Source organism: Schistocerca serialis, chromosome 2 (assembly GCF_023864345.2).
Source record: "Schistocerca serialis cubense isolate TAMUIC-IGC-003099 chromosome 2, iqSchSeri2.2, whole genome shotgun sequence".
Lineage (NCBI taxonomy): Eukaryota > Metazoa > Arthropoda > Insecta > Orthoptera > Acrididae > Schistocerca > Schistocerca serialis.
The window spans coordinates 768,558,111-768,630,199 of record NC_064639.1 but is presented as its reverse complement, the minus strand read 5'-3'; the positions used below and the strand labels follow the sequence as shown (position 1 = coordinate 768,630,199).

General features: G+C 41.4%; 1 protein-coding gene across 1 annotated transcript; it reads right to left on the bottom strand.

The window, feature by feature from the left end:
* Window positions 1–45,544: 45,544 nt before the first annotated feature.
* LOC126455695 (uncharacterized) lies at window positions 45,545–65,813 on the bottom strand. The gene is made up of 3 exons (XM_050091462.1): window positions 65,013–65,813; window positions 48,296–48,656; window positions 45,545–46,104 (listed from the first exon to the last, which is right to left on the bottom strand). Exons 1-3 carry the CDS (start codon window positions 65,777–65,779, stop codon window positions 45,952–45,954), a joined length of 1,281 nt encoding a protein of 426 aa, XP_049947419.1. The 5' UTR covers window positions 65,780–65,813; the 3' UTR covers window positions 45,545–45,951.
* Window positions 65,814–72,089: the final 6,276 nt, after the last annotated feature.

Here is a 72,089-nt window from a genome sequence, read left to right as displayed (position 1 = left end):
TATTGTTCGTAATGGCGGCTAATGAACCGACACCTGGACATTCCAATGTGAAAAGGACCAGGAAAAGTGTTAAATTGACAGAGGAACAGTTACTTAGAGTACTAGACGACAGTGATTTTCTGTGCAGTGAGGACGAGGCATACCACGGAGATTGTCATTTAGAGGCTGCAAAAGAATTTCGGAGTGATGACAGCGTGGAAGCACAGCTTTCGAATCTGTTTCGCTACACTTCCGAATCTGACGATAACGATCACGACGATTGTGTGTAAATCGACGACGAAAAAGAGCCCGACCTGTCACACGGAGATAATCCAGGTGAGTCCTGGCATAAAAAACCACATAATATGCAGTATCACCCGTTTACGAAGGAAAAAGGTTTGCAAATTCATCCTGCTGGCAATTCTCCTATAGATTTCTTCAGGTTATTGGTAACTGACGAATTGATGCAACTTGTGGTTGACAAAACGAACGATAACGCAGTCAACATATTGCTGAGCGAAAATACAAAAGATATCTAGGATTTATAAATGGAAACCTCTAAGTATAGGCGAATTACTAGTTTTCCTGGGTGTTTCGTTTCATATGGGTAACGTTAAATATACGCGATTACAAGCGGTTCATAAATAAGTGCGCTGTGTACACGGAAAGTAGTGGAGATATAGAGGGAAAAGGTCACGCTGAAAAGGTAGTTTTGCATTTGATGGCAGAAAAGGTGCATGTTGGTCATCACATTTACTTGAACAATTATTATAACAGTTTTCATTTAGCTACAACTCTGTTGAACCTAAAAACACTTTGCACAGGTACTCTGAAATCAAATAGGAAATATACCTCCGAAAACGTTGTATCGGCAAAACTTGGGAGAGGAGAGAATTGCACGGTATTCTGATGGAGTTGTTATTGGAAAATGGAAGGATCGACGAGAGGTTTCCCACATTTCCACAGAACATCTAAATGTTATGGATCAACTGACGAATGCGTGCCAGCAAATAGTCACGAAACCTTTGCCTATTATTAGGTACAATGCGTGGATGTTTGGGACTGATAAACAAGATCAGATGTTATCGTATTATATATGTAAACGAAAGACTATCCGCTGGCCAAAAAACTATTCTTTCATGTCACTGACATGCTAGTTTTCAATTCTCTATATCTGTACAACAAATACTCAGGAAATAAAATGACGTACGATTGCAGAATGAACATTATAAAGGGCTTCCTTCCACCAATGGACATCCCACGAAATGTGAGCAACAAACATCACAAACACGTTGTCCAAAAGCGGGAAGCTACTGCAGGGAAGAAGCAAGTTACGAGGACGCGGTGTAAGAAGTGCGCGGAACAAGGCAAGCGCACTGAAACCATAAGAGTGTACAACCTGCCCAGACAAATGTGGATATTGCTTGAACTGCTGTATCATTTCCCGTAAGTACCAAATACGCGATAATATCTGGGAAACTCCGATTGTCAAAGACAACTTTTTTTTCTTTTGACATTGCATGGTTTCTTTTTATGACGTGAAATGTTAGAACTTTTTTCACGAGTACTCAGAAAATGAGGTTTTCTTTTGTGTTAAGTCTACTTTTCGTGTTGTAATGTGTTCACTTCAGTTCTTGCGAAAGAATTTGTTGTGCTAAATTTGTTTTAATAGCACCGCAATTGAAGTGATGGGGGACACGAGAGAAGCCTCCACGTAGGGTGTGTTTCGCTTATAAATTCCTACACATCCAGACCTCCCCTGAGCGTCTATGATAAATGTAGACTGCTGATTCTCTCATACCAGGAGCAAACATGCTACTAAATTGACGACCTCTAACAGAGACAATCATAAAAATGAACATTTGAAGTAAATATAATTTCAAATTAATCCAGTTTCCTTTTTCCTTTTCTCCTTAAGAATTTGCGTTTTAGAATCCAAATTTTTCCCGAATGCAGTGGATTTGTTGCTTGTTTGAATTGTGTTTTTTTGTTACATTATCAACAAAAATCGAACATTTGAATCACTCCTGTGACCCCTATAGGTGTCATACAGCAAGCAGACCAACATGACCACAATACAGTCTAAGCTTATTTGAAGTAATGCATCTAAGGTGGTGTCATTAAGTCAGTATAGAACATGATCCTACAGATCTTAGAAGGTCTTGACGTCAGCCTGTAGCTGAGGTGCGCTTAGGAGCGTCGGTTCCGAGCGGTGCCTGCGTTTCAGAGTGTTACTGGCCCGCACTTGGGCATTGCCGGGCCGCATTGGAGAGTTGCGCGCCTCCACCGATGCCGCAGCGAAAGTGTCAAGCTTGTTAAATAGTCGCAAGCGGAGAAAAGTCAAACATTTGCGACATTTTGTTCTTTGGGATTAATAGGCGTAGGTGGAAAGGCAGCTCTAATCCTCTTTACTGTGTGTGGAGCGAATGCTTTCGGGGGACAACGTCAGAAAAGGATTTTCTTCTTTCAAGAAAGATAAGTGTGGCGTGAATGGTTTTTCAGCATTCAGAACGTTTCAATAAACGTGTGTGAATAATTGCGGCCATGTAACCGTTGGGCAAAATTTCGTAGACAAGCTACCGGAGTCTGGTTTAGGAGTACTGCATGCTCTGAAGCAAAGCAACAAAAAGTAAAGGGGTGAATATTACTGCTCATCAGCTTGAACATCAATTTTATCATTGTCTATTCTATACAATATTGTTACTGGTATCAGGTTATGGTGTGTCAAAATTAAATTATTAAGAAGAATAATGGCTAAGCTGTAGCAAGAGATATGCTCAAGGAGAGGGCAGTGCAACTTTGACAGGTGTTGCTACTACATGACAATGCCATGCACTGAGTTCAGATGCAGCACTATCCACGAGTTTGTGAAGTCTTCCCTCATGCTATTACTCTTTGATCCTGTGCCCCCCCCCCTAATGTTTACCTTTCCCAGTTCTTATCGCACAACTGCCAAGAAATACCTTTCGAGATAAAAATGCATTTCAAAACTGGTTTGATGACAGCTTTAACTCAGAACCTGTTTTATTTTACAGGTGTGGGATCTGAACTACCTGATCAGACTTTCAGATAATGCAAAGGAATACAGCATTAACTAATTTATTTCTGATATTTACTATTGCGTTCAATAAATTAATGGAAAATGCTTATGCATTGCGATAATACAAATGAAACATTATAACCTTACAGCTGAAGTCTATTTCATTAACAACATCAAGTAACCAACGCGCAGTCCTGCGTGTATCATCACGAATTAGATACATTTTACTCACTTCGGTAAGCCAGCCGATGTAGCCGAGCGGTTCTAGGCGCTTTAGTCTGGAACCGTGCGACCGCTACGGTTGCAGGTTGTAATCCTGCCTCGGGTGTGGATATATGTGTGGTACTTAGGTTAGTTAGGTTTAAGTAGTTCTAAATTCTAGGGGACTGATGACCTCAGATGTTAAGTCCCATAGTGCTCAGAGCCATTTGAATCATTTTGAACTTCGAAATGGTCTGTTTACTTGCTGACATATGAAAGTGTAATGGAAATGCGACATTTCGTAAATGAAATAGTGTATTAAGTTAGCAACCATTTCCTTCACAGAAGCGGAAAGAATTATTAGTTGTGCAGTATGGAAGTATTCTGTTCTTGCGCTATGAGGTACTGGAAGTAGCAAAACTACTTGTGATGGAGAAGTGTTCTTATTGGACTTCGAACTGTCTGTAGTTTGTCAGACTGAGAATTTGGCCTCCAGTGGGACTGTAACCATGAGCCACAGCAGCCTTCACTTTACAGGCACCACATTACCTCAGAGCTAGTGGATAACTGTGGCATTTGTCTCCCCCTTATTACTCCAGTGGTGGTTAGGAAATGAATCAATGTACAAGACGAGATTAGGAGGTTTCTGCATGGAATGACTTTTGTCGACTCAAAACCATGAACTGATAACATTATGTCACATTAGGCGAGAATCACTGATTATTCATTGGAAATGTCAAAAAATCTTTGCTAACCTGGAAGTAAGTCGTCGGTCACTGGGTTGCCAAACATCCAAGATTCATTTATGCTAATAGCAGGAATAACACCAGCTGGTTAGTATCTTGAGTAGGCTACAAAATTTGATTATACTTTACATCTCAAAGAATTGGCTGTCAAGAGACAGAATGCCTGAGGAATATATCAGTGAGTCTCTTCTGTAACTATGTTTAGGGACTAGAGCGTAGTTACTTGGGCGCACTAACTGAAAATTAAATACAATAAATCAGTAATTGTAACAATTTCTGTTTTTATGCCTTAATCGTACTGAATAATGAAAAGCTCGCTCACTCACAGTATTCGCGGTTTTTGATTGTTCAAGTGGTTATACTGTAAACATTATGGGTAGACAGCGTTTTGATCATTACACAGTTTGCAATATTTTTCTTAAGAATACTGTCGTTCGCACTATCTGCAAAACATAGGAACATAAAAGGTAACAGTATTGCTCGCAAAATGTGAACATCCACAGAATGACATCGTAAGTTACAAATAAAGTTCGATATCAAGAAATATTAGTGTCCGAGAAAACTATTCGCCATGTTAAAAAAAGTTGGCGTGGAAAGAAGTTCAGGAAGTCAAACCAGGTAATATGAAATTAGAAGTTGTCACCAGAACTCTGACAGTATTGTCTGGAGTAAGTCATCCGTAAGCGAAACTGTCATTGAGCGTAAATACCGGAAGTGCTACAAAAATTGTCTACTGGTAATGTTTACAATATTACCACTTCTAATGACAATAAAAGCAAAACGCGTTTATGTTTAAGAGCTTTTCAAATGTAAGTACGCTTATGACGGAACCAAGGTGAGCATTGTGCTGATTTCCTATGAAGCACTTCAGTCTACACAGAGTGTTAGTCCACATGAGAATGATCAATTTGTGTTGCTGCAACTGTGGCAGTAGATGGTCCGCTCTCATGATCTGGTGGGAGGAGGATCATCTCAAATGGTTCAAATGGCTCTGAGCACTATGGGACTTAACTTCTGAGGTCATCAGTCCCCTAGAACTTAGAACTACTTAAACCTAACTATCCTAAGGACAGCACACTCATCTATGCCCGAGGCAGGATTCGAACCTGCGACCGTCGCGGTCGCGCGGTTCCAGACTGTAGCGCCTAGAACCGCTCGGCCACTAAGGCCGGCGAGGATCGTCTCAGGGAGCGGCGATCGTGCCGTCTTTCTTACTTGTATATCCTGAGCGGGAAAAACTGAATTCGTTTTCCATCCTTATCTGTTAACTCCTGTACAACCCCACTGAACCAGAGAGAAGATACATTCCAAACCTTCCCTGAACGAAGAGCTTCTGCGGGAGGAAAAGGGGTGGGAAATAATGGAGCAGTCAAACTAAACGAAATACACACAAAGGAACATTATTTCGGCTATTTGTAGCTCGAATTACATGACATATGGGACATGGTCGGAACCACTGAGGAGGATTAAAGACGAAGCGATTCCTATCATGTTTCGAAATAACTGACGTAAATTCGCATATTGGTGGCACAGCTCTGCTGATTCATAACGTGAGAGAACATCACCAAGGCGATGATCGTTTCAGACTGATCACCGAGATGAATGGTAAGATGAGCACTGAAATCACTTCTGCAAAGACAATGTAAAGGTAACCGATGAACTGAGGAATTTTATGATTATCTGAAAACAGTAAAAAAATTAAGGAACTACCATGTTTTCTTCAATACTTAACGATTTTGATATAAAGACACAGAAGACAACCGCTTCTTTGTAAATTTTGGACTGTCAACCCGAAACCAGAGAGAACAAATTAGTTTTCTTAACGAACAGAGAAATGAAGGGTATTGAAAATGAACGAACTTTAGATGGAAATTATCAGAAGCTAACAGCACTAAAAAGGCAGGAAGCAAAATCAGGGACTGATGCAGAATATAAATTAAGCAGTGCAAAACTACGTACTCAGACGATGCGATTTGAATTGTTTCAGGTGAAGTACCTAGGATAAAAGATGTAGTGACCGACAAGGAGAGGAGTGCAACCAATTTTTTTTACTTTGGGTGAAGGCAAAACTTAAGTTTATGAATGCCGATAATGGATTGTAAAGCATGGAAGGTTGTAGTGCTTGGAAGAAGCAAACATTTGAAGTCAAAATGTCTCTGAAAGGAAAAACGAGATTGTACTCACGGATTAGGATAAAATAATTGCACATACTGTAACTTGTGCGTTACGTAAGTAGCCAGTGTCAGTGTTTAAGACATTACACAGACCCGGCACAAAAATGTTTAATGGAAGGAAGATTATGGTTTAGCGTTCTGTTGACATCAAAGTCAGCAGAAATGGAGCCCAAGTTTGGAATGGTAACAGTGGGGAAGGAAATCGGCCGTGCCATTTCAAAGGCACTGTTCCATCATTAGCCTCGAGTGATTCAAGGAAATCACGGAAAACCTAAATCTGGATGGCCGAACGCAGATATGAACCATCAACCTCTCTAATGCGAGTCCAGTGTGCCCACCACTGCGCCATCTCGTTGGTTTGAACGCACTAACGTCTCTTAACAGAAACCTGTACTCAAGTACACTAAATGAGCAGCACTGCTACGCTGTATTACATGAAGATACTTTAACACGTAATTATAATTCAGCCAAACTGCCATCCTACCTGAATTTTATACCGAAAATATGCACAGAACGTGTGTTTGGTACAGAAATTTTTGGGGGTTTTGTGTAGAAGAAACGGCGCTGTGGCATTCGAGTGCACGAGTTTTCATTCACGCGCACGGACGCACTCTTCCACGCACCACCCCGCTATCTGTTAACATAAAAAAGCCGTGCCGTGCTGCAAACTTCGATCAACACAGCCTGGACGCTCTCAGACAAGGTCACTCGTCAAAGTGGTAAGATTTGTTTCACGAAGGAGGAGGTAGCAAAATCGAGAAATTAAGCTGACGTTCTTCCTAAGTTGAAAATGATTGAGAAAGCAATAATGCCGAGAAAAAGCAAGTAAGACTTATTTGTCCCGCTGAAAAATGTCCACGAATATTTCAATGTTAAATTGAAGAGACGCTTTGTGACGCTAACAATCGACGCTTCCGGATTATATATACCGCGTTCCGTGGCAATGTTGAGTGTCTCCAGTGGGAATAGGTGTTAGAATAGCATTGGAACAGATATCGCGAATAACTACGACACTAAAACAGATGAAATGGTCAGTTTCCGAAGTTCTGCGTGAAATATGTCTAAGTAAGACGAGCCTCGTGATGCACCTAGCAAGGTGCCGAGACAATAAAAGTTTCGTGAATCTAAAAAATAAAACTGATCAAACAGGTAATTCATTGTAGGCAACGCTCAGTATCTGCCACCCTTAAAATCTGATAATCCCATCAGCCATAAAAATTTTAACCAATACTACTAGTACTCCAGCATGAACGCCAGAAAACTGTTGTAAGAGGACGCGACACTCGTCTGACAGTGTTGTAGCAGTAGTGGGCACCGGAAGATCCTGAGGAAAATACCAGCAGAGGGGTCGAAACGTCTATCATTTTAGAGGAAATATGACACGACCTAATAACCCAGAAGATTTTAACTTCAGAAAGTAATTCGCATTTGAAAGGCTAACCAGGCTCCGAGAATAACCAATTAAACTGAAATATTGCTATGACACTGAGTCCTAGATCCATTTTTGAAGTGGACTGGGACTGCGGCGGTCAAGCTTTTAGAAATAAGGAATACAAACAGCCATCCTTCTTATAAAATATATTAATCATATGGCAAATTTCGACACTACATTAATGTTATATCCAATATCAGGCGCGTAATGGGGCCCCTTAGGGATATGGCTGCAAGGGAGGGGAAGAAAACCAATGTGTACTCCGTGTGCATACCGGGGAGAGTCATTCCAGATGTGGAAATGGTCCTTCAGGATGCCATGAAGGGTACAGGGTGCACCCATCTGCAGGTGGTCGCTCATGTCGGCACCAATGATGTGTGTCGCTATGGATCGGAGGAAATCCTCTCTGGCTTCCGGCGGCTAGCTGAGTTGGTTAAGACTGCCAGTCTTGCTAGCGGGATGAAAGCAGAGCTCAGCATCTGCAGCATCGCCGACAGGACTGACTGGACCTTTGCTACAGAACCGAGTGGAGGGTCTGAATCAGAGGCTGAGACGGTTCTGCGACCGTGTGGGCTGCAGATTACTTGACTTGCGCCATAGGGTGGTGGGGTTTCGGGTTCTGCTGGATAGGTCAGGAGTCCACTACACGCAGCAGGCGGCTACACGGGTAGCAGTGGTTGTGTGGCGTGGACTGGGCGGTTTTTTAGGTTACATGGGCTTGGGCAAGCACAGAAAGGGCAACAGCCTCAAAGGGTGCGGGGCAAAGTCAGGACATGCGGGGACCAAGCAGTAATCGGTATTGCAATTGCAAACTGTCGAAGCAGCATTGGTAAAGTACCGGAACTTCAAGCGCTGACAGAAAGCACCGACGCTGAAATAGTTGTAAGTACGGAAAGCTGGCTGAAGCCAGAGATACATTGTTGAAATTTTTATAAAGGCACAGGCGGTGTTTAGAAAGGGTTGATTGCATGCAACCAGTAGTGGCGTGTTTGTCACTGTTAGTAGTTTATCCTCTAGTGAAATAGAAGTGGATAGTTCCTGTGAATTATTATGGGTGGAGGTTATGCTCAACAACCGAGCTAGGTTAATAATTGGCTCGTTTTACCGACCTCCCAACTCCTTAGCATTAGCGGCAGAACAACTGAGAGAAAATCTGGAATACATTTCACATAAATTTCCTCAGCATGTTATAGTCGTAGGTGGAGATTTCAGTTTGCCAGATATAGACTGGGACTCATGTTTAGGACGGGTGGTAAGGACAGAGCATAGAGTGACATACTGAGTGCACTATCCGAAAATTAAACAGAGAAGCTACTCGTGGAGATAACATCTTGGACCTACTGATAAACAGACCCGAACTTTTCGACTCTGTAAGCGCAGAATAGGGAATCAGTGATCGTAAGGCCGTTGCAGCATCTCTGAATATGGAAGTAAATAGAAATATAAAAAAGGAAGGAAGGTTTATCTGTTTAGCAAGAGTAATAGAAGGCAGATTTCAGACTACCTAACAGATCAAAATGAAAATTTCTGTTCCAACACTGACAATGTTGAGTGTTTATGGAAAAAGTTCAAGGCAATCGTAAAATACATTTTAGACAGGTACGTGCCGAGTAAAACCGTGAGGGACGGGGAAAACCCACCGTGGGTTCAACAACAAAGTTAGGAAACTACTGCGAAAGCAAAGAGCTTCACTGCAAGTTTAAACGCAGCCAAAACCTCTCAGACAAACAGAAGCTAAACGATGTCAAAGTTTGCGTAAGGAGGGCTATGCGTGAAGCGTTCAGTGAATTTGAAAGTAAAATTCTATGAACCGACTTGACAGAAAATCCTAGGAAGTTCTGGTCTTACGTTAAATCAGTAAGTGGATCGAAACATCATATCCAGACACACTGGGATGATGATGGCATTGAAACAGAGGATGACACGCGTAAAGCTATAATACTAAACACCTTTTTCCAAAGCTGTTTCACAGAGGAACACCGCGCTGCAGTTCCTTCTCTAAATCCTCGCACGAGTGAAAAAATGGCTGACATCGAAATAAGTGTCCAAGGAATAGAAAAGCAACTGAAATAACAGAGGAAAGTCCACTGGACCTGACGGGATACCAATTCGATTCTACACAGAGTACGCGAAAGAACTTGCCCGCCCCCCCCCCCCCCTTTCTAACAGCCGTGTACCGCAAGTCTCTAGAGGAACGGAAGGTTCCAAATGATTGGAAAAGAGCACAGGTAGTCCCAGTCTTCAAGAAAGGTCGTCGAGCAGATGCGCAAAACTATAGAGGTATATCTCTGACGTTGATCTGTTGTAGAATTTTAGAACATGTTTTTTGCTCGCGTATCATGTCGTTTTTGGAAACCCAGAATCTACTCTGTAGGAATCAACATGGATTCCGGAAACAGCGATCGTGTGAGACCCAACTCACTATTTGTTCATGAGACCCAGAAAATATTAGATACAGGCTCCCAGGTAGATGCCATTTTCCTTGACTTCCGGAAGGCGTTCGATACAGTTCCGCACTGTCGCCTGATAAAGTAAGAGCCTACGGAATACCAGACCAGCTGTGTGGCTGGATTGAGTTTTTAGCAAACAGAACACAGCATGTTGTTCTCAATGGAGAGACGTCTACAGACGTTAAAGTAACCTCTGGCGTGCCGCAGGTGAGTGTTATGCTTTTCACAATACTCGTATATATAAATGACTTAGTAAATAGTGTCGGAAATTCCATGCGGCTTTTCGCGGATGACGCTGTAGTATACAGAGAAGTTGCAGCATTAGAAAATCGTTGCGAAATGCAGAAAGATCTGCAGCGGATAAGCACTTGGTGCAGGGAGTGGCAACTGACACTTAACATAGACAAATGTAATGTATTGCGAATACATAGAATGAAGGATCCTTTATTGTATGATTATATGATAGCGGAACAAACACTGGTAACAGTTACTTTGTAAAATATCGGAGTATGCGCACGGAACGATTTGAAGTGGAATGATCATATAAAATTAATTGTTGGTAAGGCGGGTGCCAGGTTGAGATTCATTGGGAGAGTCCTTAGAAAATGTAGTCCATCAACAAAGGAGGTGACTTACAAAACACTCGTTCGACCTATACTTGAGTATCGCTCATCAGTGTGGGATCCGTACCACGTCGCGTTGACAGAGGAGATAGAGGAGATCCAAAGAAGAGCGGCGCGTTTCGTCACAGGGTTATTTTATAAGCGTGATAGCGTTACGGATATGTTTAGCAAACTCAAGTGGCAGACTCTGCAAGAGAGGCGCTCCGCACCGCGGTGTAGCTTGTGTCCAGGTTTCGAGAGGGTGCGTTTCTGGATGAGGTATCGAATATATTGCTTCCCCCTACTTATACCTCCCGAGGAGATGAAGAATTTAAAATTAGAGAGATTCTAGCGCGTACGGAGGCTTTCCGGCAGTCTTTCTTCCCGCGAACCATACGCGACTGGAACAGGAAAGGGAGGTAATGACAGTGGCACGTAAAGTGCCCTCCGCCACATACCATTGGGTGGATTGCGGAGTATAAATGTAGATGTTATCATCAGGCTCTATGCAAACTGTATAGTGGTAATCAACACTGGATTAGGGAAGCTACCATGTATATTCACTGTTATTGGTCTATTTACACTGTGGGCACTCTAGAAATAAAAAAGTAATAAATTTTGTAAAAAGTACGCCTGTTGGTATACCTTATTTCTACCAAAATAAGAGTCCAGTTGCGATACAGGGAGCCAAAACAACCAGCTGATCAATAGCCGAAATATTGTATCACCGTCAGCCTGGTTTGAAACTTCTCACACAATCTACCAAGTTACCAATTTAATCACTTCGTACAGGCATTCTAGTAACTCGTCTGTTTGTGGAAATTTTATCTGACACCAGATGTCCACGTCACGCTTCCATGAGACGTGCAAAAATGTGCTTTCGATATACTATCCACCAGGAATATGATAGCACCGAATGTTTTACCTAATCTGAATGCGAAGGCTTTCCATTGCACTTTTACGTTACAATGATTAGTGGTGTGTGGTAGATACTGCTGCTTGCACCAGAGCTGTTAACAGGTTTCAACGCGTTCCATTGAGCATGTAATATAACCCTATTGAAGGCTATAGGGTTTAGATTTCCTCGGCAGAGGCTAGATCAGATTATTGCGCCCTCTAAATGGAAACATGTTCCAGAATGTACGGAAGTAGCCCTCACGAAGCACTAAGCAGTATTCGTGGAACACATTAGAATTTATGCTCGCAGCTCTAAGTACATGACTTTACGCTTTAGTTGGAGTAACAGTGTCAGGGATCCAATCTGTTTTTTTTTTTTTTTTTTACAGGAATAGAGAGCGGACCAGTTGAAAGGGCCATAGGCAATGTGTGCCGCGTCACCCTTTAAGTATGATCTATTATACAACGCCGGAAGCTCGGGGCTGAGCTATGTAGAAGCCGCAACGCTAGAAAATTGTAGCGAAATGCAGCAAAATATTTAGCGGATCGATGTTTGACGCAGAAATTTGCACGCCACTCAAAAAATGTAACGTGTTGAGCATCACTGCGCGGGGAGAGCGTTGCATGATTACTTGATTGTTTCACTATCACTGGATGCAGTTACATACATGAAACATAGGAGTATGTAAATTGTAGCGAACGGTAAGGTCAAATGATCAAAAAATTTTCGGCAGTAATCACAAAATTGATTATCGGGAAAGCAGGTGTGAGACATTCATTGTACGAATCCATTGGAAGGTGAAGCCAAACACGAAGGAGTTACCTTTCAGAACCATCGTTCGCCCGGTATTTTGTTATTGGTCGTCAGACCCTTTGCCGGTTAGGATATAGGAAATAAACAGGATCGAGACAAGACCAGAGTTTAGTAAACGGAGTAGCGACAAAGAGATCGTCAGCCAACTCCGGTGACAAGTTACAATAGAGGCGCTATATATTACGGCGTGGTATACTATTTAATACCAAACAAGTACGTTCTTGAAGAGTCAGCCGATATATCTATTCCACATGCGTGTACCTCACGAATACCATTAAAATTGAATTCGAGCTCACACAGATCGTACACTCTTTCTTACCGTTCCCCGCTAGCACAGGAAAGATGGGACTATTAAGGAGAGCTCTACGTAGCCTCCAACATGTAGCATGAAGTAGCTAGCAGTATATGGCTGTACATTTATAGAATACTACCACACTTAAGTAAATGTTAATTCTACTGTCAAGACAGGAATGTAAATTTCAGACAATTTACGGTACCTTACTACCTACCATAGTATCAGTCATAGGTGTCTGGCGCGAAACATCAGATGAAAGTAGCCTCTTTTTTTCCTACTACTACCACCTGGTAATTGGAAACAGAATTAAGCCCTCTGACGAAGGATGCCACACTGTTACTAAAACTGAGGATAGGCTTCATGTTTACAGCTGCATCAGCAGCTGGAATGTTCATTAAGCTTTCACTTAATTTATCTCAGTACTGCCGCATTTCACCAGAAAGAAAAGGGAAGGGGTATCGCCAGGTGACAAGCGCAAACCTTAGCGAGGTAAAATCCCAGCATTTATCTTATTCGATTTGAGGAAATGACGGAAAATTTATACCTGCATGACTGGGCGGGGATTTGAACCACTATACTTCCGAACGAGGGTCCAAATAGTTACCAGTGTCGTTAACCAAACAGCAAACGTGTATCGTGTGCAGCACAGCATAATATATGGTGTAATCGTTATGAAGAATACCATTTTTTCATTCACGGACTTTCTACTCATGTCAAACTATCAAAACACTCCTAAACATTAGCCGAACTCTGATGCACTATTTGAATAGCCATGGGTGACAGGCCATTACTTTATGGAGCAACGGAAGGTAGTACAAAACGAAGAATCACGCTGTGTGTGTCGCACGAGGTATTCCTTTCATTGGCCTTCACTCGAGTACGTTGTGAAGAATTAAAATCAGGAGATGCCAAAGTGAGGTTCTAGTTTTGGTTGATCACTAGTTTTAACCTCTGACGAACTGACCGTAGCCACTTTGCAACAATCTTAGAAAAGTGCATATTTTTATACTAACTGCTTGGAATCTTACCATTGATCACTTTAATTCAATTGTGTTCACAGCTAACGCGACTGCATCATGTACGAAGAAAATTGTATTCGCTACGTTAAGGGATTCAAAAGCCTTGAACTGAATCCCACGGGACATCACTGGCGTGACGATAGCTACCCGTCGAACTAAAAAGATCCAGTACTATCGTCCATACTGTATGGAGATTAGAAACGTTCTGCTTGCAGCACTCTGGAAGCAATGAAGAATGCTTCACAACCAGTCCGCTTTGACCAACGCCGCTATCACAAAAGGAACTATTCCTCAGGATTAGTACAACCACAATGGCCACTATGACTTTACTATCATGCGCATTTGAGCTGTTAAACGAATATGGGGTTTTTAAGTACGAAGTTCTAGTTCTTTAGTTCTCATAAGACAAAAGTTTAAAATACAAGTACCACGATAAAACGTTTCAACGATGTTGTAAAAATATGTGCACCATATGCAATCTGAAATAAAAGTCGTGGAATTAGTAGACATTGCCAAATCAAATTGTGATTTTCCAACCAAACTTCGACCACAGGGTACTTTAGAGTTCAGTTTGTCACCAATACTCATGGAGTGTGCAGAGAGTGACGTCACTGACCAAAGAAGGGTGGCAAAAAAACTGATTACTCGCTAGTACCAGAAGTTAATGGAGAGCTTTCACCAAATGTTAATTGCCTTAATCTCAAGAAAGAAACACTATTATATACGAGACTATCAACTTTGAACAGGATAGCATTTAGTATTTTATTGGATTTTGCAAGCAGCAACTAACATTACGATATCTCGTTACAGGAAACGATGGGACTACTTTGAAACTGTAGGTGAGAGCGAGAAACCGTCGGCAGTTCTCCTCTTCTAGCACTCCATTTCACAGAGAAAAAGAACGTAAATACAAAGAGGCTGAACAAGTGCTCCGACAGTCATCTAAGGCTAAGCATACGCTGCGCCCGGTGAAACACTTCCATTTCACGGAATCATAAGCTTGGAAATGTCTAACTACGTGCTAGGCGATTTAAAATGAAACATTGCAGTGCGGAATATGTATGCCATTTCAAACAGGGAACACTGTATACATCTGCAGCATCACAGAACGTCTCGCAAAACTGAACCAAATCTAAATGAAAGAAGCCGAAATCTTTGCCTATAACGTCGCTACTGGGATCCCAAAATTAAGTAACGGATGGATCTACAATTTTTGCGACAACACCAACCGAGACTCGGTATACTTGCCATGCGTCACGTTGAAGGGAGCCTATGACACGAAACTGCACGGAAACACCTGCGCTGACTGAGGAATCGCTGGTGGGGCTCTTAAGCGATCAGTCGATGCATGTGGCGCCACCTGTTCTCTGCTGTGTGTTTCCCATTGTACAGAAACTAAGCTTTCCAGCAGTACTTGTTAAGGTGTCTCTCTCTCTCTCTCTCTCTCTCTCTCTCTCTCTCTCTCTCTCTAGACATAGGCTCGCATGTGCCGACCGACCGACCAACCAACCAACCAACCAACAAATTTCGTGGTAGCACACACACGTCCCGACCAACTGTACTCTCGGCTATTATAGCGCCTCCCTGTTGTGATCTGTTTATCTAAAATTCGTTGAGTTTTTCTACGAGATCCCACTTTATACAGAAACAAAAACGGAGGTGTGCCCTGTCTCTTTTAGAGATAACAAGGCGAAGAAAATCCGCGAAGACGTGACTAATGTAAGGAAAGGAAGGAGCCGATGGTTTACGTATGTATCTCTGAATACAGCCGCCGAACCTCATCAAACCGTCCTTAACAAGAAAGAACATAGTCATGCGGGACGCTGTAAGCTGCGAAGGAAGAAAGGAACGAACAGTGGGTTTAACGTCCCGTCGCCATAGAGGTTATTATAGAGGGAGCACCAGCACAGATTATCTCCAGGAGAGGGAAGGAAATCGGCTGTGCTTATTTTGAAGGAAACGTCCGGGCATTTTCCTCGAGCGATTTAGAGAAATCACGGGAAAGCTAAATCTGGATGGCAGGACGCGGGTTCGAACCATTGTTCTTCCCCGTCGTCCAGTGTGCTAACCACTGCGCCACCTAGTTCTGTTGTAAGCCACGGGGAGAGGCTGTTACATTACGATATCTAGCCACTGGCAGAAGTTAAGAGGACCTCAAACTGAGTACTGTTGCAGCTCCACAATTATTAACTAAAATGCCTCATGAAACCAGCAATGAGACTGATAGTTGACTGAGGAAATACATCATGGTGTCTGAAAATTAATAACACAGAAGACGTTTCTGTAAATGTTTTTAATTTATTTATGTAGGTAGCACAAAAATTTGACCTGTACGTCTAGGAAACTCATTTCAGATTCGAGGAAGAGAAACTACACAAGGTGGTGGTGCACATCATGTAAAAAATACAACAACAAACGCATAAGTAATGAAGCATTTAGCAACTGTCATAACTGTAAAAAAATCTCACACTTTGCTCTTCATAGGAGCGAGCATAGATATAGACTGAACTTTCTTAACAGTTATAACAATGATGCAAGTATATTTTGTGGATAAACGTCCATTGAGTGTCAATATTTTGGTTTACAGATTTCATTTCCGATATAAATCGGAAATAAGAACTAAAAACAGAAATACAGACCGTTGACGGACTTTAAATCTATGTGCCACACGAAACCATTGTGTATCCGTTAAAAAAGGGCTTTATTTCTTGCATCTATATTGCTACAATCATCGCACGGCGTATCCCACAAATATCCGCCATCTTTAAGTTTCTTCAGAAACACTCTCCTTAAAGTTTCGACCACCTCGGCCAGTTGTTGCAAACAGCGCACACGGCACAATTTGTTATGTGGAGTAGGAGGGGGGGTGGTCATGGGTGGGGGGGGGGGGGGGGGAGGGGAGGTCGGCTATCGTGTGGACTTACCCGTCCGACATCCGGACAGGGAAAGTTCGTTGGTCGGTCAGTCAAAAAGCCAACACAGTCCAATTTGTCGGTCGATCGGTTGGTTGCTGGGCTCTTTAACAATTATTTTATAAAATACTGACTTCTTTATTAACACTATTTAAATACAGATTCAAAAATTCGAAAATTTCCATTGACCAGTCTAATAATTGTTGTTGTTGTTGTTGTTGTGGTCTTCAGTCCTGAGACTGGTTTGATGCAGCTCTCCATGCTACTCTATCCTGTGCAAGCTTCTTCATCTCCCAGTACCTATTGCAACCTACATCCTTCTGAATCTGCTTACTGTGCTGATCTCTTGGTCTCCCTCTACGATTTTTACCCTCCACGCTGCCCTCCAATGCTAAATTTGTGATCCCTTGATGCCTCAAAACATGTCCTACCAACCGATCCCTTCTTCTAGTCAAGTTGTGCCACAAACTTCTCTTCTCCCCAATCCTATTCAATACCTCCTCATTAGTTACGTGATCTACCCACCTTATCTTCAGCATTCTTCTGTAGCACCACATTTCGAAACCTTCTATTCTCTTCTTGTCCAAAACTGGTTATCGTCCATGTTTCACTTCCATACATGGCTACACTCCATACAAATACTTTCAGAAACGACTTCCTGACACTTAAATCTATACTCGATGTTAACAAATTTCTCTTCTTCAGAAACGATTTCCTTGCCATTGCCAGTCTACATTTTATATCCTCTCTACTTCGACCATCATCAGTTATTTTACTCCCTAAATAGCAAAACTCCTTTACTACTTTAAGTGTCTCATTTCCTAATCTAATTCCCTCAGCATCACCCGATTTAATTTGACTACATTCCATTATCCTCGTTTTGCTTTTGTTGATGTTCATCTTATATCCTCCTTCCAAGACACTGTCCATTCCGTTCAACTGCTCTTCCAAGTCCTTTGCTGTCTCTGACAGAATTACAATGTCATCGGCGAACCTCAAAGTTTTTACTTCTTCTCCATGAATTTTAATACCTATTCCGAATTTTTCTTTTGTTTCCTTTACTGCCTGCTCAATATACAGATTGAATAACATCGGGGAGAGGCTACAACCCTGTCTCACTCCTTTCCCAACCACTGCTTCCCTTGCATGCCCCTCGACTCTTATAACTGCCATCTGGTTTCTGTACAAATTGTAAATAGCCTTTCGCTCCCTGTATTTTACCCCTGCCACCTTCAGAATTTGAAAGAGAGTATTCCAGTTAACGTCGTCAAAAGCTTTCTCTAAGTCTACAAATGCTAGAAACGTAGGTTTGCCTTTTCTTAATCTTTCTTCTAAGATAAGTCGTAAGGTTAGTATTGCCTCACGTGTTCCAACATTTCTACGGAATCCAAACTGATCTTCCCCGAGGTCCGCTTCTACCAGTTTTTCCATTCGTCTGTAAAGAATTCGCGTTAGTATTTTGCAGCTGTGACTTATTAAACTGATAGTTCGGTAATTTTCACATCTGTCAACACCTGCTTTCTTTGGGATTGGAATTATTATATTCTTCTTGAAGTCTGTGGGTATTTCGCCTGTCTCATACATCTTGCTCACCAGATGGTAGAGTTTTGTCATGACTGGCTCTCCCAAGGCCATCAGTAGTTCTAATGGAATGTTGTCTACTCCCGGGGCCTTGTTTCGACTCAGGTCTTTCAGTGCTCTGTCAAACGCTTCACGCAGTATCTTATCTCCCATTTCATCTTCATCTACATCCTCTTCCATTTCCATAATATTGTCCTCAAGTACATCGCCCTAGTATAAACCCTCTATATACTCCTTCCACCTTTCTGCCTTCCCTTCTTTGCTTAGAACTGGGTTGCCATCTGAGCTCTTGATATTCATACAAGTGGTTCTCTTCTCTCCAAAGGCCTCTTTAATTTTCCTGTAGGCAGTATCTATCTTACCCCTAAGGAGACAAGCCTCTACATCCTTACATTTGTCCTCTAGCCATCCCTGCTTAGCCATTTTGCACTTCCTGTCGATCTCATTTTTGAGACGTTTGTATTCCTTTTTGCCTGCTTCATTTACTGCATTTTTATATTTTCTCCTTTCATCAATTAAATTCAATATTTCTTCTGTTACCCAAGGATTTCTATTAGCCCTCGTCTTTTTACCTACTTGATCCTCTGCTGCCTTCACTACTTCATCCCTCAGAGCTACCCATTCTTCTTCTACTGTATTTCTTTCCCCCATTCCTGTCAATTGTTCCCTTATGCTCTCCCTGAAACTCTATACAACCTCCGGTTCTTTCAGTTTATCCAGGTCCCATCTCCTTAAATTCCCGCCTTTTTGCAGTTTCTTCAGTTTCAATCTGCAGTTCATAACCAATAGATTGTGGTCAGAATCCACATCTGCCGCTGGAAATGTCTTAAAATTTAAAACCTGGTTCCTAAATCTCTGTCTTACCATTATGTAATCTATCTGATACCTTTTAGTATCTCCAGGATTCTTCCAGGTATACAACCTTCTTTCATGATTCTTGAACCAAGTGTTAGCTATGATTAAGTTATGCTCTGTGCAAAATTCTACAAGGCGGCTTCCTCTTTCATTTCTTTCCCCTAATCCATATTCACCTACTATGTTTCCTTCTCTCCCTTTTCCTACTGACGAATTCCAGTCACCCATGACTATTAAATTTTCGTCTCCCTTCACTACCTGAATAATTTCTTTTATCTCGTCACACATTTCATCAATTTCTTCATCATCTGCAGAGCTAGTTGGCATATAAACTTGTACTACTGTAGTAGGCATGGGCTTTGTGTCTATCTTGGCCACAATAATGCGTTCACTATGCTGTTTGTAGTAGCTAACCCGCACTCCTATTTTTTTATTCATTATTAAACCTACTCCTGCATTACCCCCATTTGATTTTGTATTTATAACCCTGTAATCACCTGACCAAAAGTCTTGTTCCTTCTGCCACCGAACTTCACTAATTCCCACTATATCTAACTTTAACCTATCCATTTCCCTTTTTAAATTTTCTAACCTACCTGCGCGATTAAGGGATCTTTCATTCCACACTCCGATCCGTAGAATGCCAGTTTTCTTTCTCCTGATAACGACGTCCTCTTGAGTAGTCCCCGCCCGGAGATCCGAATGGGGGGCTATTTTACCTCCGGAATATTTTACCCAAGAGGACGCCATCATCATTTAATCATACAGTAAAGCTGCATGTCCTCGGGAGAAATTATGGCTGTAGTGTCCCCTTGCTTTCAGCCGTTCGCAGTACCAGCACAGCAAGGCCGTTTTGGTTAATGTTACAAGGCCAGATGAGTCAATCATCCAGACTGTTGCCCCTGCAACTACTGAAAAGGCTGCTGCCCCTCTTCAGGAACCACATGTTTGTCTGGCCTCTCAACCTACGGTACGGCCATCTATATCGCTGAGGCACGCAAGCCTCCCCACCAACGGCAAGGTCCATGGTTCATGGGGGGGGAGTCTAATAATTGTACTCGAAAATAACCTAATTTCTATGAACAGTTGGTAAAAGCAGCTAAACAACACAATTATTATTTTCTCGTAAATATTGACTCGTATGTCACGAAACCTCGTAAACTATCGTAAAGTAAATAAATATACAAGTACAAATCTCCGACACAGCCGGGAATCGAACCCAGGCCTCTTGGCGTGACAGACTGCCATGCTGATATTTCTGGTATAAATAATTGTTAAAAGACAGTACTCAAACGGAACTTGGTGTAGGAAAGAAATAATCAGAAAACTATTTTTCAGGTCTCAGGCGAAATGAATTAATTTTTTCCATCGCCGGTCAACCCCTATTCTGTTAAGAATCTTCTCTGGTAACAATCCCTAGACCACGTACTACACGCCACACTTTTCACCGAAGAACGTTACAATAAACACAACCAAGAAAATAAATAATGATAATCTCTTTTGAAACGACAGGCAACGACGCTATCAGCATATGATCAATTGTCTTACAGAAACATTGGTACATGTCCCAACGGGCATACAGGATGAAGAAACAATGCCGCACTTGGAGTTCAGCATGCGATTCCTCATCCATATTCGTGACAAATTCCATGTAAAAAAAATCAGGTGCATTGCGAAAACACTGAAAGGTGGCTACACTGAGTCACAGCGCCAGAGATTGCGCCAGAGAGTATAATTCAGCCGCCTCCACTGGCAGTGGTAGTTCAGAAGTTGCCGTGAGCAGTGCTTGTTGAGAGGATGTCGATAGAGTACTAGTTGTGAGCATGACGTGTGCAGTTGTTCTGTTGGGCGAGACGGCAGATGTTGTTTGATTGGGGATGTTGCAATGATCACAGTGTATTTTTCGTCAATATATATGAAGGTAACAAAAAAATTTTTATTTCAAATTTCCTAGATAACAATGCCTCTTGGTCACAGGTTCAGTCAACAAAGCATCTGGCTGGTGTTTATGTATTAGACTGTAATTCTCGTTTCTATATGCAATTATAGTATTTCTGGTTTTTTAATTACTTCATTGTAAATGGTGTTTTAACTATTTTGTCGTATTGAGGAAGAACCGTGCCAGATGTGTACGTTGAATCACACTTCCACATACAGAACAGTTACACTTGTGCTTTGTTGTTTCGTAGCTTTTATAGTTGCTGGGGACTTAATTAATCAATTGTGTTAACGGAAATTTCCTTTCATTCTTTATTGTTGTTCTATGCAGTCAGATTGCGTACTAATACTACTCAGGGCCAACCGGTTACGAGACTTCGTAATCGGACAAACAGCGACTAAAATTAAAATTATTTGCATTTTATTTAATTAAGCCCCCATGCACGTGGCGACCGCTGCTTCGGATCGTCCATTGGAATTCTTTTGATAGTAAAAATAGCAGACAGTAGTATTGTTGTAGTAATTTGTAGTTTAGTAACTGTAATCTATATTGCATGTGTAGATTTGGTAATGAACATTTGTAGTTGTCTTGTTTTTCTTTTAATGGTTTTTTTGCAGAATTTAATTTTTCATGTCTTGTATACGGGTTTGACAATTTTGTGCAATTATGAAGGTCTCAATTGTTCGTTAATCGTGTTTGTCGGGAAGCGTTTCGTGTGAATGGATTGTTGGTGATAAAGTGTCATTTTGTGTGTAATTTTCGTATAGTGACGAGTTTCGTATGTTTTGTAAATGTTTACGCGATCGATGAAAAAGGCAAAAATGGATAGTCAGAATGACGAAATTGTTAACATGGCGAACTCGCCAACACAGGAGAACAGTATGATGAATAATGAAGTTGAAAACAATTTAATAACAGACACAACCAACAGATAGGAGGGACCTAATTGGCATCTTCCACGTGACAGAAATTCAGAGAGACAAGTGCAAATTGTAGAAATTGATCCGCGAAATGACGCAAATAATCAAAGACGTGACGCAAACAATCGACTTGTAGCTTCGGCTTCTGGCAGCAATATAGACGGTTCAGAAAGTAATGACACTAAGACTTTACACTACGTACGCCAGGAAGACATGAGACATTTTGATAGACGAAAAGGAAAATAATGTAGACGCATTTTTACATCCTGTTATTGAAGTATGTGTGGGTAAGAATGAGTTCACTGCGGTTTTAGATTCTGGGAGCCCATTGAATGTTATTAGTGGATTAGTTTTTCGTATATGTGTAAGAACTATTGCTTGTCCTGTGTTACCTGTTTCTAAAACTACAATTCGAGGAGCTATTTCTGGAAAAAGTGTGGAAGTCAAACAACAGACCAACTTAAATTTCATTTGTCAAGGATATGAATTTTCTGCTAATTTTATTATTGTTCCGTTACTCAGTACACAAATTATATTAGGTATGGAGTTTCTTAACACATATAAGGCAATTTTAAACTTTAAGGAAGGAAGTGTGAACTTGACTGTTGTCGGAATGCCGAGATGTATGAAATTTTTCGAGTGTTTAACAAAATCTGAATCAGACACTAAATGTTTAAGGTTTCTTACTTCTGATGTTTTCGCTGAGCATTATGACGACAATGTGTTCATTCACGACAACGAGAATAGATACAGAGACTTGATGGATGATGTAATTAATAGCGAAGAATTAATTAATGAAAAGGTTAATAAAGCTGAAGTGCCAGATGAGGTTGCAAGAGAAGAACTGCACCAAATTTTGACTTCACATGCTACAGTATTTAGTCATCACACAGGAATTATACAAGGCTTACAATATTTATTTAAAGTAAAAGAACACGCACCATTTCGAGGAAAAACGTACGCTATTCCTTTGGCTTACAGAGAGAACTTCAATACATGTTAGATCAAGGCATTATTGAGCCAGCAGTCAGTCCTTATACCAGCCCATTACACGTCGTTCTTAAAAAGGATGGGTCAATTCGTTTGGTTCTGGATTCCAGAAAGATAAATAATATCATCATTCCTGAAACTGACCGTCCACAAAATCTAGATGAACTTCTGCAACATTTCCATGGAATTAGTTTTATCCACGATTGATAGGCGCGCAAGTTTTTGGCAAATAGAACTCCACCCTGATTGTAGAAAATACACTGCCTTTTTAGCCTTTGGTAACTGTTATCAATTTCGGAAATTACCGTTTGGACTTACTATATCTTCTGCAGCATTCATTCGTAGTTTAAACGAAATTTTACCTGTTTATCTTCGTGACAATACTACTTCATATGTTGACGATATTCTTATTGCTAAACGTTCTTGGAGTGAGCACAACAAAATTTTGAATTCATTATTACGTATTTTTGCAAGAGTTGGCATTACAGTGAACTTGAAAAATCTGAATTTTGTCGTTCTCAGGTGAAATTTCTTGGTCATATTATTTCTACAGAAGGTATTCTTCCTGATCCAGAGAAACTAGACGCTATTCGTAATTATGCTGTTCCTACTACAAAACGTGATGTTCGTAGTTTCCTTGGTGTCTGTAATTTTCTTAGACGCTTTGTTAGATTGGACGATTTGGCCACACCTCGTTTATGTGAACTATCTGGAAAGAATTCTAATTGGTGTTGGGATGAGGAAGCTATCAGAATTTGAACAACTTCGTGATGCTTTAGTTGCTGCTCCACTTCTTTCACATCCGGATTTATCTAAAGATTTTTGTTTGGCGACGGACTCATCATACAAAAGCCTAGGTGCACACTTATTTCAAGAGATAGAGGAAAACGGCGTTGTAGTACAGAAAACTATTGCATTTGGAAGTCGTGTTCTCTCTAAATCAGAAAAGAATTATTCGATTACGGAACTTGAAGCCTTGGCTGTTTGGGCTTTCACAAAATTTCGCATATTTTTATATGGCAGACATACTAAGGTTTACACCGATCATCGACCTCTGGAATTTCTTATGTCAACAAAATTAACACATGGAAGATTGTCACGATGGGCGCTGTATCTACAGGAATTTGATTTTAGTATTGTTTACATACAGGGTTCTCCAAATATTATTGCTGATGCTTTATCACGTGCACCTATGAGTTTGAAACAAAGTGCTGAGGAGGACTGCAAAGAAAACAATTATTGTTTGATGTATATTCAAGGTGTTGCGTTTGAAAATTTTATTTCGTCTTCACTCCAGGACATTGCTAAGGATCAAAAGAAGGATCCAATCTGGAAGGACATTAAGGAGAAGTGAGGAGAAAGGAAAGCATAGCGATTAGACAGTATTATTTAGTTCGCAATGATATTCTTTTTAAACGAAAATCGGTCGACAACTCTGTTTGGTTAGTTTGCATTCCTGATGAGTGGGTTAATAAATTGATTTGGTATACACATTTCAGTTATGCACACTTTGGTCCCAGAAAATGCTTTCATAAATTACGAGAAAATTGCTACTTCAGTAACATGGAAAAACGTATTCGATCTGTTCTTGCCAAATGCAAATTATGTCAAAAGACTAAGCCACCAACTATTTCCCACAGAGCACCGTTGTTTCCTATCATTCTAGCGAAATTAAAGGAGATGGCTGCAGTCGATTTGTTCGGTCCAGTGGTTCGTTCTACTAATGGTTTTGCGTACATTTTGGTAGCAGTGGAATTGACATCAAAATATGTGTGTTTTACACCTTTACGCAAAGCAACAGATCGTTTAGTATCTAATGCTTTCATCAAACATTTTCTTAAAGAAGTGAGACATGTTGATAAGGTTATATCAGATAATGGCTCACAGTTTCACTCTAAAATTTGGCTTCGTACTCTACGGCGTCGTAAGATTAAACCAATTTTCATTTCACTTTTTCATCCTCAATCTAACGCTTCAGAGAGATGGATGAAGGAAATCAATAAATTGTGTCGACTTTGTCATCAGAATCACAGAACGTGGGATCAGTATCTTCAAATTTTTCAAAACATTCTGAATGAACTCCCTAATGATTCAACATCTTTACCGCCTATATTGATATTAAAAAATAACGTACCGACAAATCGCATTTCTGAAATCGTTCCTTTTCCGCCTTCACGGAAACTGCGGCATTCTGAAGTTGTCAACCTGGCTCTACAAAATATTGCATCGGCGGCTGCTGGAAGAGAGAAATCAGCTAAACGTCCTGGTCGTTTAAAAACCTTGTCAGTTGGTCAAAAGGTGTTAATTCTCACCGTTTGTCTCACAAAGGAAAAGGCTTGTGTCGCAAATTTTTTGTGCTTTATAACGGTCCATATAGAGTTCGCAAAATTATTCATGATAACACTGTCGAAGTAGAAATTCTTAAATCTCGGCGCTCTAAGGCAATACATCATATATCGAACGTTAAAATTTTTGTGGAATGACGTACTTTTAAGAAACTAACAGTTATACGTAAACACGAAGAATACAAGGATACAGCGCCGTGTTCTGTCGGCGGCACATATTCAAAGCAACAGTAAAGTCTGCGCGCCGCACAAGGCAGTCGTTGACCGCAAACAATTACTTCCTACGTCACGCGTACCTACATGTGATCGAGCGCTCAGTGTGAATGCACTGACAGCCGTAAACAAATACACAGTCTAATTTCTCTAATTAAATTCAGTATAAAGCAATAGTGACTTGATAAATTATGTTATTAACGTTCAGTATTTTTCAGGATACGGTTGTATAAAATATTTAAGAACTTCAGGTAAATTCTGTGTGCGTCCGATGTTGAGAGGACTTGCTATCGAGAAAATTTCAGGGAGAATGTCATTTCGAAGAAGAAAGTAATAAACTAAAAAGGTAACTATTAATAGAGTTTATTTTTCAGGTAACAAATTTCCACTTAGGTACGTACTTTAGACGTAATATGCTGCTCGCGATTACGTGATTTATACTTCGTGTTAACTGATTTTGACAATGATTGATTAACGAACAGGGTTGTTGCTTATGTATATTCAGCATCGCTTGGCTGCACTGCTTTCTCACTGATGTCACATTTTCTATTTATTATGTGCCTGCTGTGCTTATTTATTTAAATTATAATTGTCACCTGATTAATTGTGCCGATATGGTTACGTATGTCATTTATCTGCTTGCGCCTTCATGTTTACTTATTAAGATTACGTATGAACATTTATTTGCTTATGCTGATATGATGCTAATGACCTGTTTATTATGTAAGATATATATTTGCTACTTTGCGTATGGATTGCATATTTACGCATTTCTGTTTTGTTGTCTTAACTACTCTTTAGTTTGGTATATAGAAATGCTGATATACGGTGTACGAACATGGAGTTTAGGTCACACTATGGTATTACTTATATTTTGTTCGCTTGGCAGAGCCTCGTTATAGGGATTGTGCTACATCTACTTGTTAACATTCTGTTCTCTACTGGTATATTTACTCGCTATTGCATATTTTGCTTACGCTCAGTGCCTTATATTTTAAGATAAGAAAATGAACTGCTATAATTCTGCGAGCGACATTGGTACAAAAAACTTCATTGAAGTCACATGAGCTGGAGGTTTTATGGAAGCTGTATAAAATTATGCTAATAGAAAGGAAGCTAACGACATGAAATACCAACACTAGGTTTAGACCATTGACAGTTCTTACACTGCATTCTTCGTGAGCAATTGAAATAGCAAGTGACACTTGACACAAGAAATACTCCACATGTTTGCTTCTGATTTGCCATGATTCTTGAAGTGATGTACACACTGTGAAATATTACGATCATTCACGCCCCGTACTCAAACTTACTTACTGAAAGTAATTCAAACTAAAGGCTGTTAGAGATCATGTATGCATTTCTTTTATTTAATGATGGACAAGGTAACCAAAATGTATTTTATAATTCATAATGAGTAGAAGAATAGGGTCAGATGCATTACACAGAGCTTGTGTGTGGAAATTGCGTCTTCGGATTGTATGGGATGATAAATTGAAGTTTGCACTAGGATTTTATCTGTACTTGTTCGAGGAGACTGACTAGAGGAAAGAGTTGTTATGGAAGTGAAATGATATTGGTGATAGGGTTTTTATGTATCGACGTATTGAAGAGGTGTTATTGAGGTATTGAGATTGTGTGAAGTTGATGATCATTGGAGTTTTGGTGGACGAGAGGTAAGGTAAATGGTATTGATGATAAGGTTTATATGTATCGACGTAAGCGATATTATTGAAGTATTAAGATTATGTGATGCTGATGATTATTGGAGTTTTGGTGGATAAGAGGTAAAGTAAGTGAGGAGCATATTTTTTTTGTTGGTGTATATGGAACAGGGAGGATGAAGATGGCAGACTAGAACACTCAAGTTGAAGGAAGAATGTCTACACACACACACACTTTGTTAAATCAATAAGCAGTATATATTTTTTTTTTGGAGAGAGGAAGTATTTGCATATCTTGGTACACTGGCAGTTGTTGAGCAACCGTACATTTGATTTGGCTTGGCAAACATTGGTCTTGACATGATGACTATGACGTTAACTATTAATGACTGTAATACATTGTTGCCACTGCTACTTGATACACATGTCGAACATCAGATCTTTGACAGAATTGCATTTACACAGTTAACACTATTCAATTACACAGTAGTACTTAATGTGGATGAAAGATGAGTGCGTGTGTTTTGTGTGTTTTCCTTTCCTAATCCCAAAGAATTGGTACCGACCTATTTCCTAAATATTATTTTACTTGTTTGTGGTGGCTTGCTCTGACACCCATAAATATTATAGTTTTACTGTTATTTGTGTATTGTAATAGTTAATATGACAATTATCTGATATCATTTGTGTGTTTGTTATAATTTGTATGTTTAGTGTAAGAGCAATGCTAATAATTTTGTAAAAGCAATTGTGTGTGCATTCAAACTGTTGTTCGTGCTTACACGTATTAACATTGGTGGGTGCCACTTGGAAATGTTTAATTACTGCTGATAAGCTCTGATGAACTGTCTGATTAGTGATAGTGAATATTATGGACAGTTACCTGCACCTGCTCAACATTGCTGGGTGCTACTAATGGAACTGCTTCTACTGAGATAATGTCACTTGTTGGTGTCTGCGCCTGCTCGCCATTTTTGGCTGCCACTGTTGGAGCCGTTTAAATACTGCTGATGAAATGTTATGAAACTGCAATTTACACCTGTTGACCATTGTTGGGTGCTACTGTTGGAACTGTCAACTACTCTGAGGAGTGCTACTTGTTTATTGAACTATTGAAAAGATTTTATGTGAATATTTGTATAAACTGATTTTTTGTACATTTACTGTTTATGAAATGTTATGAGACTCTTACCTACACCTATTTGTCATTGCTGGTGCCATTGATTGAATGATACTTGTGTAAACTATTATGTAAAATCACATGTATGCAAGCATTTGTATTTTACTGCGTTACTGTATTTTATATATTAGGTTATTGAAGGGTCAGTGCAAAGCCAAAATTTATTTCGTTACGTGGTATTTACTTATTAATATTATCTTTTATTTTTGTCTGTATTTTTTTGGACGAATTTGGTGGTATTTTCACCACCAATGCTGGCAAAAATACCATCAAATTCTAGCTCATGGAGGAGGGGCATATGAAAGGTGGCTACACTGAGTCACAGCGCCAGAGATTGTGCCAAAGAGTATTATTCAGCCGCCTCCACTGGCAGTGGTAGTTCAGAAGCTGCCGTAGGCAGTAGTAGTTCTGAGGTTGCCGTGAGCAGTGCTTGTTGAGAGGATGTCGGTAGAGTACTAGTGGTGAGCATGTCGTGTGCAGTTGTTCTGTTGGGCGAGACGGCAGATGTTGTGTGATTTGGGATGTTGCAATGATCACAGTGTATTTTTCGTCAATATATATGAAGGTAACAAAAATTTTTTATTTCAAATTTCCTAAATAACAATGCCTCTTGGTCACAGGTTCAGTCAACAAAGCATCTGGCTGGTGTTCATGTATTAGGCTGTAATTCTCGTTTCTATATGCAATTATAGTATTTCTGGTTTTTTAATTACTTCATTGTAAATGGTGTTTAAACTATTTTATCGTATTGAGGAAGAACCGTGCCAGATGTGTACGTTGAATCACACTTCCACATACAGAACAGTTACACTTGTGCTTTGTTGTTTCGTAGCTTTTATAGTTGCTGAGGACTTAATTAATCAATTGTGTTAACGGAAATTTTCTTTCATTCTTTGTTATTCTCTGCAGTCAGATTGCGCACTAATACTACTCAGGGCCAACCTGTTACGAGACTTCGTAATCGGACAAACAGCGACTAAAATTAAAATTATTTGCATTTTATTTAATTAAGCCCCCATGCAACACGTGTATGAAAACGAGGAACGTGCAACATTGTCACATTGGAATGTACGACAGAAACAAGTTTTGCCCTTCACTACCGTCCCAGCCGTCGTAGACTGCTTGGACATGGAATCCGACGCGTACCACGGCAATGAGATGAGAATCGTGATCAGGTTCCTTTTCTTTATTATTTAGACGTCCGTTCCATAGTTCTCGTCGTTTATAAGTAGGGCATCATTTTGTCTCATGACAATAGCCTATCACATGACATTGAGGTACATCAGCATGCTTGTGTCTACCAACCATGTAGTGCAGAACTGCTACGGAATTTTACGGACTATAAGACGCTACAGATTACAAAAATGGTTCAAATGGCTCTGAGCACTATGGGACTTAACATCTGAGGTCATCAATCGCCTAGAACTTAGAACTACTCAAATCTAACTAACCTAAGAACATCACACACATCCATGCCCGAGGTAGGATTCGAACCTGCTACCGTAGCGGTCGCGCGGTTCCAGACTGAAGCGCCTAGAACCGCTCGGCCACACCGGCCGGCTTACAGATTACAAGACGCACCTTAATTTTTAAGATAATTTTTTTTTAAATTGACATTTTTTCATTTTTATTAGATTGCAAGTACAGACTAAAAAAAAGTTCTTAATTTGTAGAACCGAACTGACTTAAAATCCCTGAAAAGTCATCTGAACTTTCTTCTTCGTCGTCGTTGTCCTCTTTATAAGATGGTCTTCACTGTCATCCACAGCGTTATTAACGCCACTGTTCTTGACAGATTTAGCAATAATGTCTTCTCTCACTCTAGACCACGGCTGTTTTACCTGTTGACACACTTTTTTTATTGTAAGTCCTTTTTAAAGCCCCCTTCGGTGTGAATTCGTTTTCTGTTTCATCCATCATCCATTTGTTCCATTCCTCTCTCACATACACATTAAATTGTTTATTGAGGCATGAAGAGGTTGCAATTGTGAAGTGCGTCCTCCCAGAAAAACAACTAGCTTTGTATTTCCCGGTCTCAGTTTCTCTCTCACAGAATTTTTCAAATGACTGCTGAACTGATCTAGAACCAGAAGAGAAATCCTCTTCAATAAAGCACCTTCCCTTTATCACTATCTGTTAATCTATAATTTCATACTAGTCTCATACACCGAATCTTTATCATGTATGTGAACAACACAACATGGTGGTATTTCAGGTTTTCGCATTGTTTTGCTCTTGAAAATGGTCATTGGATCATGTTTATTACCGCCAGTGCAACATGAAAGGACAACGTTATAGTGCATTTTATCATGTGCATTTGGTTTTATAGTCACAGTTTTAGCAGCTTTCATGGCAACTGTTCTGTTACTCAGCAAATCAAATGTCAGAGGCGTTTCGTCCATATTCGCTATTTGATTTAGTTCCACATTGGTTTTCTTTCGATGTTGAATAATACAGCGATGGAAAGATAATATTTTCTCTTCATACTCTTGTGGCTTTTTCTGAGGTATTTTGGTTTCGGTTAGCATGCTAAGTCCATGACACTTCATAAATCTGTGGCATCAATAAACTCCACCCTTAAAATCTGTTAAGGTCCATTGTAGCGCTAGCTTAAGAGTGTGTGTTTGAATCATTTTTGTATTAATTGCTTTGCAATTTTGACGGTGTCCTCGGATTCATTTCAATATGTCATCGTCTACTTTTTGCCATTTTGCATTCAGTCCTCTATTTGCACATTTAGTCTTTTCGACGAGTACAGTTTTGGCAATGGCTTTTTACGAAGTGGAAGATAACGAACATTTTATAAATATGGTGATATGAACTGATATATCTAGCTTCACTCGTGAGGGTATTTTCAAGCTCGCAACAACCATAAATTGTCGGAACACAACTCACATGTCATCCATGAATGTCACTTCAGGCACGCTTTGGCATAAACTTGTGGGCTAGAATCTTGGTAATCTTGGGCTCTTATCTATTGCCAGACAAACTGAATGTACAACTGTATCACACGTTTCTTTGCAAAACGTTGCCTGGTGTATTAGAAACAGTTCTGCTTTATGTTCAGCGACAGCTATGGTTTCAGCAAGCTGGTGCACCTCCCCACTTCGGACTGAATGTGCGTAACTACTTAAGTGATGTGTTTCCAGGAAAAAGAATTGGTTGTGTAGGTCCAATGTTCTGGCCTCCACGTTCCCACGACCTTAATCCACAAGATTTTTATTTGTGGGAACACTTAAAGGAAAATGTTTACAGTACCCCACCCATGACCTTACACGATTCACTAGCTCGTGTGCATGGCGCTTCGGCAATGGTAGATGCCACTGTATTGCGTAGCGTCTAGTAAAGTATGATCCAGCGACTGGCGAAGTGTTTGCAGATGCAGGGTGGCCATTTTGAACATCTTCTCTTAGAACGTTACTCGTACGTGTACGTACCGTTTCGGTGAAGATAAGCATTGAAGTCAAATGTACAGAATAGAATTATTGGGCATAGCTAATGTGCCGCTTAGTGTAGTCTACCTATTGTAATTTTGTACCTCATTGGATATAGACGATATTACTGTATCCACTATCATTTTTAATTGACTTAATTTATGTTATGGACGAAACAATGTAGTCAATTACGTATGTAAGAAGTTCATGTTATCTCTTAATGTTCGAAAAAAAAGGCAACAGTAGCAGAAAGAAATACGTAGCATACCGCATCGTGGAGGTGTAAATTGGAAACAATACTTTAACTGAAAGAAAAAAAAATGGTGCGAGCGTGACTCAGCCTAAATGTTCATTCCCCACGGCTTTGCCTCGTCTCAATGCGCTTGTTCGTTATTGTTTGTTGCCTTTGGTCGTGGCGGATACCACATGACACCCGTTCAATATGGTTACTGATCCCTTCACTGAGTTCTTGTGTTAGGAAGGGCAGCCAACCCTCTGACCGAACACGTTCCGCTGACTCAGAGGACAACCCGGCAGAGTGCAGACTTCGTGCTACCTTTCCTTTGACCACATTGTATGCGGTTACAGCGTTCCCCAGAGCCTTGTTTCTTAAATTACATTCCTTTTTAAGTTATTGGTGGGATCAGTTTTTGCTGGATAAACATTTGCGATGAATTCGGGTGACGAATCACATGCCGACCACCAAGTGCGGCATTTTTTCTTCACAATGTATATAACTTTCCTCTCGTCCATACCACATATTCCAATCAAAAGAAGTATAATCCGACCTATACCCTAGAACGCCAATCCGCAGTCACCTACCTTGTGATTATATTGACCAGTCAGCATCGTGCACGCTGGATTCGAAACCCTGTTGTATATTATTCACAACTAAATTACTGAATACTTATGAAAATTCAACTAATATTACTAACTATCGAACGACCACCGCATCGCACGGGTAACATTTCTGTGGCTGGACGACTTGTTTGGCATAGCGGTAGTACATTCCGTACACAAACCTGCTTCGTGAAGCAGTCTCTGTATTAGTGAAAGCTATATTAAAATCCTAAAGCTATATTAGAATCCTAAGTTCCGCTTGAAATCCTGGAAAGACTTGACTCCACATCGACTTCCGCAGCCGTCCACCATCCCCAGCTCGCATCTTGTACTAACTCATCCAATTGCCATTCTCCCTAGAGCGCCTTCTCAATCATTCGCAAAATTTAGCCACAGCACCAAATGTCCCACTCACTAATCACCAATCCAGGAACCCCGCTGCACCAGAATTTCAAACAACTCCCGCTCCCCAACGCTGAAATCCGTCCTGAGGTAAACCCACCTTTCCAACACTAGTCACAACGCTCCACCTGCTACCATCCTTCCATTTCTTTCCCTCCTCCTTTCCCGACCTTGCTTTCAGTCACTACCTGTGCCTCCGCAAGACTCCGTTCTCATACTCATTACTACATCTCTGCCATGACGATGATCATTTCAAATACCATCAGAATTACCGTTGCACCTTAGCATCACTCTCATTATAATCCGTGATTATATATTAACTACAATATAAGTAACGTATAACGGTTTAAAAAATTATCGATATTGTCCGCCAATGTTCTTTTTCGGGAAGAACTTTATTTGGTGTCATTTAGTTTTACGTAAAAAGCTCTAAATATTGTCCACTAATGTGTTATTTAAAATCATCGTCTATTTTAGCTACATTTGTCTGCATTTTGAACCATCTTATAAATTTTTATACACTTATATGGATATGATGTCTGTTCTTAAGGACATGGCCGAAAGAACACTCATATCCATATAAGTGTACAGGTCTGACAATACCGGCCATGACATTCTTCTGTGCGGATGCACACATATTATCCGAACTCTTACAGGACTTGGTAAGAACGTCTTCCACGAGTAATGAGTGTATTGGGTAGGGGCACTACGAATATAGTGTGTGGACATATAAGGTGAGAATGTGGGTCTCGCACTATTTTCTGTGCCCTCGGTGGCTCAGATGGATAGGGCGTCTGCCATGTAAGCAGGAGATCCCGGGTTTGAGTCCCGGTCGGAGCACACGTTTTCGCCTGTCCACGTTGATTTATATCAACGCCCGTCAGCAGCTGAAGGTATTAATATATAAATCTAATTCAGAAAATCATTGCAAAACGTCAGGTTTGATAGATTGCTCAAAAAAATGCGACAGCTAATTTTTTCATATAGTCCCCTGATGTGGTCTGAAAGATAATTGAAAAACAGGCAGCTACGTGTTGTCTGCAGGAATGAAAAGTCGTCCTGTTCTCTCAGGAGTACCACACGAGTCAGTCAAGGGCCCACCATTGTCGTCGTAGTACAGTGGTTCCCAACCTTTCTTAAAACATTACCCTTGAGTACAATTAAATATTTACTAGTACCTCGCCCTTCCCCCCCTCCCCCGTTATTTGTTGCCCTCCACCCACGCCCACATTATCACCAACTTTATTTCTACATCTACATGGATACTCTGCAAATCACATTTCAGTGCCTGGCAGTGGGTTCATCGAACCACCTTCACAATTCTCTATTATTCCAATCTCGTATAACGCGCGGAAAGATGTGGTTACTATCATATTGAGGTCGTCACCGGAACATCTTACGTCCCTTTTGCATTAATGAGTATTTCGAGGGAACTTTTATCTAAAATTTCTCGAGATTTCAAGAACATTATTGAATGTTAACGTATATTTTCTGATGTTCTAAAATGTTTTCGAATGTTCTACAACACTCTATAGTCTTCTACATTGTCCTAGAGTGTTCTTTAGCGTTTTAGAATGTTATGGAATGTTCTCGAGTTTTCTTAAAAGTTCTCGAATATCTGTAAACGTTTTGGAGTGTTCTCGAATATTTTGAAATGTGTTCAGTGTTCTATAAAGTAATGAGCGAGTGAGTGAGTGCTTTATTTCATTTTAGGATATTGTTGAGTACGTAAGAGAATTCAGGAATATATAAAAGTATTTTTCAGCATGCTAGAATATATTTGAGTATGAAATATAAAAAGTTTTAGAATTTGTTTGAATGTTTGTTTTCATGACTTTCTTGAATCTTATCAAGCAACAACAATTCCTTTTTTTTTCTTTCTTTTTTTTTTTTTTTTGAGCCATCAGACTGTTTTGATGCTGACACGCCACAAATTCCTCTCCCGTGCTAACCTTTTCATCTCAGAGCAGCACTTACAAACTACATTCTCAATTATTTGCTAGATGTATTCCAGTATGTGTCTTCCTATACAGTTTTTACCCTCTACAGCTCCCTCTAGTACCATGGAAGGTATTCCCTGCTGTCTTAACAGATGTCTTATCATCCTGTCCCTTCTTCTTGTGTTTCTCATATATTCCTTTCTTCACTGATTCTGCTGAGAAACTTCTCGTTCCTTACCACATCTCAAATGCTTCGATTCTCTTCTGTTCTGGTCTTCCCACAGTCCATGTCTCATTACCATACAATAATGTACTCCAAAGTACATTCTCAGTATTTTCTCCCTCACATTAACACCTATGTTTGATACTAATAGACTTCTCTTGTCCAGAACTGCCACTTTCGCCAGTGCTTTTCTGCTTCTCGTGTCCTTCCTGCTTCGTCCGTCATTAGTTATTTTGCTGCCTATGTAGCAGAATTTCTTAACTTTATGTACTTCGTGATCACCAATCCCAATGTTAAGTTCCTCATTGTTCTCATTTCTCCTACTTCTCATTATTTTCGCCTTTCTTCGATTTACTCTCCATTCATATTCTTTACTCATTAGACTGTTCATTACATCCTGTAATTCTACTTCACTTTCACTGATGATAGCAATGTCATAAGCGAATATTATCACTGATATCCTTTCACCCTGAATTTTAATCCCACTCTTGAATTTGATTTTTTATTTGTCACCGTTTCTTCGATACATAGAGTGAACAGTAGGGGAAAAGACTACATCTCTGTCCTATACCCTGCTGAATCCGATCACTTTGTTCTTGGTCTTCCACTCTTCACGTTCTGTCTTAGTTCTTGTACATATTGTATATTACCCCCCGTCTTTCCCTATGGCTTACCCTTATTTTTCTCAGACTTTCGAACATCTTGCACCATCTTACATCGTCGAACGCTTTTCCATGTCGATACATCGTATGAACGTGACTTGAATTTTCTTCAGTTTTGGTTCCGTTACCAACAGCAGCTAACTGCACTGCTTCTCTGGTGCCTTTACCTTTCCTAAAGCCAAATTGATCGTCATCTAATAGTTAGTTTTCTCTTCCATTCTTTCATATTTTATTCTTGTCAGCAACTTGGACGCATGAGCTATTGACTGTGCCATTATTCTCTCACTTGACGGCTCTTGCTATCTTCGGAATTGCATGGATGATCTTTTTCCAGTAATCTGGTGGTATATCGCCAGTCTCATACATTATACACTCCAATGTGAATAGTCATTTTGTTGCCACTTTCCTAATGATTGTAGAAATTTCGATGAAATGTTATCGTTTCCTTCTGTCTTATTTGATGTTAAGTCTTCCAAAGCACTCTTAAATTTCGATTGTAATACTGGCTCCGCTATCTCTTCCTTGTTGACTGCTGATTTTTTCTATCTCGTCATCAGACATGTTCTCCCCCTCGTAGAGGCTATCAGTGTACTCTTTCCACCCAACAGGTCTCTCCTCTGCATTTAACAGTAGAATTCCCATTGCACTCTTGCTTTTAATTTCAGCGGAGGTTGTTTTGACTTTTCTCTGTGCCGAGTCACTCCTTTCGCAATCATTTATTTTGTGATCTGAATCTATATCTGCTCCTGGGTACGTCTTACAATCCAATATCTGATTTCGAAATGTCTGCCTTACCATAACGTTATCTGACTGGAACCTTCCGTTTCTCCTTGCGTTTTCGAAGTATACCTCCTGCTCCTGTTATTCTTGAACAGAGTGTTCTCTATTCCCTCTTATTAACCGAAATTTATTGCCGAACTCGATTAGTCTTTCTTTTCTCGCAGCCTACTACCAAGCCCGTATTGACCGGTAACCATCTATTCTGTTCCTTCCCGTACAACCGCATTTCAGTCCTCCATAATTATTAGAGTGTCATTTCTCTTTACGTACTGAATTAGCTGTTCAGTATCCTCATATAGTTCCTCTATCACTTCGTCATCAACAAGCGACATTGGCATGTGTACCTGAATTATTGTTGTCGGTGTTGTCGGTTCTGAAGAGAACAATCGTATCACTGAATTGTTCACAGCAACTCTATCCCTGCCCCACCTTCCTATTTAAAACGAATCCTACTCCTATAATACAATTTTCTGCTGTTGATATTTACCTATACTCTGTTTACCGGAAATCTTTGTCTTCTTTCCATTTCATGGCCGGCCGGAGTGGCCGAGGGGTTCTAGGCACTACAGTCTGGAACCACGCGACCGGAACGGTCGCAGGTTCGAATCTTGCCTCGGGCATGGATCTGTGTGATGTCCTTCGGTTAGTTAGGTTTAAGTAGTTCTAAGTTCTAGGGGACTGATGACGTCAGAAGTTAAGTTCCATAGTACTCAGTGCCATTTGAACCATTCCATTTCACTTGACTGACCCATACTATGTTTAGATTAAGCCTTAACATTTCCGTATTCAGATTTTCAAGCTTGCCTACCCCATTCAGACTTCCACTCCCCATCTCGTATAACATCGCCCTTTCGTCGGTTATGCAATCATTTTCTCCTCCCGGAGATCCGAATGGGGACTAGTCTGGAACTATCACGATACTTTTTCAGTTACAGGTCACATGTCCTGCGGATACACATAGCGTGTCTTTAATGCAGTGGTTTCCACAGCCTTATGCATACCCATGCCGTTGAGCACTGATGATTCTCCCGACTTTTAGGGGCAGTTTTCCACCCTAAGGGCCAAATAATGCCCCGAACCTCCGTCTGATCCTCTGCCCTCTTTGACAAGGCCGTTGGCAGAATGAGGGCGGCTTCCTATGCTGGATGTCTTTGGCCGCCATTGCAGATGATTTTTATTCAGAATTCAAACAGTTGCGCGGCTGGAGTCTGGGACCGAGAACGGTTTGATTACTAATCAAAGAAACTACTCCTTTTTTAAGTTTTTAAAAAATATTTCAATGTTGATAAAAGAAGCAAGTTTAAGTTTATATATATTTAATTTAATACATCGAAAAGAAAAGACAAGTGACAATCCTCGTCACGGAGGGGAGTCAAAACAAAACAGACATCTGCACCACATTCCCAGCAGCACGCAGTGATGCATTATTAAACCCTTCGTCCAGCCGGATAAACTTAACTATCCCCGCCAGTGGGGCGGCTTCCCTATTTTGGTGCCGACCATTTATCAGAACATTATGTGAGCAGATAGGTGGAAAGAATACATTGAAAGCCTCTATGAGGGTGAAGATTTGTCTGATGTGATAGAAGAAGAAACAGGAGTAGATTTAGAAGAGATAGGGGATCCAGTATTAGAATCGGAATTTAAAAGAGCTTTGGAGGAGTTACGGTCAAATAAGGCAGAAGGGATGGATAACATTCCATCAGAATTTCTAAAATCATTGGGGAAAGTGGCAACAAAACGACTATTCGCGTTGGTGTGTAGAATATATGAGTCTGGCGATATACAATCTGACTTTCGGAAAAGCATCATCCACACAATTCCGAAGACGGCAAGAGCTGACAAGTGCGAGAATAATCGCACAATCAGCTTAACTGCTCATGCATCGAAGCTACAAGAATAATATACAGAAGAATGGAAAAGAAAATTGAGAATGCGCTAGGTGACGATCAGTTTGGCTTTAGGAAAGGTAAAGGGACGAGAGAGGCAATTCTGACGTTACGGCTAATAATGGAAGCAAGGCTAAAGAAAAATCAAGACACTTTCATAGGATTTGTCGACCTGGAAAAAGCGTTCGACAATATAAAATGGTGCAAGCTGTTCGAGATTCTGAAAAAAGTAGGGGTAAGCTATAGGGAGAGACGGGTCATATACAATATGTACAACAACCAAGAGGGAATAATAAGAGTGGACGATCAAGAACGAAGTGCTAGTATTAAGAAGGGTGTAAGACAAGGCTGTAGCCTTTCGCCCCTACACTTCAATCTGTACATCGAGGAAGCAATGATGGAAATAAAAGAAAGGTTCAGGAGTGGAATTAAAATACAAGGTGAAAGGATATCAATGATACGATTCGCTGATGACATTGCTATCCTGAGTGAAAGTGAAGAAGAATTAAATGATCTGCTGAACGGAATGAACAGTCTAATGAGTACACAGTATGGTTTGAGAGTCAATCGGAGAAAGACGAAGGTAGTGAGAAGTAGTAGAAATGAGAACAGCGAGAAACTTAACATCAGGATTGATGGTCACGAAGTCAATGAAGTTAAGGAATTCTGCTACCTAGGCAGTAAAATAACCAATGACGGACGGAGCAAGGAGGACATCAAAGGCAGACTCGCTATGGCAAAAAAGGCATTTCTGGCCAAGAGAAGTCTACTAATATCAAATACCGGCCTTAATTTGAGGAAGAAATTTCTGAGGATGTACGTCTGGAGTACAGCATTGTATGGTAGTGAAACATGGACTGTGGGAAAACAGGAACAGAAGAGAATCGAAGCATTTGAGATGTGGTGCTATAGACGAATGTTGAAAATTACGTGGACTGATAAGGTAAGGAATGAGGAGGTTCTACGAAGAATCGGAGAGGAAAGAAATATGTGGAAAACACTGATAAGGAGAAGGGACAGGATGATAGGACATCTGCTAAGACATGAGGGAATGACTTCCATGGTACTAGAGGGAGCTGTAGAGGGCAAAAACTGTAGAGGAAGACAGAGATTGGAATACGTCAGGCAAATAATTGAGGACGTAGGTTGCAAGTGCTACTCTGAGATGAAGAGGTTAGCACAGGAAAGGAATTTGTGGCGGGCCGCATCAAACCAGTCAGTAGACTGATGACAAAAAAAAAAAAAATATATATATGTGAGTCATTGTAACCATGCACCATCGTTCGTAGGACTCGTAAACATTATCCTATCACATATGGCGCCAACAATACGAGGCGAGTCGTCTTCTAATATACAATATGCCAATTTGCATAAACTGCGTATATTATCGTATTTAAACGTTCGGTCCCATGAGTCGTTTCATTCCAGGGACACCCCAGCCGTCGAGTGGATCGTGAAATACAATTCCTAAATAGTTGGCAAAGTAAGTTCTGTACTTCGTATGACAACTTGTGAGCTCATGTTTTTCTTGTAGGTATATCCAATAATCCATCAGAGACAATACATCTTGCGATATATTATGCGTCCAGTGTCCAGTGATCCAGTTGACCACGTGCATCTTATGTTTGGGAAAGAACGTCGTGTTTGGTAAATGTGCGTCTGACGTGACTTCTGTATCGGTGGTGCGCCGAAGGAAGGCGAGTATACGACGCGTCAGCATCCAAATGACCCTCGCCGCGCCGCACACTAATCCATGTTATTCCGTGTCCAACAAACCACAGGTCTTGCAAAGGGGATAACCAACCATATGAATGGCTTACAACCGGTTCCATGTAACAATTTGGCTGTTGATGAGCATATACCACGTCGATCGCTCTGCCGTTGGCAGGATTGGCTTATGCACTGCGCGCCAGATATGCTGCCAAGCTGTCGTTGGATGTTGGATTTCTACGACGCTGTAGTCGTGGTGACTCATCAAACAGCAATAGATCTCCTGAGTCATGGCTGTTCTCATGGAAGATACTTCCGGACGAACTATAATCCACAAGAAATGGGGCTACGTGTGCAAGTGAAGGCGGGATGTTTCCCACCGCTATCGAAGGTTCGAACGACGAAGGAAGAAATTCATCTATCAGAGCTGATGTTACGTTGTGTTTTCGCTGTTGTCAATTCCGAACCAGTGCTCGGAGATAAGGTGCCAAATGTTTGATGCGCACGTTCGTTTGTTTGAGGCCAACGTTCCGGAAAGGTGGGGTTAACGTGTCTTACTTGATCTCAACACCTAGATACTGACATAGTACGCAAAGGCAGCCAAAAGGCGGTCGCTGTACCCTTTGGTATCGGTAGGATCTGCGCTAGATGTGGCAGTCGTGACGCGATGTAAACGTTGGTGTGCGCTACACGTTGGACCATCGAATTGTTGTGTATCGACAATCACACATAACTCGCCGCCGCTGACCACCGCGAAGAACGAGTAAATGTGGTCCCTAGGCAACGTAGTGATCCACCGTCTGAAACGGTCCTAGCACGTCTTCCAGACCTCGTCCACTGCTTAGTATTCCGGACTTCTTCATGTCAACGACACCACCTGTCTCCATCCCGAAAGTATTAACAGGCCCGACAACCTGACGCACTCCATGTCCTGTACGGACGAGGAGTATCAGGTCGACAAGTGAGATCTCATGTAGCGTTATTCCAGGGAGAGAGTGTCGCATAACAGGCATCAGCAGTTCGAGTGCTATCGCAAAAAGCACCACTGAAAGCGAGCACCCATGTCGGATCAAACTGTTAATGTTAATTGAGCAGACTTCCCGACGGTTTACCACCATCTTTGATAGAGCTCCTCGTATCAGTCTCGTAACTATGGAGATGATGACCAGTGGAATCGCCATTCGGATCATAACTGACGATAAAAAATCATAGATTATGCTGTCGAATGCACGACCAAAGTCCACCGATATTAGAGCTGCTCGCATTCGACACGATTCTGCAAGGATTATGAGGTCGCGATATTCACTTGAAGCTGCGTGGATGTCGCTTCGCACCCCTGGGATTGCCTGATCAGTGAAGGTAGTTCTCGATATCGCTAGTTTAAAACAATACGATAGCAGTCATGCAATGGTTTTTTATTCGTTGTTTAGCATGGTGAGCGACCGATACTGCTTCGCAAATCCGGTGGCACGTTCATGTCAGGGTGCATCAGCACCCTCTACATCTACACACATAGTGGCATCATCAATTTCGCGAATTCCCGATAAAATTCAATGTTGCCCTATCCGGCCTTGGGAATTTATGTGTTGCTCCTTCCTTGAGTGCCCCCATTATTTCAACTTCTGTGAGTAGCTCCAGTAGTGCAGTCTTATCCATGTCAGTCAGTTTCGTTGGAAACTGTTGCAATACATCCACCCCAGCCGGAGGTCCCTCGGTGCGCCGGCATAGAGGTGGCGGCAATACTTCGAAAATCCAGCCGCGATGTTCTTTTGTATCATCAGTTGATGACCCTCTGAGTTACGGAGCGCTGTGACTAATAATCGGCGGTAGCGTTTATGTTCTCGCGAAACATGATGCATCGAGATCGTTCCCCAGCGGTGTTGTCTGGGCACCTTACCCGGATCAGGATGCCTCCCATTTGACGTCGCGTGATCGATAGGATACGTGCCTTGACAAGATGAACTTCTGTCTGGTATTCTAGAGACGGATGCCGAAATGACAACTCACAAAGTATCGTGTAATAATAATCAAGAATGTCCTTATCAATCTCGTCTTATCCAGACCGTGTTGTGTAAAAGCTCTTTGTATCGTCTACTTAGCACAAAATGAACACCAGTGAAGCAGCGAGACGTAAGCTGGAATGTGGCGTTGGCAAGGCGCCCGTACGCCCTCGACTCGCTGACGACATTCGGGGTCCGCTAACAGTGACGAATTGAGCTTCCATATGCCGCTGCTTCTCCACGGACCTTTTTTTTCTTTTTCTTTTTTTTTAAAAAAAGGAGAAATGTGGTACATAGATGAGCTAGCTGGTCGGTAAAGGCAGTGGGCCATCATTCAGCATCGACAACCTTACCTCGTAGGCCAAGAGAAACATATATCCGATGAAGTGACTAGTGAAAAACGTATATTCGTCGCTGTTCCCAGGGTTTCTGTCTCACGTGTCGGATAAGTCAATTTCCCGGCTTATCGCTTGTACTTCACTATAGGTATTGTAATGTGGAGTTTGATTCTTCGGGATTTATACAAAGCTGAACTCTCCAGCCACCAGTAAATGATCGAATCCGCCAATAAATAAGGGAACGATCTCTTCTGAATAATATTTCGCACGTGCGCTTCTGTTTTCTGTACCGGATGGGCCGTAAATGTTGACAATACGGACCCCATGAACTGTTATTGACAGTCCCCGTGCTGAAGGTATACAAACCAGGTCGCGAACTGGGATCCCCTCTTGTACAAATATCGCCGTTCCAGTGTCGTTGTCCGAGTTCGGCGCCGTGTAGATGTAGCAGAGTACTTCTGGAACACAGTAATGCAGATTTCCTGCACCATCAGGATATCCACATCTGAGGCATACAGTAAATGCTGCTTACAGTTGAACTGATCGTACTGACGTTAACTGTACGTATTTTGAGTCTGGGTCAGTGTCCGTCATCTTCGCACTATGCAGATCTGGCGAAAATCCGCGAAGTTGGTGGTCTCCTTACACGTCCTCAGAAGGTTGCCCATCTGATCTCTTCCCGTGGCATTAGTTGCCCTCAGTTGTGGAAGAGGGTTGCGAGTCTCCGCTAAGAGGAGACATCATCGATGGATTATATCTTCGTCTTGTTTAGCCCAGACGGTATCTTGTTTAGCCCAGACGGTACCAGCGAGGGTCCCTACTACGCCAGACACGACATCCTGTCACAAACCGAATGCACTTGTTCAGCGTCATCCGGTGGCAATTGGTCCATGTCATATTGCCAGTCATCAGGTGTCTCAGTATGAGGAGAGGGCGAACCTCCAGCGAGGAGGCGCTTCTTACGACTCTTTGGGAAACGTTGTTACACGCCCTGCTCTCGACCTCTGGTGCTGTTGAATTCTGCAGCTCCTGTTGCACCACCGTTGCTACAGCGTCCGTGGAACTTGGACTTCAGTTTCCATGCCTTTTGGTGTGTGCTCGTTCTCGCGAACTATCTCCTGCATCGTCTGGGGCTGGAGCGGATTGGGAGCCATCTCAACATTACTGTGGCCTTCATCTGATGTTCGTTCGAATACGCGCTCTGACCTCAGCGTCATGTCCTCACGGAGCGCCGACGCGTATGTCAGTGGTAGTGACATCCTGTGCTGGCCATCACAGATGACAATGGCTGTACAACCGCCTAGATTTAAATAGGAGGGAACGTGTTTTATAAGGGCGATTCACACCTGACGAACACTCTTTATCATTGGATACGAACTAAAACTTGCCCAACGCTCGGCTGTCACTACTGACTCTGCCATATGGCTGGAGTGATTCAGTTGTCAGTGATTCAGGTACTTCGAAGGGCAGCTCAAAGATTCGAATCGTGCGCACGCCGAGGCCCGCATGAACCACTAACACGTCGCTAATATGACCATCAGAATGTCGAAACTGGAATCCTCGTTTGGTGGCGTCTATAGTAGGATGACATGTTGCGTCGTCGACCATCTTGACATAAACAGCGCTGCTCACGATTGATAAGTGAATTTCAGTGGGATCCGTGTATCTAATATGCACCTCATCTCTCAGCAAGCGTTCAATTTCGAATGCTTTCGGTTTTGCGTACTCATTAGAGAACGTAGACAGTGCGTAGGATTTTTGAAACGTATGTGCCGCTGCTCTCGTTTCAATAAGCACCACTGGTGTAAACACCGCCTCTTCCTCGAGCGCTTCGCAACCGGAACTTAAACAGGTTCCAGCTGCTCCACTGCTAAAGGCAGACTGACGATTTCTGTCTGCTCCTCTGCCCTCTTTGACACGGTCATTGGCAGAATGAGGAAGTCTTCGAACACCATTGCTAATGATTTTCTTTTTTCAAAAAAACGGTGACAGGGTTCGAATCTGGGACTGAGGACGCTTTGATTACTAGTCAAAGAAACCACCCCTAAGGCATGGATGCGAGGATTTGGTACACATAATACTCACTATCTGGAAAGGAGAACTGTGGGGGTGAGAGTAGGTGTTGGGAATAGGGTGACATAGAAGATGGACACAGACTGGTAGGAGGAGAAAATTCACAGAGAGTTAGGGTGAGGCAGGAGATGGACTGAGACATGGGGAAGGAGGAGATGATCAGAGGGGGATGAGGAGATGGACAGCTAGAAAGGGAAGGAGGAGACAGGCCAAGAAAGTTTGAAAGAGGAGGTGAACAGAGAGAGGGGGGAGGAGGAGGTGGGCAAGGTGGGTGCAGGGGGAGGGTGGGAGGAGGGAGAAGAGGGGGTAGTGTAGGAGGCACGTAGAAAATGGAGAAGTATTGGGCAGGTGAGAAGGAAGAGGGAGTGATGAGGCAGATGGTAGAGAGAGTGTGAGAAGGCAGGTGGAAGTGAGAAGTGAGAGGGGGTGTGGGAAGACGGATGTAATAGAGGCAGGTTTTCAGGAGGAAAAGGGGAAGAGGGGCAGGGTGTGAGGAAGCAGATGGAATAGGGACAAGGCGCTATCAAGGAGATGAAAGAGGGGAGAGAGAAACAGAATGGGGAAGGAGGACAAGGGGAGAATGTAAAATTTTTCCTAATTATTTTGGTGAAACCATAACTAGCATGTTCCGTCATGTGGGCACCCACTGTGGTTCTTCTGCTCTGTGTGTGTGGGTATAGATGGGGTGGGATGCAAAGATAGCGACATACCAACCTGTAATGCTTGCAGAAATTTGTACTAAACCTTGGCTCATGTAGCTTTTGTAAAAAAAAAAAATAAAAAAAATACTGAGATGGTAAGATCCCTATAGCATCGCAATAGTTGAGGTTAGGGATAAAAAAGGCTGGCACAAAAGCACAGCGCATAGACACATAGAGCAATGTGACCAAATTTGTTATATACATGACTTATTTTTTGTATAAGTTGGAGTGAGTCACCTCTACTTCCCATAGAGATGGGGATGAGAAGGAGGTGATCGTAAAAATGTTCTAAGACAATTAGCTGTTATTTTTTCCCTTTATTAAGCTGAGTGGAAATACTTTAAAAGTATGCTTTGTCTCTTACTCGTGCTGTCTAGCGTGTCAACCAGGTCGCGAGAGTGAGCATGGCAGCGTACCAACGTTTTTGTCTGTATACTTCGCGACCTAAGATCATGGCTTTCGGGTGAATACTACAAAAAAGTTAACATCCTCTCCGGGAGCGTATGGTGCAAAACAGCACAGATTCAGACATATATGTGTCGAATATATATGTGTCATGAGCGTACATGGGCGAAGCCACGGGTAAAATGTTAGTCAAATACAAGAAGAAATACTTGAAAAACATGGAAAAGGAAGAAATGTTTGCATTCATGCAAGTAGAGTCTGAGATATATCTTCTGTAGTGCGTTAGAGAACACTACGGCTGGGTGGTCACCGCTGGTGTTCCCGTAGACGGGGCAGGAGGCAGGTCTCCACCAGCTCCTCCATGGCCTCTGTCATCCTCGAACGGTAGCGTTCGTCGCGCTCGTACGCGGCCTTCGCCAGAGCCTTACGGTCCAACAAGAAACTCTCCAAGTCAGCATCCTGCGGAACAAGAATGACACATCCACATTACTCATAACCGTCTCTATACGCCCTGGACACAGAAGACTACAATAACATTAATAACAAATTATGTTTCTTAGACATATGAATAGCGAGGAAGTGAAAAGGCAGATTAGAAATTTGCAATATCTAAGAGACTAATAATGGTTCCAAAAAGCGGAATCTATAGAAAAGAAAGCTCGTCCTATAAGACAGAGTGACGGAGAAGTTGCAAAATTGATTTTGTGTATTACTTGATGACTGGTTTCGAGCCTAAACTCATTATCGAAGCACACAATAAGCTATGCAATAAAGTAAATTACGACACCACATGATTGTTCATTGTAGTTAAACACAAAATAGAACAGGACTGAACTTCATTCACCTAATATTAGGTGAATGAAGTTCAGCCATATGCTGCTTTGCACTAAAGATGTTAAAATGGTTCAAATGGCTCTGTGCACTATGCGACTCAACTTCTGAGGTCATCAGTCGCCTTGAACTTAGAACTAATTAAACCTAACTAACCTAAGGACATCACACACATCCATGCCCGAGGCAGGATTCGAACCTGCGACCGTAGCGGTCACGCGGTTCCAGACTGAAGCGCTTTAACCGCACGGCCACACCGGCCGGCGCACTAAAGATGTGTTTAATTGCAATGAACCTTCTTGTGGCTGTCGGAATGTACGTTACTGCATACCTTATTGGATGATTCGGTAATAAGCTTAGGCTCGAAGCTAGTTATTAAGTAATAAAGAAAATTAATATTTGCAACATGGACAGTTCTCTACAAAGTATTGCATAATTGGTAGACCATACCGTTGCTGACGTCACCCTTTCCAGAATGTTGGAAATTAGTAAAACAGAGAGAATTAACATTTTACTTTATGGCGTTATCTTTTAAGCACACTCAAAAGCAATGGTGCAAGTAACAAAATACCCTCTCAGAATTAAAATCAGATAGACTCATTAATGAAGGTTGCTACTGATACTGCTATTTAGGTTAAGAGTATGCAGGAAAATGACGGTTACAAAACACGGTAGACAGATAATTCAAACGGGAATTACAGTTCACGGAGAAGAAACGAAAGCTTTGAGGTAACACAATGACACTGTAATACTGTCAGAGACGGCAAAGGACTTGCAAGACCAGTTAAACGGAATGTATAGCGTCCTGAAAAGAGATTATTAGATGAACATTACCAAAATTAAAACAAGGGTGGTTGAATGCAGTCGAAGGGGCAGCGGCAGTTCTGAGGATAGTGTCTCTCTGAGCAACAGTGTGCATTGAGAAAGGCTATGACCATGTGAGATCTTCTGTGAGAGGGACACAGGTATAGAAGACGTAAGAAAAGTGGACAGAACTTAAGCGACGTGTGCCTGAAGTGTGCAAGTCCAACTGCAACGCCCACACGAAATGTCAGACTATTACAGCTACTTCACATCACTATGGTTTTGGCAGTAATGTCGAGTGGAGATTTTGCAAAACATTTACTACGAGACACCTGGGAAAATTTAATCGCCGGTAACCATTCCTCCATCTGAGTGAACTCTTTTATCATATTCTCTTTTCCCAATTGAAGACCCCATCCTCTTAATGAGGGGATGCTACCAATGGTTAATAAACTGTGGCCCAGTGTGTAGCTACAGAGGCATATACAGCGAAGGTGGTAGGCAGTTTTACTTATGACGACGAGGATGATGGTAGTAATCCTCGTAAAGTACGCAACTTATAGGGCCATAACGCTGAGAATCTGATGCGCAGCGCTGAAGACATGAAAGATTTAGGACTTTTAACTCCCCACTGTCAGTTCCCGTAGCTGAGTGGTCAGCGCGACTGACTGCCATGCGGAGTATCCAGGTTCAGTTTTTGGTACTACCAGGGCTTTCCTGAGTGGGAGGACCGCAGTGGGGTACACTAAGCTCGTGATGTTAATTGACGAACTACTTGAGCGAGTAGTAGTGGGTCCAGGTCACGAAAACTGACAACGGCCAAGAAAGTGGTGTGCTGATCCTACACCCATGCTTACTGGATGTAATGACACAATTGGCAGAGGACGACAAGGCGGCCGATCGGTACCGATGAACCCTACAGGACCTGTGGATGGAGTTTTCTTAACTCCATTTTCTTGCTGAATACCCATGATTTAAGCATCTGCAGTAGCTCAATAGTAAGAAGAATCTGTACCTGTTGTAGAGGCAGCAAGAGGGCTTGCAAAATGTAGGTAGTGACGATAACGACCACAGGCTTAGAGTCGTCGCAGGACTGCAGGAAGATCTGTAAAGGCAGGACGGAGTCTACGTTGAGGTCGTGCTGACGAAGCACCTCGGCCAGTGTCTGGTGGTACAGCTCCAGTAGCTTCCGCCCGTGGGTCTGCCGCAGTTCACGCGTCGTGTTCAGATGAAGGAAGAGCAAGACGTCGTGTGCTGGAGGCTCCAGGTGCAGCGTCTGGAAGTCCACCAACCGCACCGACAGCTCGCCCTTGGCGTCTTCCGCGAACAGCATGTTGTTTAACCACAGGTCTCTGTGGCACAGTACGTTTCGGTACCTGCATAGCAAGCCACAAATGCCTTAACAAGGAGCCTGAATTATTTTTAGGACATGTAGTCACCTTACTACTAACATTCGTATGTTTATTCAGACTTCGAATGACCTTTTTTTCTTCAAGTAGGTCATTAAAATACGCAATCATTAAGAGAACCAATTTAGTGGTAGAAATAGTGTCTTTTTATGCACAGAAATTTTGCAAAATAAGGGCATAAACGCATTTATGCCATGAGCGCTGGATTATTCCATCCAATTGCTCAAAAAGGATGGCTGCCTCAGTTGAATGTAGCCCGGTAACTTGCACACTTCGAGCGTTCTCCGTGCTGTCTCGTTACTACATGGCAGGGAAACACAGAATTTGTGAACCATAAGTGCAGCGAAAGCACTTCGTAACTAGGCGCGCGTGATTGTATGCAGTTCCATAGAATTTGTGTCCGAAGAAGCAAACAAAGAAGCAAAGATCTCATTAAAAACTGAGCTTCAGATAGATGCAGGAACCGCTAACTATTTCGGTCGCTCGATAAAGAGAATAAAGAAGTAGGGAGAAAACATAGCCCCAAATTCTTCGCAACGCTTTACCACTTCTGGAAGACGTGGAAGAAGGAGAAAAAACTTATCCTTGCCTAATCTACATCTACGTGATTACTCTGAAATTCACAATTAAGTGCTTACCAGAGGGTTCATCGTATCACTTTTAAGTTATTTCTCTATCGTTCCACTCTCGTAAAGCGCTCGGGAAAAACGAACACGAAAATCTTTCCGTACAAGCTCTGATTTCTCTTATTTTAGTATGGTGATCATTTAAACGTACATAAGTGGGCACCAACAATATATTTTCGGATTCGGGAGAGAAAGTTAATGATTAAAATTTCATGACACAGATCCTACAGCAACGAAAAACACTTTTGTCTTAATGATTGTCGTCACATATCATATTCGTGGCACTCTCTCCCCTATTTCGCGATAATACAGAACGACCTGCACTTCTTTGGACTTTTCTGATGCCCTCTGTCAATCCGTCAATCCTAACTGATGTGAATCCCATACCGCACAGTAGTACTCTAGAAGAGGGCGGAGAAGCGCAGTTTAAGCGGTCTCTTTAGTAGACATGTTGCATTTTAGAAGTGTTCTGCCAGTATATCACAGTCTTTGGTTTGCTTTCCCCACAACATTACCCATGTGATCGTTCCAGTTTACGTTATTCGTAATTGCAATCCCTGAGTAGTTAGCTGAATTAACAGCCATTGGTTTTGTGATTTATCGTATAGCCGCAATGTAGGGGATTGCTTTTAGCACTCATGTTGATCACTTAACATTGCTCGTTATTTATAGTCAATTCCCACTTTGTGCACCATACAGATATCCTGTATAAACCATTTTGCAATTACTTTTGGTCACCTGACGACTATACAAGACGGTTAACAATCTAAGTCGGCTGCTCAGATTGTCTCCTAAATCATTTATGTAGATGAGGAACAGCAGAGGGCCCACATCACTTACTTGGGGAACACCAGATATTATTTCTGTTTTAATCTGCGGCTTACCGACAGTTACCTCGAACAGTGACTTTTCTGATAGAAAATCACGAATCCAGTCGCACAACTGAGACGATACTCCATAGCCAAGCAGTTTGATTAGACTTTGTGAAAGATATAATCGACATTTGACTTACAGAAAGTTTTATTCCACATATAGGTTTCGGCCTTAGACCATTATCAAATGACACAAGTGTTAAAAAATCATTAGACTTGAGTAGAATAGAAGGCATCATCAAATTTATTTTTCTTTGTTGTTATTTGATACCACTGCCCACTGTGGGTAGGGATGGGCTGGCAGCGGCACAATTCGCTGTTCTTCAGCCAAGAGAGTGTATAAACTAGCCAAGGAGAAACGTTAAAAACAAATAACATGGGGATAAAAGATGACGTGGGCAAATGATAAGGGGAAACAATTGGGGCAGAAATACACAAAAAGGAGTAGTTTAACGAGGCACATTGGCATAAAATTCAGATGTAAAGAAAATCACACTCGACACAAGACATAGTACAGAAACACTGGCAGCACTTGAGCATGGGAAAAAACAGCATTCACAGTATGAAAGCCACATGGGACGACGACACTTAAAACACACTGCACTTATGTAGCACATGCGGTGAGCACTAAACCATGATGGAGAGTAACTAGAGTAACTCTGGAAGCAATTGCCAAGGGATGGGAGGCCAGAGAGAAGGGAAAGAGAAGGGTGGGGAGGGGGGAAGGTAGGGGCAGAAGGGGGGAGCCAGTAACACATCAAGGGATGGGAGATGGGGAAGGTGGGGAAGGGGGCTATTCAGGAAGGAGGGCAAAGGCTGGGAAAGGAGGAGTGAGACAGACAAGGGGGAGGAGGCAGGAAATAACAAAGGGAAGGGAAAGAAGAGGGAGCCCTAGGGAGGAGGGGAAAAGAAGAGGAGGGTCAGAGTTGGAAGACGGATAAGAGACGGATAAGTATCAGGCTGAAGCTCATCATCTGGGATGGGGTGACACTGAAAGTTTCTGTGAAAGAGGGGAAGAGGGTGTGGAAATCAGAGAGGGTAGGACACATTGGTAGAGCTGGAGAGGGTAGAAGACACTAGGGGGTGAAGGGGATTGAGTCGGCTGAGAGTGTAAAGGAGGTGGGAAAGAGATGAGGTCATAGAGGATGCTTATGGGGGATGGGAGGCGGGTACAGAAAACGAGATGGAGTGCATGACAGTCAAGAATCTGGAGGTCTTTATAGAGTTTAGGAGGGGTGGAGATCAAGGTGACACTGGCATAACAAAGGATGGGATGGACGAAGGATTTGTAGGTATGAAGGATGGTGGAAGGATGCAGTCCCCATGTATGGCCAGACAAGAGTTTCAGGGGGGCAGATCTATTGTTGGCTTTGCATTGGATGGCAAGGAGATAAGAAATCCAAGATATTTCAAGGTAGAAGTAAACTGGATAGGACAGTCATAGATGGCAATATAGAAATCATGGATCCAGAAGGAGGGGTTGTACAGTCTACAGTCTATGATGATTGCATGGGTTTTGGAACGGTTGATCTGACGGATCACCCTTCCCGCATCTTGTCTGTTTCCTAGAATGCATCCGAACCTTATACGTCATTTGCAAACTTGCTCCTCCTCACTCCCTGGTGTCTCCTACCCTCTCTAACCCCCAACTGTTGCCACGAATTTACTGTTGTGTCCCCCTCCCTCTCCATTTACACATCCTCCACTTGCTTTATCATCACGTCTGCCAACACCTATCCCTCCCAGATGATGAGCTTTGCCGTGATATCTACCCCTGAGTACACATCTGCCAGGATCTAAATAACAGTTGAATCATTCGAACTCTACACAAGAATGGAGCATCTATATTTTTTAATTGTATTTACTTACATGTAGGACGGGGAATCTACTATGGATCTCATATGTATATGCAACTCTAACCTCATCTTCCCCTTCTCCACAGGGCTCCCTCTCCCTCCCTTCCCTTCCCATGGGCGGTTTTTCCTATTCCTACACAGACTACCTTACTGGCGAACCCCTTTCATGTGTTTTTACTCCTCCCTGGCTTGCTTTCACTCTCCCACCCCACCCAACTCCTGTCCCTTGGTGCCCCACCCAACCACATTTTTTCATCCGACCGTCTCCAGCCCCCCCTCCCTCTTTCCCGCTGCACCCTTCTCTCAATTCTCTTCCCTCCTCTCAGGCCTCCCCTCCCTCAGCAGGTCCCTCTCCTTTTCTTTTTCACCGTTATAATCTTTGTCATGTGTGCTATACATGGTGCAGTGTTTTTGAAGTGCCGTCGTTTTGATGTGGATTTTAATACAGTGGCCTACTTTTATCTTCTGCTTGGGACTCCAATGTGTTTTAAGTGCTACACACATCATAAAAGGTGTTTTTATCTTCATGTGGGCCTTTTTTAACTGTGTCCCACAATGAACATCTCCATGTCAGCGTATTTTGAGCCCCCATTGTCTCCTCCCTTATCATGTACTTTCATTACCCTTTTATTGCCTTATTATATGTTTCGTGTAGTGTCATTGTTTTTAATTCATATAATATCCCTCGGCTGAAGAGCGGCGGACGGAGCAGCTGAATGAAATAACAATAAAGAAAAAAAGCTATATTTGTGACTGAGTGCCTCTAGCAGCACGAGTGGAAAACTTGATGGATGATATATCGAGAGGTCAGCTGTATTTCATTGCGTGTCTTGGGTATGCCATATGACGCTATGAGCCTAATTTGTGTTGGCTTCCAGAATTTAGACACGTTAAATTTCAGGTGCTCCACTATAAAGAAAGACGTAGATAATCAAAAGAATAACCACGTTTTTGGAGCCTATTTTTTTAGCTCTTACCACATGAATATGCACAGAAGCTATGTTATAAGTCATTTCAACTTCTTCTTCAGCAACATACAGTTTTTATACGCAAATGGTGGTACCATCATTATAGCCTTATTTTCATTTAGGCAGCTTTTAATGTAAGGGAAACCACTGTAGTACATAACATCACGTGGTTCCACGTACTTCAGAGTCTCTCAATTAACGGTTATATAACTATCATTGTCCCTACCACAGTGAAATTTTGAAACGAAGAAAAAAAATCCTAATGGATAGCAACAGCAATATTACAAAAGTTTTCATCTTTTTCCTTGTCTTTGACATATAGTGAAGCCTTGAGACGCCCTTACAGCAATTATTATTTTCTTGTCAGGTCCGTAGCCGGATCACAATCATCCTGGCCGTATGTCTGCTCTGTGGACGCGAAAACATTACAATGAATCAATACACCAATAGGGTTTAGGTAGTAATACTTGCAGCTACATTTTTCCTGTCCTTCTTTATTCTTTTCATAGTGCGATTGGAACAGGTAGCCATTTCTGCAATCCTCTCAGTTTTTAACGCAATTTTTGTTTCCTCGCTAGCCTCGTCCAACATAGATTCATTGGCATTGCGTTTAATCACACTTGCATGATTGTGAATAGCCTTCGCTTTACCTGTGGCACACGAAGACTGCAGCGCCATGCCATGCACGGAACAGACAGCTCAATTATGAGCGCAAGTTGACAGGCAACTTTGTCGGCCACTCCTTCGAAACAGCGGGGTGTACTCACCCAATGCCCATGACGAAAATGTGGTTCTGCACAGGTGCTACTGTATTTTACACAGGCTCTCCCCTTAAATATCAAGCTGTATGAAAATGTCTATAGTAGAATTTTATCCAGTAACGGACATCAGATGACACTGGTGATGTTATTATGTATGATATTTTCTTAAGTTAAATTAGCAAAACATCTGACTAAAATGTGTGGACATCGTAGATATTTTACGAAAATGCAGTAGACGAAACAACAATAACACTTCATAAACTGCACAACTTTTTAGGACCTACAGTTTATTACCTTGGGTTATGCTGCAGAGTGTAATTCTTGTCAACGCGTAGGGCTGTTGTGTACAACTCCTTCCCTGACTGACACCAAAGTAAAAAATATTTTCCTGGCGTCACCACGTCTAACCCCACGGGGATCTGTCTGGTCTCCAGGAATAGGAACTGGGTCACAGAGAGAAAAGTTTGCAAAATGTCAACAAGAACGTGGATTTTGATATCGTGAACATGTCTACTGTACTCGTAACTGTCAGTATTTTTATTTCTATTTTTTTTTTAGTGTAAGACAGTAATACAGTGAGCATCTTAGGTCTGTGCTTACTTCCTGATTGGTAAATATATGACTAGGACCTGAATAGCATTCTTTATATTGCTGAACGCATGTAGATTTAATAATATGTTTATCTCCTTGTTAAAAAGATCGCTTTTATTTAAATTGTCTGCAGCAATGGTAATGATAATGAATTATTTTTAACGAAGCATTGAAAGTTGACTGTTATGTTTGCACGCTTGCCACCTTGCGTAGATTCAGTTTTTGCTTTTCGTTTACTCAGGAGTACTTTTGCTGTTATCTCTGAACCCACCGGTCGACTTTCTCTGTGACGTCTACTACGGTGGTTTTCCTGCTGATGATTTTTAGGGCAAGTATGGCCTGAGTTAATAAGGGAGCTACGGTGCGCAGGTGCTGAGCATATTTTTGCGAGTTTGGAACGAGAATGAAGTTTGTTCGTCCGTTATGTTGTGTTCGGAGCTGTGTTAGTGAGAAGGCGTACTTTTCTTAACAGTTCTAAAGATGCGCTGCTGAAAGTGGCTGCATTTAAACATGCCGAGAGAGAGAGAGAGAGAGAGAGAGAGAGAGAGAGAGAGAGAGCAATATATAAATCACCAACTGGTTTGTATTTGTATAGTGCTTCATTGTATACCTCCTCTTATGGAACTTCTCTGAATAAATGTGTGACGAGCTTTGTTGACATGTCGATATTTCTCAGCCGGCCGAAGTGGCCGTGCGGTTAAAGGCGCTGCAGTCTGGAACCGCAAGACCGCTACGGTCACAGGTTCGAATCCTGCCTCGGGCATGGATGTTTGTGATGTCCTTAGGTTAGTTAGGTTTAACTAGTTCTAAGTTCTAGGGGACTAATGACCTCAGCAGTTGAATCCCATAGTGCTCAGAGCCATTTTTTTTTTATATTTCTCAGGCCCAGATATTGAATGCCATGGCATAGTGGTATTCGCGGTTACGATTCTGTGGCGGAGGCTTTGTTTTGTTCATGAGCTACATATCATTCGCGATCAAGCGTAGCGTGTACGTATTTCATTCGCCAAATAGGTTTTTCATTTTTCATGCTTTTCAAAAAACGTTAAAGAACTTAGTTTTGGGTGACTGTGCTGAGAGTAGCGTGTGTTTCAAGTACAATTTTTCGGTTTGACAAAAAAAAAAATTGTATTCTTGAGGTGCAATAATGATTATGAAGTCAATGGAAATCTCATATCTTTATTTGAAATTGGTTACTTTCATAAACTTCTGTAACTCAGTACCAATTTTGCAAGACAGTAGAAGCGAGCAACCATGAGGCCTTGCACAAATGCTTCGTGCAAAAGTATCCAAAATAAATATTCTCGTGCCTAATCCGAGCAGCACCACTTCTGTTCATAGTAAGTATTCAGACACGAATCACATTTTGCATTAGTAAATTATTTTTAGATCAGAAAAGGTAAGCTGCCAGGAGATCTTCGACTGGGGAGCTGTTCCGGCATTTTGATTACGTGTCTTGTGATACGTGATATTACTAGGTCGCCACAGCGTAGTATAACAACCTTGTACACGAATGTGTGAGTATCAGTCCGTATCTTCCTAATCTGGCGAAAACTAATTGGTATTGAGGGGATTCAACTGCAGTTCAGAAAAGAGAAAGTTCAACAATGGGCAATGATGACATATTTCAAATATTAAACGAGAATATGTTTCATAGTGCTATATAAGTATGCGTATCTGAAGAACCGTAACTGAAGACAGATTGCGTTATATTAATTTATTTGAGCCTCATTCACTTTGAAAGAGGGGCAACTTTTATGAGGAACTTTTAGTGATGCAAGCACGAAGTCAAGCAAATAACTTCAGAAAGACCATACATTATGCTCTTTGAGAGGTAAAAACAGACAAGAGTTAAGTATCGATAAATGAAAAAGTTGAAAAATTTAGTTTCCGGAAAAAATGAGCCAGGAGACGGAAAGTGATTCGGCCCGCTGGTCGATGTTCGTATGCGGGTTAACGGTCTCTGGGGTTATGTTTTGACACGTATGTTGAGAATTACGCATCTGTAAATGACAGACTGTAAACATAGGTAGTTCCAATACCTCGTAGTTTTATAAGCACCACATTGTCAAAATACCCTTATTATCAGGTGTTCCATGTTCAGTGAAGGATAAATACGATGTACATATTCTATTACATGTGCCAAAATTTGATTGCGACTTCCACTAAACTGCAGTATTTCTCCGAACTGAAAGAAAGTTGACAACAATAAACAAGGTCTAGAAAAGAGCTTCTTCCGGCTAATTTCTAACCATTACAGATGAGCCTCTTGCTAAAAATATATGATTTTAGGGAGATCTGTCGGGATACTACTTCGTCGAGGAACCGGGAAATGTGGCAAACCAGTGTGTGCATTGCTGAGGCTACCTAAACATACTCCCTTTAGGAGGACAATCAGAGCTACAGCTCCAAGTACTGAGCATGTTGCATAATCATTCTCATTATCTAACAGCCGCCATCGTTGGGAGACTTCGTCTTATCTGGCACAGATAAGTGACTCCGAAGTACAGATGGTTGGGAAGCTTTCCCTTTGTCTTATCTGGTACAGCTAAGTGACTCCGAAACACAGATGATCAGGAGGCTTTCCCTTCATAATGTACTGTGAAACAATTGCCTCAATAAATGTGCTTTTCCTTCGATGTCGGTGATGTCAATGTTTCCACCAATCTCACATGTAACTTAATCGTAGATTTTCAACACCACTTGCTTTGATAACTGATGTTGGTCATGATTGATTCTGCTCATAATGACTAAGCAATAAGTATTTATTGCTTTCCACACTCAGTGTTGCATTTTTAGACGTGAAAATATTCTTATTGAATTTACAGATGTCGTACATCAATAGAAAATAACTACGTAAATCCCATTTTTATCTCGCCTTTGCCTAATACTGTTTTATATCTATTTCTTATAGCATTTCTTCTAAATATGTAATATCTTTATGACTTTTTGGTTGAGTCCATATCGAAATAGTTAAACATAATACCGATTATTTGGGAAATCTTCGCTCATTGCAGTGTCGGCCGTTACGATGGCTATAATCCGTTCATCATAAGAATAAACCTGATGTAAACATTGCCCTATGTATTCTTCCGTGTTTGCTGGAACCTCATTCGACTTTCGTTTCACGTTGAACTGCAGCCAAGCTGTCTCGAGTGCTGTCAAGTACGATAATAAGGGTACGTTTTGTGCTGTGCGTTACGCGCACAACTTGGACGACACTGGCCGGTCAGCTGGTACAGCTAGCGTGCAGTGACGTGACCAGGTGCAGTTCACACGTAAAAAGAGACGAGAAAAGGAGCAATGCAGCTTCGAATGTCATTTAATTTTTAAGCGGAATGAAATACTACACTGCAAATCTCCCACAATACGCTCTTTAGACGACCAGACAAACACTGCAACACATTATCATTTTTAGATAACGTACCATTGTAATTAAAAACAAGAATGATGAAATGCCTGCCTTAACGTCAGGTTACTTTTTCTGCATAAGCTGTGTGTAACGTAAGAGAGTATTGAAGGATTTAACCGTATAGTTAAATATTGAAGCCACTGAAGGTATTATTTACAATCATCTGGTAATCTCTCAGCTCCTTCCTTATCCGATCCGAGAAATATATTTCAATTCGGAAAGTGTCACCAGCTATGTTGATAACGAGCCTATCAACGACAGAATCCACGAAGCCGACCAGGAGCAGCATTTTCTCTTCTTTTAAGACCAGCCGTTCTATATTCCGCCAACACTGACGTGTGAAAACGCTTGGTGCGTTAGTTTAGTACGTCTGGCAGCTTAACGGTCTTTTTACTTCTCGGGCCAAATCGTGCAGCTTGGCTCCATATCAGTTCTGTTGGGTTCATATTGTAATGGTGCAGTAGCAAATGTAAAAATGCAGCATTTGTATGATGTGCTCAATGCTGTGAAAATGATTGTTTTTCATGTTTCTACGATACTTTTCTACCACTGTGGTATAAAATGATGGACATAATCCAAATAAAGAGGATTTGGTTTTCCAAATGGTTCAAATGGCTCTGAGCACTATGGGACTTAACTGCTGTGGTCATCAGTCCCCTAACTAACCTAAGGACATCACACACATCCATGCCCGAGGCAGGATTCGAACCTGCGACCGTAGCAGTCCCGCGGTTCCAGACTGCGCGCCTAGAACCACTAGACCACCGCGGCCGGCTTTGGTTTTTCATTTTTGTCTTAAAAATATATTGTTATGTTTGCTTAATTGAAACAACTTTGTGAACAGTCTTTCATAGAAAATCGATAATTAAGAATTTGTATTTGAAACAAGAATATCGCGTCTAGTAAGAAATTAGAAACAAGAAGACGTGCACTATTCATAAAAATGATGATGAGTTTTATAATTACGAGATGTAGGTATTTCAAATTGAACGAAAAAAATGTTGCGAATGATATATGAATCCATGCTCGAAAAACCGCCTACAGTTCACATTCCATTACGTTACCTATTGCGCTACATGTTAAATGTAGTGTTTGTATTCCAACTGCATTATATACAACGCAGAGAAAACTTCAAAGACGACTATCTCTGTAAATATGTGAAAAACTTTAAGAACAGCCTATTTTTCGGCACTTTTTAACAGTGTTCCACGCGAGTGTTTCACTACGGAGCAGAAAGCAGCCTCAGCCATTTTCGTACTACGCATCAACTGCACGACAATCTGGGCACAACGCTGCAGAGGCTCTGACTGTACACGATTTTTCAAATGAAAACTACGTAGCTAAAGCGTGATTAAGAAAAACATTTGAATATCTTAGTTTCATTTAACGTAACTTAGTAATAAGATATCTAATACACGAGTACGACCTACTTCCAAGAGCGTAACAACACCAGCATACGTATGCTACGGCTTCTGACCAATCATCGCGTTTGTGTTTGTTTACACCATGTTTATTCTTATGATGAGGGGATTATAGTTGCAGGCAGTCAGGGTAGAGTAGCGCCTTTCCCATTGGTGGAACGCTGTGAGAGCACGGAGTGTTTAAAACTAACAGTTACTTTACGGTAGTAGTAAAGCTTACACACCGAATGTTGGCGTTTCTCAGTCGACGAGTTAACTTGTTCGACGTTTCATATAACATAGGCTACCGTTTCGAAAAATGTGGCTGTGAAATATAAAAATTATGAAAGGTTTTTCTAATTGTTTTTATATTTTTATGCTTTCCTGATGACAGAAGTGAGTGGTTTCCACAGTGATTGCTGCAGCAATGATTTATTCAGTTTAGCTTTAATTATGCAGTTAACTTCCTCAAATTTTTAGAAATACGGACAGTTCCACTGATAAAAAAAAGAGGGACCTATTTTCGTTACAATATGTGGACGTACAGGACGAATTGAAATTGAGACAGAAGGCAAGTGATGTTGCGATTGGAGCTCCTCTTTTTTTTTTTCTATACAAACGTTATGTTGGAAGAGAAAATTGCGGAGGTAATACAGGTAACTTACTTATTTTAAAGTCTCAGTGTGACAAATTTAGTGCTGTCTCGTATATCGTAGGTTAGTCAACAAAGTATTGAGTGAAAGCGCATTTAAAATTAGACTCGACATGTGTGTATCGGGAAATATGTGGCACTCTCAACGGAAATAATTTGTCGCTGACACAAGATATACCCGAATAGTTGTGTATTGTTTTTGGAGGATTTGAATGAACCTTGCCTTCAAAGAGACGCGTTGAAATACATTTCCAGTGCCTTCTCCACATCATGAAAATAATCTAAATAATATCGAGAAGGACAGGTTTGCTAATTTTATTGTGCTTGGGTGATACTTCTCAAAAATTACAACTTTGTTATCCAATCTTCATTTGTAAAAATTGTCGTAAACCTTAAACTGATTTGTAAATTAAATACAATTTGTTAATATAAGGGCTTTCACTAAAATCTGCTTACTTCACAAGGAACTTAATCTGCGCAGATAGCTATTTAATTGTGCCGTAGTGAATTTCTCTTAAAAAAAGCTTTATGACGACAATTGAGGGCTTAAGGCGCTCGTCGTCAAAGATGGCCGACTGACTTCGGAACCACTCTAGTCCGATCCAATAACGATGGAGTTTCGCGCGTGTCGAGACACGCATAGGGGATTGCATTGTTGGCGATTCCAGGCGACAGTAGCGGTACGCGCATGCTCGTGCTTTCCGCTTAAAGAAAGCGTATTTTCTGCAAATTATGTCCCTCGCTTGTTTATGCAGATTTTATCACTTACCCACCACCATCAGCGAAGCAAACTTGTAACAAGTGGAATAGAAATTCGTTACACAACTCGCTACGATTATGTTTAATGCTCGCATTAGCTACGGCATTCACAGTAAAGTGCTCAGAACAATTGTGAACGCTCACTGGCTGTCGGAGAATGCATGACGTAGATGTGCAGAATAAACCTAAACTCGACCGCCATCGTTCGTGACTCCAACTATAGTAACACACCATTTACTTGATCAAGACGTCTCAGACAGACAGGTGAGTTCCGATCGCAGTTACATTATGTGCGTTCAGAAATGTTATCACGGACCTAACCTCACAGTTGGTGGGGAGGAGTGTCACAGTTGCCAGTTTTAGCCGCTACAGCAGTGGTACTACGAGAGATCGGGAAGTGGTAACTCTTGCATACGATGGTCACTTCCTACTGATCTGATATGCACACTTCTCAGGCACGGACTAATATCTGAGGGGGGGGGGGGGGGGACGTAGTTTCTGAGTGGCAATGTGACATTCACAGTGCAAAATTTTACTTTAGTCACTAGCTGATCTAAAATATCCGTTTATTTATGACTCTCCACTATGCACAGTTCGGCCGTGCAGCCAATTTCAACTTTCTGAAATTTATACAGATGTGATATAGTTAAGACAAATGTGAGAACATTAGTTATTACGTCGAAACAACATAAACTATATAAAGATAGTTTTACGTAAATACCAGAGGTGACATAGTTAAAACAAAAATATAAAACAGCAACTATCTTACGTCTGGCACATATTTTAGACGCTTAAAATGGTTACACGGAGGAAATGGTGCAAAAGCGGAAAATTAAAAATAAAAAGATATTTTAATCCAATTTACGACAGCCTGAGCGACACATTGTCGTCAGTCTGTAAGTTTTGCTGTACCAACGAATTATTTGAGCATTCTGTATAATTTATCGATTCCAAAATTCAGAAATATTCTACTTCTCAAAAGTTACAAAGACGCTGTTTCAGGGGCCATCTAAGGCTGCCATATCCACTGGAATGACAAGTTCTCCGAGAAGACGGATATAATGTGCTGTGCATTCGTGGGAAAGAAAGTGCTTTCGCTGCCTTGTAACAGTGGCAAGTTAACGCGCGAGAGAGATCACCGTTACGTTTCTACCAGTCCCAGTGTCAAGTCAAATCTAACTTCTTCGTGTACTTGCGCCACCCAAAATATTAAATATTTTAATTAGTTCATAGAACAATGTAAAATGATGTTTATGCAAGGAATACTATGTTTGATCAAAATCTAACTAATAGTTTCCACAAAATTCGCTATTTTCCATAATATGACAGTCAGGGAGGTTGAAAAACACCAAGAAGAAATTTTTAGAAAATATATATTTTGACGTAAAATTTGAATGTGAAAGATTTGGTAAAGTTTTCTTTAACACACTCGGAAATTTGAGAAGAAATGTAAATTTTAAACTATAACACAGAAAATCTTAGTAGATTCCTGTGGACAGATGGAAGATAGCGCGTAGAAAATACAGTACTATATTGGTTATAGAAAATAATGACGAGATACCAGATTGCAGTACACTTAATGGAGTTCGCGAGGATACAGCTCACTCAAGGTTCCACCGCAAAAATCCGAAGACCGATAATTAGTAAGATACGAAACTAAAATTAAGATGAAATGTTCTTAAGTTTAAATTTACGATATGGGTAATTATAGAGGCGTTACGATCCCAAATGGAGAAGGTATTAGAAATTTATTATGCAGAGAGGGACTGTTTTGAGAACAGAAGCAGGGGCGCTGGCGTTCTAGCAGCGGTTAGTTCGTTTCGCAGTCCTCTCCGGATGGAAATAAGGCTACATTAGAAATCGCAGAGTTGCCTCAGGGATCATTAGCTACAAATCTTTCGCCAACAGTGTGTATTGCCGTCGGACAGTGTCAAGCTATGGGAGTAGAGTGCATTGCGATGTTATCCCCAACCGGAAATACGAACCTCCGATGGTTGTGTACGGACGTCTTTGACTGGTATTGAGAAACCTTAAGATCGCGCGCTTGTAGCACCGTTAAAAGCTGATATGAGCAAGTGGAATGAAGATTGCAAGTATCAAGTTTCAGATTATTTTCTGGATGTTCATCAAAATAATTTATAAGCCGTTGTTGCCGTGGTTCGAGCAATCCATTGTTAGGAAACACATCATCAAAACTCGTGACATTTTGAATCAGCAGCCCCAAATACTGTCGTCTCAGCAATGCGATATTGTCGAGCTTAGTGAACGGCGCTTTTCACGTAAACAATACGAATCAGACCCTACGTGGCGACAGTCGAGCAAGGAAATGTGGTGCAAGTGGAGATGAAAGGAGGAGCTATACAGAATTGTGTGATTGTCAAAAATGTGATAAAAGCAGGTAAGAAGTAGAAGTGCGATAAAAGGAATATATTAATTAAAGAATTAAGGGGAAGTAATGTAATGATAAACTGTCAAAGAAACGCATAGTATAGTGGCTAGGGTACACTCATAGGGTGAGAAATTACATTTGCCTGAAACGATATTTGATTAAAAATTCAATGAATTTCGTGGGAACTATTCAAGAATAACAACTGGAACAAAACTGGTGTTGTAAAGTCAATGACGAGTGTGAGTACAAATTGAAATATTATCAGGTTGAAATTGGCTACTAAATTGTGACTTGCTTTTAAGAACATATTAATTATTAACTAAAGCCATGGACATTATACACTCTAAGAAAAAAAGCCGACATACCACGAAGGAATTGTCGGAATGGAACGGAAATCGGTAAATTTGGGGTACATGTACAGACAAATGACAACAATTTCAGAAAAATTGGATGGTTTCTTCAAGAGGAAGAGCTTCACAAACTAAGCAACTCAAAATGCGTTGGCCCATCTCTGGCCCTTATACAAGCAATTATTCGGATTAGCATTGACTGATAGGGTTGTTGGATGTTCTCCTGGGGATATCATGCCAAACTCTATCCAACTGTCGCGTTAGATCTTCAAAATCCCAAGATGATTCGAGGGCCTTGCCCATTATGCTCCCAACGTTCTCAACTGGGGAGAGATCAAGCGACCTTGCTGGCTAAGGTAGGTTTTCGCAAACACGAAGACAAGCAGTAGAAACTCTCGCCATGCGCGAAAGAGCATTATCTAGCTGACATGTTTACTCAGGATTGCAGATCATGAAAGGTAAGAAAACCGGACGACAGTCGGTTTGGTATACCAGGGCTGTCTGAAGTGTCTCCAGAAACGTTTTCTGCCTGGAATCTCATTGACTGAAGTAGAAACGTCTACAGTGGTGAATATCGTCGACGTACCGCTGCGCTGTAAGAGTGCCGCAGATGACAACCAAAGGAGTCCTAATATGAAAGTAACCACAGACAGTCACTCCTGGTTTTCGAGCCGCATTGCGGACAACAATAGGATTAGTATCCCACCACTGTCCGGGGGCCTCCAGACACGTATTCGCTGATCTTCGGGCTCAGTTCGAAGCAAGACTCACGACTGAAGACATTTATACTCCAGTAAATGACATTCCAGGTCGAAAAAGTGTCTAGAGATGCCTCAAACAGCGGTGGGATAGCAACCTGACTGTCGCCCCGTTTTGTTGCCCCTCATGGCAAGCTATTCTAGGTTAACATTTCAGCAAGACAATGCCCACTGCACACGGCGAGAGTTTCGCCTTTGAAGCAGATCGGGATTTTGATGATGTAACGCGCCAATTGGACATGATTTGGCACGACATCCCTAAGCTGGAGTCAGAAGTGGAATAACGCGTTACTGACTTGCTCAATTTGTGAAGATCCTTCTGGTGAAGAAATCATCCAATTTTTCTGGAATTGTAATTATTTGTCTATCTACAAAGGTACATCACATTTAATGATTTCCGCCCCATTCTGATAATTTCTTCTTGGTGCGTCGTTTTCTTTGCCTATAATATCTATACGTGTAATATCTATGAAATGAGAAAGTTAAATGTTGCCAACTACATTAAAACATCGAAACGTGAAAGTGAGATTCGTAATAGGCACACAGTCGTAGCTGTATATTTGTTCAGCTATATGTAAGTTCTTCGCACCCAACTAAATAATTTTCAAAGGCCATGATTAAAATGGTTCAAATGGCTCTGACCACTATGGGACTTAACGTATGAGGTCATCAGTCCCATAGAACTTAGAACTATGTACTTAAACCTAACCAACCTAAGGAAATCACATACATCCATGCCAGAGGCAGGACTCGAACCTGTGACCGCAGTAGCCGCGCGGCTCGAGACTGCAGCGCCAAGAAACCGCTCGGCCACACCGACATGCGCCACGATTAAATTTCCAACCACTAAATGAATATTTTGAATACAACCACATGGGGGAACGTGTTACAGGCCAGAAAAGAATGCTACCTTTCTCACCATAACTTACTTGTCAGATGGCTTGAGTAGTTCGTAGACATCTTCCATGACTGGGTTAACGAAACGGTGTAGTTCCTCATTGTGAGCCGTGCCTGGAGCGAAGCGAGGTATGAGATCCAGTAGAACATGTGTAACACGGCGGCTTTCGGCCTGTGCGTCGTAATGGCTGAAGCCCCGCTCCTTTCTGTAGAAGGACTCCTCCAGAAGCAGGGGGTGGGCGTCAGCGAGTAACCGCCCCTCACGCTCCTCGTACACGAGGGAGGCCGCGTGGAACCGAGCCACCGCCTTCAGCACAAACTTGCAGTGCTGTAAGTCCAGCGGTTCCTTGGAGTCCAGCACGCCAAAGCCCGCCAACGCGAGGTCCTCCAGCACCAGTAAATCTGGCCGCAGGTAGTAACACTGGGGGACGGTGCCCAAGTACGTAGACGACTCGTAGTCGGAGCAGCGCAGGTGTTTCTGCACGTCCCTCTGAAGATCGCTGTAGAACAGTACCTCCTTCTGGTACGTCACGCCGGACGCTGCGAATTTCCTCCTATAGTCGTCATCTACAGGCACCGCCTTGATGAAGAACTGTAGCTCGGTGCTCTCGGTGCCTCGGTTTTCCTTATCCCCTAGTAATACCGATACACGCAGCTTCAGGTGATCGCCCATGAGCCCCTTCATCTCAGAGCTCAGTGGAGACATTGTAAACGACATCAGTTCGAAATCGTCACGCTGCAACTGCTTCTGGACGATCTTGCGGCATTCGTCTCGAGAGAGTGCTGATGTGGCGCTCATGCTGACGAAACCTCTGGTACACTCAGCGTCAGTACTTTCAAGTGACTGGCGACGTAAAGTGACAGAGCACTCGTACTTAAACTGTATCTCAACTTCCCTATCTTAAGTACAGTATACGCAAGAGAAAGCGCTGTCGGAGGTTTCCTCACTGCAATCGCTATCTATGACGCAATGGTTAGACAGCCGTAAATCAACATCTTTTCTTTTTCTGCTGCAAGGTCATACTTGCTCATAACGTAGAAATTATTTTGAGGTATGTGCTTATATCTCGTCAAATTTAAACAACAGTTAACTAGTTTGTGATACGTGGCGTGTAGCTTTTATCGCGGCAGATAACTTTTAAAAGTCGCTAATTAACACTGTTCCCGACCTTTTCTTGTCAGTGCCGCTTTCCCATTTGATTGATTAGTTCCAGATGCAAGACATGTGCTTGAAGACTAAATGCAGATTAAAAAAAAAATCTGGTATATGTATCTTGGAACATCACGTCGGAAAGCATCGGCATCCCGTCGACGAGTTGAACTCGAAAAAAATTCGTGTCATCGATATTATTAGTATTATATCGTTAAGGCATACTCAGATCCACGTCCTGCCTTAGTTCTTCAATTCAGTTGTTTTCTTAATTTTACCTTAACTATTTCCTCCTCCTTTCTCTGCGTTACTTTTTCCTCTGCTGTGCCAAACTTAACCCATTTTCTTTTCTTTTATCCTTCGAATAGTTTGTAAGACTTTTATTTCACAACCATCTTAGCCTGTATTTTTATCTTATTTTTTCAAAATGGCCTGTTGAATCTGCTTTCTTACTGACATCGACTGCTAAAGATATTTAAACATCTATTTGGTTAATCTGTTGAGGAAGTGGGTACGATATTCTCAGGCGGGGAGATTGGAATAAAAAGAAGTTGAAGTCTATCCAAGGGTTGTTTTATAGACCACAGTGCTTTTTTAGGTATAGTCCTATTAGAATTGATATGCTGTTACCTTCCTCTGACTCACCCAGTCAATTTTAGTCTGACCGACAGTTTAACTCCGCTTCCAAACCACCAGTCAGTAGGAGAGGAAACGTGCACTTGTCCCGCAAGGCTAGTCGGAAGACTTTTTAGAAATTGGCGATCTACGTCAAATGATGGAGGCCTCAGATTTTATGTACAGCTTTGGTAAACGACCAGTGAAAGATATGTGCATTTCTAGGCCACGATTTTGAGTACTTTATTCACTGTTCAACAATTTTGACAAGTTTTACAGTTTTACAAAAGTTTTTCACTGAAATGCAGCACGTCAAACTTGGCCAATGCTGTTGCCGGACCATTATGCCGCCCTTGACTTAAGAGGCTCATATTTACAAAATATTGACATTTGGGAGTCAGAAATTTGTTTACCTTACCAAAACTGCGTACAAAATACGAACAAAATCTGAGACATTCGAAAAGGAAAAATCACTTAAATGAGCCTGCTTTACATGGAATATCCAATTTAATTTCTCTGTTTGTCAGTGACCGAAAATATTTCGTTTTATTGTGGTTGGTTGTCATAATATAGAACAGATAAACAGATCATTGCAATCAGATCTTCTGTGAAAGCATGCTATGCACTTCTGTCTACTCTACCTTGACTATCCTTGGTTCTATCTGCTGGCTCCACATATGCGTCACTGCCCTAGCTGCAAATCTTGTTGGTGCCCAAAATTGACGGTAGCCAGCGCGCTACAGAGAGGCTAAATGTTTTTTTCCATTTCGAACTCAATGACATACTTATAATGTGCCCTTGAGCAGAGACGTGGTTCATTGAACACTCAAACGTTTCTGCTTTTGCTGACGTGTCTTAATTGGCTGAGATTGGCGTCTACAATCATACACATTACTGGTACTCTATTCAATAATCCACATTTGTTTGCACTTGGGTCATTGTCCTAAGTGTTGCAGTTTTTATAAACGCTACTGTTGTAAGCTTTCTATGTAATTTATCTACGTATGGAATACTTAATACTGTTTTCTAAAAATTTTCTTTTCGTGTAACGTGTCCTTAAGATATCATATTAAACTGCTGAACAATACAAACTGTGGGCTGGCCATATATTGCACTTCAGAACAGTGTCGTCAAACAAATCTTTAATCTTAGTGAAGTATTGAATTTAAAATAAAAGTGAATCTACTTAAATCCCAAAATAAATGATTGTATACTCAGTGAAAACTGTTTAACTGAAGCTCAATACAGAACAACATTATGAAAGTTACGTGATATGAAGTGCAATGTCTCATTTGAAATACCTACAAAATAAAATACAGCTCATCTCGGAAGAAAATAACTGTTTACGGCAGCCTTCACTGCTCAAGGTAAATTTAGCTGTTTACTTATCCCAACACCTGAAAATTCAGACTACGTACTGCCTAATTACAAGAATGCAAAGTGAGATCTGCCCTGGGATCTGCCTCTTCCCCAGCATGCCATTTTGTGTCTGGTGTACTGACGTTCTCGAAAGAAAATTGAAAGCAAATGCAACAGCTAAAGAAAAATAATGTACTCGCTACTCAAGTCTTCTTTGGTTGTCAGAAACAATCTGTTCGTGCGTGTGGCGTAAGGTGCAAAGTACACAGAGAATTTAAAACTTTATTAAGGAAGGTTTTGCTCTAAAGAAAAGAGTTATTGAAAAATAAAACTCTTATGATTGTCGAAAAAGACTGTACAACTTAAGAAAATTCTAACAATTACAAAATGCACTCTGTACCTAAATCGCAGACATTTAAACAAACTGCGTTATTTATGACATAATGAAAACAGAGATCAAATTAACACTAATCATGAATATTATTAGTTACCTAAAGGACAAAGACTTCTCCAATTAACAGTTCTGAAAAACAAACATTTCATTCTTGTATGTGTATCGGTTACCTTGAAACATTCCTCCAAAAATCTTCTCCATCCACCCAGTCAAGACAATATCTTTACAAAAAAGTTTTCATCTCCATAATAAAGTCGAAGTAGAGAGGATATAAAATGTAGACTGGCAATGGCAAGGAAAGCGTTTCTGAAGAAGAGAAATTTGTTAACGTCGAGTATAGATTTAAGTGTCAGGAAGTCGTTTCTGAAAGTATTTGTATGGAGTGTAGCCATGTATGGAAGTGAAACATGGACGATAACTAGTTTGGACAAGAAGAGAATAGAAGCTTTCGAAATGTGGTGCTGCAGAAGAATGCTGAAGATAAGGTGGGTAGATCACGTAACTAATGAGGAGGTATTGAATAGGATTGGGGAGAAGAGAAGTTTGTGGCACAACTTGACTAGAGGAAGGGATCGGTTGGTAGGACATGTTTTGAGGCATCAAGGGATCACAAATTTAGCATTGGAGGGCAGCGTGGAGGGTAAAAATCGTAGAGGGAGACCAAGAGATGAATACACTAAGCAGATTCAGAAGGATGTAGGCTGCAGTAGGTACTGGGGGATGAAGAAGCTTGCACATGATAGAGTAGCATGGAGAGCTGCATCAAACCAGTCTCAGGACTGAAGACCACAACAACAACAATAAAGTATTCCAGATAATTTCCACCAAGTAGCCTAATAACAGATCTTCTTCCCTAAAACCTAACTGCTCGCTGCTGTGCCTCTAATAAGAATGGCTTAGCGCTGCACAAGTGACTGGCGGCCAAGAGCAACGCAGATTACATTAAACACAGAGTCAAGGATCTTATCCACTACTCGTGCAGTGCGCTGATGCATCGTAGTCCCAGTACAGCAAAGGTGAAATTTTTGCAATGGCAGAAAACATATGAAAACTTTACAATGTATTCCAAACCATTGGTGCTACAAATGATTTTAACACTGCACCCTATGTCTGTTGAGGTTTATCAAACACACAAAGGGGCTTAATTTGATTTACATGCTGTTATTTGCTCTAAGACCCGTCAAATCCTCTCAAGGTATACTGAATAATAATTTCCTCTTGGAAGTGTACTAGACCCTTTTATTGTCATGAGGTCTTTGAACGGTTTGATACGTCCATGACTTCGTCGCATACGTTCCAGTCTCATTCTACCCGTACAGTTTTTTACTCAATCGATTGGTTGCTATTTCATCGAAAGTTTTTGGAATTTCCGAAGTTATTTATGTTTTCTGCCTTGTTTCATCTCAAATCTTGGACAGCTCTTTGAAACAGTAGTCCGAAACCCCCTATGCCTCCCAAACCGAGCTTCGTAGCAGTCCGCAATATGCTCATTACTACTACCCGCTCTCTTCTCTGTGTTCTACATCGGATTTTTCTTTTTTTGTACTCTTAATGTTGACTCCCTTGCTTTTCAGTCCCTGTCTTTTCGACGACCATTTCCGTTTCGCTAACTTCACATTTTTGCAGCAACAATGTCGCTTTAGTTTCGTGGCACTTCCTATTGATGTCATTCGTAAGCGACTCAGACTGATTCATTCAGTTCTTTTCCTTGTTTTTAATTCTCTCTCTTCAGTGAAGCGTTTCTTCTGTCACCTGAAGTTTGTTTGCGGTTACCTTCATGTACTTCTATTCGCCCATCGGACGACTATGAGTGCCTTCTTAGGATGTCCATTCCTCTTCAACCGGACTACCTACCGCGATACCATATCAGTACTCTCATTACTTCAATTTCCCACTTTTTTGCACACTGAATCCCTATGCCTTACAGTCCAATGTCTTGTCGAAATACAAATCACCTCCTCTCTTCCCGTCTCTCCATGCCTCTTCCACGTTATTCCACATTCTTCTCTTCTGATTGTTATTGTACTATGTATTTCTATTACTAGCTGAAACGTATTGCAGTACTCAAGAAGCCTTTATCCTCTCCAATTATCTCACTGACCTTAATCAGCTGTAGCGTGGACCATGGTAGACTGTGTCCGCCGTCCACAGAAATATTTTCTCTTATCAAGAGAAATGAAAGTCAGAACATATTCTAACTGGCAGTTAGAGTATCAGAAGTGAACCACAAAGTATCAGAAGTGAACCACAAAACTAGTGTCTAGCCTGATTGCTGTGAATCTATCGGAGCATCTTAGAATATATTCTGAGCTGAACTTAACGAGTTATCTCGTACAGAATGACCGCCTTCAGGTCAATTATCAATCATGCGAAATCCAAGTAGCGTCTTTTTTTCCATGACGTTCTCAAAGCCATGGATCGAGCCAATCACATAGATGCAGTATTTCCTGACCATCGAAAAGGATTTGAGTTGGCAAACACCGACTTTTATTAATAAAAGAACAATCATATGTGCTATCAAACAAAGAACAAAAATCACAGTTTTTGTTTTTATTGTGCCTACGCAACCTATGTCACCACATACATAAAAATCTTGCCAAAACTTCCTGACACAGAAGAAACGCAAAGAGGTCAATAATATGAAAAACCACAGAATATTAAAAAAAACATTAGTTGCATGATTTGTAATAGTGAGTTAATTACAATCGATATTTGTCAGAGTCGTCACTCAGCAGGAGCAGGAGCAGATCACAGCGCAGGCGCTATTAATCAAATGGCTCTGAGCACTATGGGACTTAACTTCTGAGGTCATCAGTCCCCTAGAACTTAGAACACTTAAACCTGACTAACCTAAGGACATCACGCACATCCATGCCAGAGGCAGGGTTCGAGCCTGCGACCGTAGCGGTCACGCGGTTCCAGGCTGTAGCGCCTAGAACCGCTCGGCCACTCCGGCCGGCCGCTATTAATCGTCATACTACGTAGTGTAGGAAACGTAGTGTGTCAGCATACCGTTAACTGCCTTTCTATTCACGTCGGGGACAGTGCACAGGAAGAGCAGCTATTGCTACCCCTGCTTGTAAAATAGGTTGTGGCAACTGTAAAAGTAGGATTTTATGTGTTGCATGTCTTACTTGTGAAACAGCCTGTATTGATGAACAAGACAAAGGAATCAATCGCACGAGAGGCTACGGCTATATCCTTTGTGGATAAATTAAATCTACTCTTGTTTCTCTTTTAATGAATCAGTCCGACATCTGTCTTTGCAACAACGAGTGGGTCCGTAGTTGGTACAGTAATGGTATGAAGATACACTGGTGTTAAAGATGAATAACTACTGATTGGAAAAAAGAGTACTTCAGATATACTGTAAATGAGAATAAAAAATGTTTTAGTGGATACAGGGATAATGGAAAGGCCGAATACAGTAAATGCAAGGACGCTGGGGTGTATGAGACTGCCTGCAGTAGCCGACTCCAGAATTGTATAGGTCAGACTGAGCGCAATTTTGATATACGGTTTAAAGAACACATAAGCCTTGTCTGCTTCAAATAGGCTATCTCAGTTCATCTAAAAGAAACGGGTCACTCT

Bases quoted from the DNA above. Each gene is read 5' to 3' on its own strand.
- LOC126455695 (XM_050091462.1), bottom strand. From the start codon at position 65,779: ATGAGCGCCACATCAGCACTCTCTCGAGACGAATGCCGCAAGATCGTC. The intron at 48,657-65,012 runs GTAAGTTATGGT...CTTGCTATGCAG, and splicing joins CTACTCAAGCCATCTGACAA to GTACCGAAACGTACTGTGCC. The intron at 46,105-48,295 runs GTACAGATTCTT...CTTGTTCCGCAG, and splicing joins TCTTGCTGCCTCTACAACAG to GATGCTGACTTGGAGAGTTT.